Source organism: Gossypium raimondii, chromosome 12, assembly GCF_025698545.1.
Source record: "Gossypium raimondii isolate GPD5lz chromosome 12, ASM2569854v1, whole genome shotgun sequence".
NCBI classification, from domain to species: Eukaryota; Viridiplantae; Streptophyta; class Magnoliopsida; order Malvales; family Malvaceae; genus Gossypium; species Gossypium raimondii.
The window spans coordinates 41,195,803-41,267,891 of record NC_068576.1 but is presented as its reverse complement, the minus strand read 5'-3'; the positions used below and the strand labels follow the sequence as shown (position 1 = coordinate 41,267,891).

Genomic DNA, 72,089 nt, shown 5'->3' with positions numbered 1-72,089 from the left:
AGTCTCAAATGCATTGACAAAAGTAGCGTTCCCCTATGAACTAGTAAGTGCATTCTCTACCTAGTTCTAATTTACCAAGCCTCTAATATATAAGAGTTTAAGACATCCTAATATAAAGATTAATTATAATTAAGACCCAATGAAATAGCTTCATAAAAAAGGCTCTACAAATATCCTTGTAGAGTCTAGAATAAATCAAATATCTTCAAGATAAGTCTTCAAATGAATCCCGGTTCAATCTTTATATTTCATGGGATTCGGTTGCTTGATCTGATCTAATCAAACCTTCAAAGATTGTTACTCCATGAGATGGATCCTCAAATATGGGTTATCCACAAAATCATTTAAGTTATTTCCCAACTCATTTAGTTGGAAAGAATTTCAACTCCAAATAAAGTTATATTGCCTACCGATTTGCTAGCAAAAGTAGTCACTTCCATTGGCACATTAAGGGCCACTTAAAAAACACTTGCCTTAACAATAAAAAACTTATCAAGGTTGAACAAGTCTTCCATATTTAGAGCATGAATCCATCTTCACAAGGTAACCTCCCTCTTAATCTACCCAAATTTTATCAAATTCATTGTCCTTAATATAAAGATACCAAAGATAATAAAATCAGCTCATATATTCATGGATTGCATATCTTAATATATCATCAATTATCCTTAATATAAAGATACAAAAGATCATAAAAGTCAACTTATATCTTCATGATTGCATATGTCAATATAAAAGGTAAGTAGATCACATAAGAGTGCTTAAAAAATAATCTTACTTGATTCAATCTTTTCTCCAATGATAAACACAAGATTAGTTGCACAAGATCCTAAAAAAGATAAAAGCAAATTGTCAATTTTTTTTTATCAAACATGCCAACAAATAAGACAAGTTATGCGCTTGGCGCAATTGATAGTGAAAATGATCACTTTCATTGACACATGAACAACCCTTTAAAAACTTATCTCAACAGAGTTTAATTTATTTAAATAAAATAATGAAGGTTAAGTTTTCCTTAATATTTTACCCTTAATAAAATTAGGCTTAAAAAGATCAGAGACCCAGGTTTGTAGGGGTTTTTTCTAAAATTATATATAATTGAATTTCGGTTTCCTATTTATTATTGTTTCTAATGTTTGCCCATTTTCCATAGTTAATGGTCATGTGGTTAGATATTCTTTGCTTGAATTTTTTTCTTTTCTGATAAGATTGGGCTTAACCACAACTTCGAACTTGACCGCCGTTGTGGTTGGGCTTAATCTTAGATACATTATATACCACATACGTCCATATTGACTTGTGAATATTTTTTTGGCTTAATTCACAATTTAGCCTATGAAATATAGTCAGTTTTTCAGTTTGGTACTAAATTTTCTTGTTTTAATTTGGTGCCTAAAGTATCAATTTTCTCTATTCTAGGTCAATTTTGTAACCAACGTTAAAAAATCTGTTAAGCAACTTTAGCCAATAAAAAAAATACCATGTGGCAATTTTATTTAAAATAAACATTTAAATTTAAATAAAAAATTATAAACACTTTTGACTTTGACTAACCGTTGCCGGTTGTTGATTGGCATTGGCCATTCATGTGGAGCTATTAGAACATGCCACACATCCTTTTTTTAGTATTATATATATTATATTGATTATAAAATGTAAATATATATATATATATAATGTATAAATATATTTTGAAAAGTTTAAAATAATTTTTATAAAATTATAATTATAAATTTTAAAATTAAAATAATATATAAAATTGAAAAATTATAAAAAAATAAAAGTATTTATATTTCAAGTAATTGCAAAAAATTGAAATTTAAATATATTTTTAGAAATTTATAAATTTATAAAAAATATTTTAAAACCTTTTTTATTTTTATAAGTTTTGTATAACTTTACAATTTTTTCATTTTGTAATAATATTATTAATTCCAACTAATTTCTTTTTATTATCGTAATTTTTTGTAAATATTATTTTAAAATTTTTTTTCTAGATTTTATATATTTTAATTTTTTATATATTTATTTATATATTTATATTTTTTAATGTGTATATAAATTTAATAAAAGAAAATGTTTATTTTTACATAAAGAGGCCATGTGGCGTTTTGTGTTTGTCTAAAAATACACTAAAAATATAACAAAAGCATATTTTAGGTACCTAATTGGGAATTTGAATGTAAGCCAGGAACCAAATTAAAATAAACAAAAATTTGAGTATCAAAATGGAAAAAGAATATATTTTAGAAACCAAATCATGAATTTTTTTATTTGTTTTTGAAAAAAAAGAGAGGAGAAAGCATTTTCAAAACTTGTGAATATTTTAGTGTCAGAGACGATTGGGCTTAATCAACTATAGAAAAATGCTGAAATTAGAGTGAATTTATCTCAGTTGGCCTCACTTAACCGGGAAAAATATTGGATGCCTCAGTTTCTTTCTTAAAAAAATATACATGTTGGGATAAGCTTGAGCACCTAGTAATAGCTCCATTAGAACCGAATCATTGGATTCTTTGCTTGGAACTGAACCCCAAAGGTCTATGCTTAAATATAAAGCTATGTATATTCAACATTTAAGCTCAATTAAAGAAGCATTAAGTACTCAATATCACTTGATTCCGCTAGTTTATGCATATATTTTTATATTAATCAACCAATCTTAGGCTTTAATTGCCTGATACATGAAAAGCTTAATTTTCATCTCTTGTAAATTTCTTGCGATGTGAAACCTTTAGCAGTAACCCTGTAATTGTAATTCGTCTCTTCTCCCTCATTGTTGGAAAGAAACATAAATGTCGAAAGAAATGCCCAATTTAGACTTGGGACATTGTCTAGGTTTGAGTATTCTAAAGTGAGGGAATACAATGATGGTGTTATCTGCTGGTGGTATGGCGTGTTACATACACTCATCATGTGATTGCATGTGTGTTTCTCTTTCTTGTCTCTTCCCATTTTTTTGCACTCTTCACTTTAAAACTCCATAAGTTTATTTGCACAAAATTGACGTTCACACAGTAAGGGAGATAGCAAAAGCAAAAGGGTATTGGTCTTCCAATGTGTGCAAATGGGATTCTTTGGTCTTTCTTTACCCTTTCTCTTGCACCAATGTAGAGGAAAGGAGAATCAATTGCTATAATCCTCAAAGTCAAAGACGAAGACACCTGACAGAAAAAAGTAAAAATACATATCAGAGCACTTTTTTAAAATTTAATTAATTTATTAAATATAGTATTGACAATTTTTGTATTACTTTTAATATATTGAATGCTGAGAATAACCTTAACGGGTAATTTTATAGCAATTGCCAGCAAATCCCATAACAAAAAATGAAAATTGAATATAGGAGGTGGAGCAACTTTGAAGCAAATCCCAAGAAATTGGAACGTTCTTCAAAGGCATATCGAAGTTATTGGCTTCTTCCCATATCTATTTTTATAAGGCAAAAAAACCCTGCATTTACACACCCAAATTGCATTATTTTAACATCTAGGATTAAGAGTGTAACCCATTTAAGAAGAATCCTATGGAGTGTAGTATTAATTACAACGAGAAAACAAGGGACATTCAAGATAGTGTTGCCCATTTTCTTATAGGAGGACTGCTTCTTCGGATTCCATCAGGACTTAAAGTTGTGAACCCTCGAGTTTGTTTCAAGTTAATAATACCTAAAGCCTGGGGTAAAATTTCAATTGCTTCAACCATTTCTTATCCTTTAGAAAATGATAACACGGTTATCTATAATAATAATAATAATAAAATGATATCATTTCTAAGAGATTCATGTATATGTTCTAGGTAATTGTTCCAACAATGGTAAGAAATGGCTTCTACCATCAACACGTGCGTATGACTAATAAGATATAATTAGATAGCAACACTAGAAGATGGATATTTCAAAAGGCTATGGGGGGGGGGGGGGCATTCTAAAGTCCTAATAATTGGATTGTCGCCCAATTATTAAGATTTGCAGACTAATTACCAGCATTATTGAGGGACTAATTATCAAATAATATTTAGCACTGATCACCAATTTACAAAGAAAACTGCTTTATTTGTCTACCTACCCCTACCCCCCATCCCAAATTTTTTGCACCTTTGGACCAGCAAAGGCAACGCCAAGTTAACATCCCAAGATTATTCCATAACATTTCTAAGAACAATCCATAGATGGCTGCTTTTGCAATATTACGCTGCTAGTTGTGATCAATTTGCAGGCAACATCAATATATATGAGATCTGCTCTAATACTAGCTCCTTAATTAAAAAAAGGAAACTAGCTCCACGTGGGTGTCAAGAACTAAAGGCATGAGTCAAAGTTGTTAAATGGATTGGTGTATAATTTCAAAAGTAGTTGCATTTGAGAGTCTTGTTGGAATCCTTATCTCACATAAAAATGACTATTTCATTGTTTGGTCTCTATAATTGGACTATCTGTCATGTGTTAGCTTTTGGTTGAGACATTCATATCCAAACTGACCAAAGAAAGGGGCCAACAATTTTGGATCATATTAAGGAACAAAACAATTTCAAAATAGCCTCTCTTTTTTTCCTTAAAATATTATTATAAAGTTTCATCTTTACAAGGAAAAAACTTTTTTTCTTAAATTCACAACTATAATCGGTGTTCATTTATGTTGTAACACAAAAGTTGTGATGGTTTGTTATAGTGTGGTTTAAATCGCGGGCGGTGATTTTTAGGGTTCTTATAACCTTATAGAGCCTTTTAAGAGAGATTTAGCAACACTTTTACCTATATCTCAAAGCCTTTTTTCTTGTGATGGAGAGAGCTTTTATAGAGGAGAAAAGGAGCATTGATGTGGGTTCCATTAGATTGACACCCTACTATATATATATATATATATATATATATATATATATATATATATATATAAAGTGGCTATAGAGGCATGGATTCTTTATTAGGATGTTATAGGTTAACTTGGTGGTAGTGTAAGAGAATGGGTATAACAATTGCCCCCATTTGAAGGGAGGTTATAAAGCGATTTGCCCCAAGACTATCAAAATGTGAAGTGTAGTCGGGAGTTTCATGTAGATACACATTTATCAATAGCTTGTACTTCTTTTAGATTACCTAATCGTGTTGTTGTTGTATTGTTTGTTGAAGCTTGAGGAGGTCACTTCCAACGGGACACTAGAGTCTTAGAAGGTTTCATTGAAAACAACATTAGAACCCTTAGAAGGATTTTGCCTGATGGGACATTGGAATCTTAGAAGGCTATGTCTGATTGAGTCAATGAAGAGTTGCACCCTTTATGACTGTAATTACTATAGAGTAGTGTTGAGAGCCCCTATATGATACCTTTTTGTTGAGGTAAAATATATAGAGGGGGAGAGTAGAGGTTGTGTGTGGTTCACACCATATAAGGTTCAGTGAGCCACTAATGATTTCCAGTACTTACGAGGTTTTTGCGTGATCTTGGTGGAATTTTTTGGATATAGAACACCCCTTTTGATTTTGATCTAGAAGGAAAATCCATAAATACACATTTATTTTTTCTATCTAGCCCATTTTTTAGCTACATTTTTTTTGGCACTCTTTTGGCTAGCTCCTTTATTTGTAACTTTGCAAGCTTAGTCAAGCTAGAAATATATAATGAGATTTATATAAATAATGGATTCTTACCATAGAAGGGTGCGTTTAAGTAGATGGGGTAGATATATAATGAGATCCTCCCTTAGAAGGGTAAGTTTGATTAAATGAGATAGATATATGATGAGCTATCCCCTTAAGTTGTTCGCCGAAGTAGATAAAATAAGTAATTGATGAGCTCTATAAGTGTGGATATATAATGAACTCTTCAATGAAAGAGTTCACTTGAATGAGTGAACCTTGTATGAGTAGATATATAACAAACTCTCTGATACAGGGGTTCGCCTGAAAAAGTGGACTCTATACCAAATTGGATGTATACTGAACTTTTATGGCTGTCTGAGATCCATTGTTAGACTCATCAGTCGAAATTCTCTTTCCTTATTCCTTTCTTGATCTCGAAAAAACTCAACAGCCAGAACTTTATACTAAACTCAACACCTATTGATTTCGAGATACTCTAGAAAAACATATTTAAAAAAAATTCAAAGATATTTAGTTGAGGCAAGCATAAAAAATTTCACCATTTTCAAGTAAAAACTATATCTTATTTTGGGCAAAATACTAAAAAAAGCTAATTTTTTTTAAATTTACCGAAATAGGCTCGGTATTTTATTATTTACCAGAATGGGCCATTTTCCCCTAAATCGCGTCCACGTAAGCGCGAAGTCAGGGGATATGTCAGCAAATCGCATCCACGTCAGCGCTATGCTGACGTGGCAACAAAGCGCGTCCTTGAAAGCGCGATTTGTGTCCATGTCATTAAAGCGCGCTGACGTGGAAGCGATTTGCTGCCATGTCGCGCGCCCTTGGGGATGCGATTTCGCCGTGTTTCCCATGTTAGGATTTTTAGGGTTTTTCAGATTTTTAGGGTTTTGGAGAGAAATTAATTAATTAATTAAAATTAAATTACGTTTTGTAATTAAATTTTATTAAATTTTAGGGTTTAAGGTTTCATAATTAAATTAATTAAAATTTATTCAAAATTGGATTACGTTTCGTGTTTATGGGTTTTTAAGATAAAATCAAAGCAGAATGATTTATTAGAAGGATTTTTGCAGTCGCGCCCACGTGTACTCGCTTTTGCTACAGTAGGTCCTGGAAAAATAATTTCGAGTTGACGTTTCTGAGCAAATAGTATAAAAAATGCTTCAAGCAGGATGCTATATGCGAAGAATTTGTGAAATCGAGCTCTCCTGGACGCGCTTTTGCTACAATTGGTCCTGGAAGAAATAATTTCGAGTTGACGTTTCTGAGAAAATAGTATAAAATTGCTTCTACCAGGATGCTTTATGAGAAGAATTTGTGAAATCGCGCCCACGTAGACGCGCTTTTGCTACAGTAGGTTCTGAAAAAATTATTTCGAGTTGACGTTTCTGAGCAAATAGTATAAAAAATGCTTCAAGCAGGATGCTATTTGAGAAGAATTTCTGAAATCGCACCCTCGTGGACGCGCTTTTGATATAGTTGATCCTGAAAGAAATAATTTTGAGTTGACGTTTCTGAGCAAATAGTATAAAATCGCTTCTACCAGGATGCTTTATGAGAATAATTTGTGAAATCGCGCCCACGTGGACGCCGCTTTTACTCTGATAGCATGTTTGGGCTGAGGCTATAAATGAGGCAAAAATGTTCTCGAATGCATAAGTCACAGTGAAACAATTTAGAGAGGCTAAGAAGGTTAGAGTTTCAAATATGAGTGAACATATTAGTCTTTGTTATTTACTACGATGGTGAGGTTTGCCACACCGAGAATGGTGTTGTTTTTGTCGGAGAATACGGTGCATTGGTTTTAACTAGAACATAGATTTGATGAACTTCGTAAAAGAATTAGGCGTAAAATTTTCGGAACGATGCCAATGAAAGTTCTGTCTATCACGTATCGATTTTGTTCTTCTGTTGATCAGGTGACATATGACTCGTTCGACATAAAAGGTGCTCGTAGCTTAGAGGCAATGGTGCAGACTCATCTTGTTAATGGAGCACCTTATATTGAGTTATATGTAGAATTTATATCGCCAAATGATGTACTTGCGACCGATGTTCGAGATGTATACACGACCCCTGGCCGACATTCGGTTAGCGGGTTACAAAATATGGAACAGCCCATGTTTTGTAGCAGTGTCGAATGCATATCCCCTGCAAGACACTCTGTCGGTGGATGGGACATGTACGTCGGTGGCTCGATGTTTGATGCTGGAAATACGTACTGGGGAACGGTATCAAGTTCTAGTGGGTGGCAATCTACATCCAATTGGGGACGTTATGAAATGCCTAGAAGAAGGGATGATGTACTCCCTACAACGTAAACCGGTGAGGGGACCTCATACGCTACAGATGATTGTGGGTTAGAAGATGACTCCGATGTGGATCCACCTTGAGAGCTCAGGCCCGATGGTGCAGAAGTTGGCTTATTTTCTGAACCAGAGCCTATTCCAACAGAATCTGAAGATGCTGGAAGGAGTACAGATGAAGAAGAAAATCCACGATTTAGAGCATACTCACCTCCAGCCCACATGCATAATGTCGATCTGTCTGCAGATGATGCGTTAGAGTTTCCAGATCTACCATATCGGTTGTGTGATCGTACAAGTTCGGGGGTAGATTCGGGTGAATTTGAAGTTGGTAATCAGTTTACCAACAAGGATAGTTTTATTGGTGCTTTGAAACAACATGGCATCAAAAACGACATTAACTACCACGTCGTTAAATCCAAATCTGATAAGTTTGAGGCGAAATGTGCGGTGCAAGACGGCACATGTTCATGGAAAATCTACGCCTCGTTAAGGAAAAAGACAAGGTTGTGGGAGATTAAAAAGTACAAAGGTCCACATACATGTGTTGCAGGTACAGTATTGACTGTTTCTGAATAATACTTTTATTATGTAATGTTGCATTATTTAATGTACTCCGTTTATAGGAGTTTCACAAGATCATCCCAAGATGGAGTCAGCTATGTTAGCTAGCTTGATATTACCCACGGTAAAAGCAGATCATCGGACTTCAGTGCTTGTGTTAATTGCCAATATTCGTAGCCAAATGGGGTACACGCCCTCTTACCGCAAGGCTTGGGTAGCTAAGCAAAAGGCGTTGAAGAAGATGCATAGTGGGTGGGACGCCTCATATAATAAAATATGGTAGTGGTGTCAGGTGCTAGAGAGATACGTCCCAGGTGCCATCACAAACCTTAAAACGGAACATGCGTACTACAACGGCCGATTGCTACGTGGATGCCAAGTGTTCAAACGTTTGTTTTGGACCTTTAAGCAATGCCGAGATGCATTTCCATACTGCAAGCCATTGGTACAAATTGACGGTACCTTTATGTTTGGTAGGTATACTCATCGGCTATTGCTTGCAGTGGCACAGGATGGCGGTGGAAGAATTCTTCCAATTGCATTTGCAATAACACCGAGGGAGTCATCTGATGACTGGGATTTCTTTCTCTCTAGGTTAAGGAGGCATGTGTGCCACCAACCTGATATCTGTGTTATTTCAGATTGGGGCACCGGTATACTAGCTGTATTTGATCGATAGGAAAGCTTATAGCAGTGCACACACACCATAGATATTGCCTAAGACACGTTGCTTCGAACTACTACAGGCAATATCCATATAAGAGCGAACGACAACAAGTAACCAACATGGGTATTTAGTCTATATCTGTGTTATTTCATTTGAAAATTTGAATTAGTTTTATTGGTAGAAGTGGTATGTAATATTCGCTATGAACTTATATTGGCAAGGTATAAAATAAATAAAGATCGTTTTCATGAGATGTTGGCAATTTTACGTTTAATTAACGGAGAAGGGGCAGACTACCTTTGTAACATACGTTTCGAACAGTGGGCACAAGCATACGACAGCGGCCAACGATATAGCCATATGACGTCGAACCTGGCTGAATGCATAAATTTTGTTCTTAAAGGAACGCTTCATCTACCGATAACATCGGTTGTGCGAGAGACATATTTTTGTTTGGAGGCGCTATTTCCAAAGCGAGCAGCAAGTTATGCAGGCCAGATGCAGGGAGGCCATGTATGGTGCAGTAAGGTAGTTCAAGAAATTAACAAGGTCAAGGAGAGGGCAAACACCCGTATGACAGAGTTTGACAGACCACACCAAGGTGTTGTTGGCGGGTAATATCGTGTACACTTGCGAAATAGGACTTGTGACTGTGGGATGTTTGATGCACTTCGTTACTCGTGCGCTCATGTTATTGCAGCTTGTCAGAATCTTCGTCTAGATCTGATTAGCTATGTGGACGAAGTGTACAAATTAGAAAACATGTACAACGTCTGGAAACACGTTTTCCCACCAGTTCCAGATGAACGTAAGTGGCCACCCGTATCTCTTGCTCCTTTTAAGCTGTTACCGGATAGAAAATTGTGTCGTAAACCAAAGGGTCGACCTTGCTCGACTAGAATACGTAACAATATGGATATCCGAGAAACAGTCAGTCAACAGAAGTTATGCAGATGGTGTAGGAATCCAGGCCATACAAGTTGATCATGCCCTAATCGGAATAGTTGAATGCAATTGTAAATAAATTATATTTTTTCAATTATTTATTGATAATTGTATTAATTGTTAGTAAAATTATCAAATTATATCAAATTATTAATTGTTAGTACCAGTCAAAACATTTTTTTAAATCTAACATTATGTGAATGTAAAAATATTAACTGATAATTGTAGTAATGGTTAGTAGAATTATCAAATTATATTTAACTTAAGGGTTAGGGTTTTTAAGTTAAGGTTTTAAGGTTTAGGGTTTTTAAGTTTAGGGTTTAGGGTTTTTAGGTTTAAGGTTCATGGTTTTTAAGTTTAAGGTTTAAGGTTTTATGGTTTATGGTTTAGGGTTTTTAAGTTAAGGGTTAGTGTTTTTAGGTTTAGTGTTTGGGGTTTTTAAGTTTAGGGTTTATGGTTTTTTGGTTTAGAGTTTAGGATTTTTAAGTTTAAGGTCTATGGTTTTTAGATTAAGGGTTTGAGGTTTTTAAGTTAAGGGTTAGGATTAGAGTTAGGGTTTTAAAGTTAAAATTTTAGTGTTTAAAGTTTTTAAGTTTAGGGTTTAGGGTTTTAAGTTAAGGGTTATGTTTTTAGGTTTAGGGTTTGAGGTTTTTAAGTTTAGGGTCTGAAGTTTTATGTTTAGGGTTTATGGTTTTTATGTTTAGGGTTTATGGTTTTTAGGTTTATGGTTTATGGTTTTTAGGTTTAGGGTTTGGAATTTTTAAGTTAAGGGTTAGCGTTTTTAATTGAAGGGTTAGGGTTTTTAAGTTAAGGGTTAGGATTAGGGTTAGGATTTTTAGTTTAAGAGTTTATGGTTTGTCAATTAAATTATGCATTTAATTATAAATTATAAATTTATAAATTTTTAATAAATTAGTTTAGGGTTTTTAAGTAATAACTCAAAAAAATTTCTATTTTATTACATCAAATAATATCAAAATATTCAAAATAAATTTAAATACAAAAATCAATCTCCGTGCCCGCCGAATTCAGTGCCACATGGCGGCCGTCGACGGTTACGCGTTGGATTCCTCCTTTGTCTAGCTTCCGGCGGCAGTTGTGGTTCTTCCGCGGGGATTCTAGTTCTTCCAGTAGGGCATCTGGTTGTTGGAGTCGGGACGATGATCCACCTTGAAAGAATCATGAATGTGGAGGTGTTTGCATCACCAACGACGACGGTGTTTGAAACCCATACGGTGGTGGAGATTGGTAAAAAGAAGAGCTCCCCGACGGCCCTTCTTGCGATACCTCGTGCGCTACTGGCCTATACATCGGTGGTTCACTTCACATAACAGGAAATGTAGCTGAACCGGGCTATTGGCTCCAATCTGCCATAGTACTCGGAAAATGATACATATAAGGGTTAGGATATATAAAAGGGCTAGGAAATGCACCTGGCATCATCTGAAAAGGCGGTTGCGTGGGTATCATCGGTTGAACTGCTGGGTCGAGTGACTGTGTCGGTGCTCTTGTTGGGCTTGGTGATTACATGGCCACTGATGATGGGTCAGGTGAATGTCTGGGCCTCGTTGAGGGGCCAGCGTCGTCGTCTCCTCATCTTGAATTTAGAGGCCCGCGCCTTTCCCTTTGGACACGTATTTGCCGCTACCTCTCCTCTGGCGTCAGTAAATACGGCTTGCCATGGATCCTAAACCATGGCATGTATTCCGATACGCACGCTAACTTCGGAACGATAATTGGTTCCCGAGTAGGTATATATTCATACCGATCTTTCCACATTTCCATGTACTCGGACCAATATCTCAGCCAATCCGTATTCAATTGCCGAAGGTCGACTTTGTGTTGATCGTTAAACACTTCAGGTTCCACATGAATCGGTTGTCTACATCCAAACTGTCGTAGCACTCTGTCTGACTGGTGCGGCTCCACAGTCGCGTAGTTGATCAACGCGACTTTCACGTACCAAGTGTTTCGATTTTGTAAGAACTCATCCGGAATTACTGCCCGAATTGCCAGATCCTCATATGGTGTCCATTGAAACTATATGAACATTATAGAAATATTAGTTATATACATAATACTAAATACTAAATACTAATTACCAATCGACTAGCGAATGATGGAAATATCAATTTTATTTAATACTTACATGTGCTTCCGACTGTTGGTCTAATAGAAGCCTTATATCTTGAAGTTCGGTAGGTAATCGAGCATGACTTGCAGGATGGTTCCACCTAATTAAATAAACTTTTAGCATACTTTTATTTTTAAATATCTACATAATAATTGTAAAATCTAATATAAAATTTACCTCGTTATGAGTGGGAATGTATATGGGTGGTCCACTCGATGACGTAGAAATGGAAAGCGAAACCGTGCCCATGACTGCAGTAGTGATAGGCAACCTCCGATTTTTGCTCTCCTCGGTCGCGTCGCCCCGCACATCTCCCGATATAATGTGGCCAAGACGGCAGACCCCAACTCAATTCACCGGTTGCTCTAAAATCAATGAGTTTTAGCAGCCATCTTAGATGTACGCGGCTCCGTGACAAATCCGGCATCAGATAACCTCCAATTAACTGAAGAATGTATGTCCGAGCATATCGGATTCTTTCTATTTCGGTTGAATCTTCATCCGGATCCGGGAATGTGTCTCGCAACCAACCCATCTCGATCTTACCTCCGTCCATTTTCTCCGGAATAGCGCCCAAAAACTCGTAGCACACCGCTGGCTAATCGCTAGATTAGACAAACCCCGTGACTGGGTACCCGTCCACCGACAATCTCAATTGCAGGCTGATATCTTCCAAAGTGACAGTGCACTCTCCACATGGAAGATGGAATATGTGCGTCTTGGGTCTCCACCTCTCGATCAACACACTGATTAGTTTCGGGTCCACCTTGCATCCCCAGCCTACCGTCGCCACGTGCCAAAAACCCGCTTCCCGCAGGTAGTTCTCTACCAACGGTGATGGAGGAGCATGCATATTTCGGATATTGCATTCCAATACCCGATCTACAGACTTTTATAACAAATAATAAATTAATAATTATCTAAAAATGCATAAATAAAAAAATCTTAAATAATATTTAAAAATTAAATTTAACACTTACCATCTTCATTTGTTCCACAGATATGTGGTGCTTATCAAGACGAGTCAATCCTCCGTCCATTATTGAAATCATATAAATTTTTTCGGTTTAAAAATTAGGGATTTAAGAGTAATTTTTTTCGGTTTAAAAAAATCAAAATTATTTAAAATTATTTAAAAATAGGGATTTAAGAGAAATTTAAAAGGAAATTGAGAACTAATTGAGATTAAATATGAATTTGAGAGAAATTTGAAAGGAAATTGAGAGGAAATTTGAGAGAGAATTTGTTTGTGAAAAAAAAAGGCTGGGGGTATTTATAGGTTTTTTTTTTACCGTTGGGGGGCAACGGTCAAATTTTTGACCGATGCACTGTTCACGCGCGGTCTAAATCGCGTCCCCAGGGACACGCCACGTCAGAGCGCTTTGCTGATGTGGCAACAAATCGCGCTCTCAAGGTCGCGCTTTGTTGCCACGTCATTAAAGCGCATTGACGTGGCCGTGCTTTGCTGACACATCCCCTGATATCGTGCTGACATGGATGCGATTTAGGGGAAAGGGGCCCATTCCGGTAAATAATAAAATACTGGGCTCATTTCGGTAAATTTAAAAAAAATGGCTTTTTTTGATAAATTGCCCTCTTATTTTATATTTTATTTATAAATATTATTAAAATTCTAAATTGAATAAAGCATTTGAAACAAGTGTATGGTGTATTGTAATAAACATCGTTGTGGTGAAAAAAATTTAAGAAAAGATACTCGTAAAAATTAATTTTTATGATCCATAAAAGATATATTGTATTAATCATATTTAATATCACAGCCTCTTTTTTAAAATGTTTATGTATAATTTTATTATTTTTATAACCTATCATTTCGCGCTTCAAACTTATTTTTTTCCTTATTTATGTAAGATATATCTTTATACCCGTAGCAGCAGAGTGGTGAAACTCCCAAGTCTCCACGCTGAGAAAAAAGAAAGCCGTAAACTCTCTCTCGCTCGCTCCCTCGCCGTGCTTGTTATCATCATTGCACTTCTCTTATAACAATGTACATAGAGATAGTAGCGCTGCTCTCTCTTCAACGCCACTAACCTTTAACTATAATCATATTAATCTATTGATGGAGTTCGATCTTGAAAACCCATTAACTAACTCCAATCACTTATGCCCTCCCCCTTCTCCTAATTCTACTTCCCTCTTCCTGCTTGAATCCGATCATATGCCCTCTCACCATTACATACAGTCTCTCAAAGCTGGAGCTTTTCCTACTTCTGTCCGACGCAATGCTATCGCTTCTATCTCACTGGTAACCAAATTTACCTTCTTTCTTTCTCTTCATTTCAATTATGCTTCTGCATATTCACTGAATTTTGTTTTGTTTTGTTTTGTTTTAGTTTTGTTGTCGATTTGGCCCTTTCTTACCTTATCTCGCTGTCAATTATCTTGACCGGTTCTTGTCAAGCCAAGGAATACCGGTAAAAAATCCTTAGCCGCTTCAGTACTATTCGTATTAATTAATAATTAACAATATTTATACAGTTAATAATAGAGGTGCAGATCTAACAAAACATTTGATTTGATGTTGCAGCAGCAACCTAAGGCATGGGTTGTAAGACTTGTTGCATGCTCCTGCGTCTCCTTAGCTGCCAAGATGACCAAAACTGAGTTTTCTCTCATCGACTTTCAGGTAAACATTCATATCGGCAACAAGTTTATATGGTAGAAGCTAGGTAGGCTTTATCTAAATATTTGGTGTGCGGATTCATATAGGGCGATGGCGGTTTTATATTTGATGCACAAACAATAGAGCGAATGGAGTACCTAATCTTGGGAGCACTCAAATGGCGAATGCGTTCAATTACTCCTTTCTCTTTCATATCCTTTTTCATTTCATTCTTCAATCTCAAAGACCCTCCTTTAAGGCAAGCCCTCAAAGCTCGAGCTGTTGAACTCATCTTAAAAGCTCAAATGGGTAGGTCTACTTGTTTAAAATGCCAAGAATACAGGCTTCTATTCTACCACCACTTGAGTTTCCTTCTCTTTCTCATTATTCCAACTTGGTTGGTGAAATTAACAGATACAAGGCTTATGGAGTTGAGGCCATCAATAATTGCAGCATCCGCACTTCTCTCTGCTTCCCATCAACTTTTACCCTTGCAGTTCCCCTGCTTTAGAAAAGCAATTTCCAGCTGTTCATATGTAAATAAGGTAATCCCTTGTTCGTAACTTTTCCATCACCTTAAAAAGAAAATAACCAATTGATTATTTAAATTAATTCATGCGGTAATTTGGGTGCAGGAAAACATGTTACAGTGCTGCAATTGGATGCAAGAGATGGAGAAGGAAGGAGAGCAATCAGAATCAGTGGATGAGATTATGGCGTCGAGCTCTAACACGCCTGTTAATGTGCTTGACCAGCATTTTTCATGTTGGGAAAGTGAAATTGCAGCCGATGCAACAAAGACGGACATGAAGAGACCAAGAATTAACGATTACCCTGACAATCATTCGGTCCACTTCTCTCAGCTCCAACACTGTTGATGACACCTTTATGTGTCAAAAGTTTTAATCAATGGCCCATTTTGAGAGTGACCCTTCCTCGCCTTCAAATAAGTATCAATTACAATGGAAAACGAGAAATGGGTAGCTCGGCTGACAACGTAGATGATGGATCAATCTCGTGTGCTGGGCTACGTTACTGTGTTGATTAGATGGAAAAAGAAGCGGAGAACCATTGTTTTAGGTACAGAAGAAAGACAAAACATAACTTTGAGTTGTAGGGTTGGTGTTTTTGTTACTCTATTTGGTGTCGTGTCTGGCAGATGAATAAGCGTGTGAGTGCTAATACAACAACAATAGTATTATTATTTATTTATATGTGTTTTTAATACAATGTGAGAATGTGACTTCTTGATTAAGTTTGAACTACTGATGATTTTTCTCTTTACTTTTTAGGATAATTTAAATTTTATCTTATGGTAACAATGGCTGAATGTTCATTTGGGCAACCATTCCCAAAGAAAGGGTGAAAGTGGCAGAAATATATTATCTACAACACACACTAAACAATGATTTTTTTAATCTTTTGAATAGACAACAATTTTAATTTAATAGTTTTTATTATTATTAACCAACTAAAACATGATTTTCGTAATTAAAAAAAACACTTAAATGAATAAGAATATAAATATTTTTTTATTATAAATTTAAAAACATTATGTCCTTATATAAAATACTCATTTTGTTTATTTAGGTTACATTTTAGTCACTGAGCCGTTAATTGTCGTTAACGATGTAACAATAGCTGACGTGTCACGTTAAATCATCATTTCAAACAGAAAATTTAGGTTAATTTATACCATCGGTCCCCATGTTTTTTCATTTTCAGCAATTTATTTTTTTCTTTTAAGTTCTTTTAACTTTTTTTTTATTTTCCATTATCTTCTGTTTCTCCCTCTATTTTCCTCCCTTCTCCATTTCTTTTAACATTGTTTTTCTATGTTTTCCATTTGTTAAAATTAGTCCCTATACTTTTTATTTTTTTGAACAATTTAATTTTTTCACGTGAGGTGAGCTTGTGGACTAGTTTTAACAAATAGAAAACATAGAAAAACTACGTTAAAAGAAATAAAGAAGGGAGGAAAACAGAAGGAGAAATAGAAGAGAATGAATACAGAAAAAAAAAAAGGAAAGTTGAAAGAGCATAAAAAAAATTAAATTGCTCAAAATGAAAAATATAGGACCAATCATAGAATTTAACCTAAAATTTTCGTTTGAAGTGATGATTTAACGTACACGTCACCATCATTATATTATTAATGATAATTAACCATTTAGTGAGTAAAATGTTACAATATGATAACATAAGTGACTAAAACATAACATTTCAAACATAAGTGACTAAAATGTAATCCGAGACAAATAAAATGACTATTTTGATAGTTTACCATATAAATTATAATATATCATTTGTGTCATATGATATTTGAATTAATTTTATGTCATAAATTAGTATATAAATTTGGAAAGATGTTTTCTTATAATCATTAAACATTAAGAAAAGATTTTAAAATTATTTCTAAAAAAGTACAAATATTACTATAACAACATTTTTATATTTTATACAAACACAATTTAAATGCTCTAAAGCCTCAACATTGTATAACATTTACATAAATTAGAATTTCTTATATAATTATTTTATAAATATAATTTTTACATCACATAATAAATGTGTCTAATATATCCCTAGAGTTTTCTTTTTCTGATTTAATAAAAATAAAAATAATAACTTCAAATTTAAGTAGTCATGTTCATATCAATGATGAATTTAGTCCTTATTACTTATTTCTTTTGTTACCTTCGTCCTTATTTCTTGGGATCACTTTAACTCTTGCACCATTAAAATTTACTTAAAATACCTTTTTTTTTATAGAATTTAACTTAACCCTTAAAATTTTAACAACACCAGCATGGCAATCAGTGTACATTTAGTAAAAATTCAAAAATAATAAAAATATTTAAAATTTAAGTAATTAAAAAAGTTCATAACAATTTTAGAAAAAAAACCATGTTAGTATTGAAGTATAAGTAGACTATCAAGCAAGCTAATCATGTCAATGCAATTAAAATTTTAACAATTGATTAACTTTTGTTTAAAACCAATCAATATGACTAAACTTAGAAGGTTAAGTGCCAAATTAAAGTGATAAAAAAAGAATAAATGTTAAAGGTTAAATTTATATTTTATGGTTTTGAAAAACTAAATGTTTGCCTTAGAATTAAGGTATTACAGTATTTCTGTCAAAGTTGTTATAGCAAGGAGTTTGTGAACGTAATTATGATTCAACAATTTAATCTTTATATATGCCTACTGAATTCATCCAACAATTTAACTCGATACAACTATTAATTCAAACTCAATCAAAATTATCCTCAATTATTGCATTCATTCTCTCCAATTTCTTCGCCTATAAAAAAAAGGACTAAATAAAACATTGAGGGTCAACATATGAAATAGCAAAGTAATACAACAATTTTGAACTCATCCTTCCTCTTCAAAGCTGCCGCTGATGGATAAAGCTAAATCGTTTTTATATCTAGTTCCCTTTGTACATTTATTCCCTAATTAAGTAAATTAACTATATACAACTTAAATTTACCCCACATCATAATATGTTACAACAATGCATTTAATAATAGACTTCAATGGAGAAAGTTTTTCTAATAAATATTAGAAATTTTAAATGATAAATTTTAGAATGACCAACACAGAAAAACGAGCAGACTTTGGTCACATTTCTCTTTCAATTTCTTTAATGCAAAAATTGATTATTTTATTTTATTTTAACATTCAAAATTTTAATAATTCAACCTCGCAACATCAAATTTAAGTCTTCATACTAATATCATCTCCAATTTTCAAGATTTGATTACAATTAGTTTTTTTTTGGGTATAATCTATATTCATTTTATAGTCTATGTTTAAGATTTGTGACGGTCTCTCTCAAAATATCATATTTAATATTTGAACATATATATTTCCTTAAAAGTACAATTTATCTTATCACCATATCTAAAACTTATTGATGATCACAATTAATATTTTAAATTGAATTTTTGATATAAAAAAACAAAATTATATTCAATAAGATAAAACATTAAAAACACACCAAATTTGTTCTTATTTAGGAGATGATAGTATTTGGCTATATCTAATGTCAGACACACAAAATATTTGCTTGTGTCAAGTTGAAGTGGGTTCAGCCCATAAAGTTTTAGTTGAAGCTTAAACGAGTTGCGTTTATTGAACAAATAAATATTAGTATAGTTATAATGATGGAGGTGAAGCATCTGAAATGAATAGAGTTAGGTAGCTATCTGGTGGAATTGAATGTTAGAAAGTTGAGGTAATCATGTCATGTCATATCATATCCATCCTTTCAACGTAGAAATAAAGTAGGACATGCTCTTCCTCGTGTTTTTTTTTTTTTCTATACTTTGCACTCTCCAACAAGATGGTTTGATTAAAATTCTAGTGTTAATGAATTAGATATTCTCATTTTTCACACAACATATGATTTGTCAATAATAATATTGGTGGAGTTGTGTGTGATTTCTCATAAATTACCAATGGCGCTAAATGTGGAAACCTTTTTTTTAGCTGCCATTGGTAATGTCTAGGATTGGGAGTCAAAGAGTCTCAACAGCATTTAGACCCAAAAGGTACAACACAGTGGAGCCTAATAAGTGGTTTTGGTTGCTCGTATTTACCTCTCGCAACAACCTAGTAGACCATACGCCACCCTCCCCATTTATTAGGGTTTTGTAACCTCATCATAATCATTACCCCTCTCTCGGTTTCCATGTGACTGTGTGCAGCAGTCTGCAGAGGTTCCACTTCCGCAGTTACTTGTTGAAATTTATATGACGGCTTCACACACAACTCCACCAATATTATTATTGACAAATCATATGTTGTGTGTCGATAAAAAAAATGAAAATTGAGAGTCGCCACCGATCTTTTATTAAGGTGTGATCGGTTCACCATTAAAATAAATTTTAGGTCTACAAACTTTGGGAAAATAGGTTCGGGAGTCAGTTACGCACGAGGAATGGTTAGCATCCTCGTGACGCCCAAAATTGATACCGAATCAATTGTTTAATGTCTTAGTGTCGAGAATTTGAAAAGATTTTAAAATACGATCCTTTGAAAAGAAAATTTTAATAATCGAATTGGAAAATAAGACCTACCCACTTTAAAGAAATAAATCGTCACACTCAGTGAGTTAGAGCGCAACGATTCAACCTTCGAAGTTAAATTCGTCCTTTTAAATTTTAAAAATTCATACATTTTGAGAAGGATATTTGGTTATTTAGATCAATCGAGAAATCAAAACTCAGTAAGTTAGGGTTCAATTTTCTTAAAATTCCTAAACACCAAATATTACCTTTATTTTAAAAAACAAGATAACAAAATGTCATATCCAGTAAGTTAGGATCCAACATTTTGAAATCTAAAGAATTTTATTTTAAAAACGTACGTCTTAAAAATAGATACTTGATGATATAAATTCATCGAGAAGAATTGAAGCCCAGTAAGTTAGGGCACAATTCTCTCGAGAATTATTTAACACCAAGCCTTTTTTTAATTTTGAAATGAAACGATTATAATGCTTTAATAAAATATAACTTTCACAAGTGAAACATGATTGAATACTAATGCATATAATGTGAAACAATAAATAACAACCTAAACTTAAATCAGGAGCAACCGAACAAGTAATAGGCAAATACAAACATTGACTTCAAGCATATTATACGATCATCCATGCTAAACATTAAGCAACTCATAAATTCATAATAATGAAAAAAACGAGAAAAATAAATAATATGAATATGTGATACAATTTAATAACGGAGAAAAAAATCAAATAAAAGGTTTGCATAAATTTTGAAAAAAGAAAAATATAGAAAACACGAAATAAAATAAAAGTGAATAGCTTAATATTAATATCTACATTTGGATTTATATAAATAAAACTTAATAAAAGTATATACAATGATAATATGTAAAAGTTAAATAATTAAAATTAGATAACAAGTTTAAAAGAAATAAGGTTTTTATGCATAAAACATCATTTGAAAATAATAATAGGTTATCATATATACATACGTACACTAAAAATACATGCTGTATATACATATATGAAAATATAGAATATTATGAATTTGTAAAAAAGGTTAGGTTAGCTAATATGTAAATATGCTATTAAGATAATAACAAATAACATTAATGATAATAAATCAACTAGTTTAATGAAAGTGGACCTATTTTGAAATCAAACAAAATTTTAAGAGTTAATTTGAAATAAACGAGCCAACATCTGCACTGGAAATCATTAGAAATCATAGGGACCATTATAGCAATTTAGCGCAAAAATTTAAAATAACCGAAATAGCATAGAAAACGGCACAGTTTAAGCTAGGACCCAGATGAAAACAGAAGTAAATATGAGGTACAAATTACAAATCATTAAAAGAAATCAAATCGCAATCCCCCTAAACACGGAGGGACCTATTGCGCAAATAGGCCATCAGACCCAAAACGCGCGAATCCTTCCCTCGGGTCGGGTCACCGCGCGGGTCGTACCTTCTAAACGGCGTCGTTTTCATGGCCACTGCTCAGGCTCTGAACGACACCGTTTCTTGCGGCAAATAAAAGCTAAATTAGGCCTAAAAAATCAATAGATTTTGATCTTTAAAAAAAACTAATAAACCCTAGTAATTTGCTCCGCCGTTCAACACAAAAGCCATTCAAAAGCCTCCGGATTCTCCACCCTACTTCGATCGCGACGGAGTGGAAGGAGACTCGGCTACCAGGTAAACGTTTCTCACTCTGAACTTTCTTCTTTATTTATTTACCCTAGCAATGAACTAAAGAATCAAAGAAAAAAAGAAAAACGAAGAGAAAATTCAAAAAAACTTACGAAGCTTAGTTTTCTTTTAATGTTTTTTTTCTTGTTTCTGTATTCAATCTCTGTATGCGTAAAAAGGGAAAAAAAAGACCCCCTTTCAGTACATCTTTGGGTTTTTTATAACCCGAAAACAAAAAGAAAAGAAAACCGATACAAATTCTTTTTTTTTTCTTTCTCTCTGCCTTTCTTTTTTTTGTTTGTTTGTTCCATTTCGCTGTCGATTTGTTGTTTGCGGCAGGTACGGAGGAGTCCAGCTGGAGTGTACGGAGGCGCGGTGGCGCACGCACGAGAGGGGAGCGTGCTGGCTGTGCAGTCATGCGACGCCTAGGGTTTTCTAGGGCTTCCTACTTCTGATTTTGGGCTGCGTTGTGCCTTGGGCCCGGGTTAGATGGGGTATTCGGGATAGGGTCTGTTGGGTCTAATATTTTTCGGGTTTTGGCATTTTGAGTCTTGGTATTTAGAAATTGGGCCTATTGTATTGGGTTAGGTGTTATTAGGCTGCTTTTTAATTATTTATTTGGACTTTTGGACTATTATTTTATTTTATTTAGTTTATATATGTGATGTATATGGGTCGGGCATAAATTGGGTATTACACTAAATATATACCGGACGCCCCTATATAACATCCAGAAATGCTTATTAATCTCGTATCAAATAGAGTAAAATAAATTGTTTAAAAAAAATATAATAATAACCCATGTCATGTCTTTGCTTCCTTCCTTGTACCATAACAAAACGGGTATGATCATTTGGACTCAAGTCCCTTCGTTAGGGCCATGTTTACCAAATTGGTCATGGATCAAAACTCCATCGTTGGCCCGTTTCAAAGATATCCAACTTGCGAAGGCACGGATCGTGTCAATTGCTATTGTGCTTGCGGTCGTATGGCATGTAACAATTTTGTACGTCAACTAAAGAATTCAACCTCATTGACTTTCGCTTTATGAAGATATAATGATTTATTTGTGTCTTCAATTTTATGGAAAGTATTATTTTAATCTTTCGTTTAATTTTTTTTTCTCTTTTAATTTTTAAATTTATATTTTTTGTCAAATCATCTCAAAATAGATGTAAAAATTAACTTTTGTCAACTTTATTGACGTGGTATACACGTGGATTACTATGACACATTAGTATTTGATTAATTTTTAAAAATTATAAAAATTATAATTTTTTAAATGATTTTAATGATTTTAATGTTTAAAAATAGTTTATATATATTTGTTGAATTTTTAATTTTAAAAAATTAATTAAATGCTAACGTGTCATCCACACGGCAACCCACATGTATGCAACGTCAACAAAGTTAAAAAACGTTAACTTTTCAATTCACTTTGGGGTGATTTGACAAAAAATACAAGTTTAAAGGCTAAAAAGGTGAAAATTAAATGCATGACTAAAATGATTTTTTTTAATAAAATTAGAGGGCCAAATAAGTCATTATACCTTTTATGAATCCTAACCTTCCATATAAATTTTTTTCATAAAACAAATAGGGTTAATGCACTATTTAAGGTTTGAACTCGATAATTGTTCTCACATCAGGGATTAATTTTTTTTCTTCAACTTTCTTTAACGAAATATCATGGACTAAATTGGACCAAAAAAAGTTCAAGCCCTAATGTGGGAATAATTGCCAAGTTCAGGGATAAATTTTGTAATGCCCCAAAATCTCAATTACTACATCTGGTATTGCTTTTAGATCATGTTTAGTAAGTTTCGAGGAAATTCATAAATGAGTCAGATAAAGAGAATTCTAAAGAAATTAAGTTGATATAGAAGGTGGAAACCAATGTAAGAAATTGTGAATGTGAAAATGTAGGTAAGAGACCAAATCGTAAATTGTGAAAATTATAAGACTAAAATGTAATTGATCAAATTGAGGAAATATGATTTAATAATGATTGTTTGGCAAGGAGAATACATCAAGTCTACAAAATTTCCCCTTCAAAGAATTCTAGATTTTTTAATTTGTGAATGTGTGAACTTCTGAAATTGTGTTGACTGGTTTGAAGGTGACCACATTTTCCAGTTCTAGTTAGTTAAGTAAAAGAGAGTTCTTGTAAAACATATCCTCTTCATTTGAGTGGTCTATAAGGCTTAAAATTTATTATATATTAGTTATCTCATGTTTTTGAAATTAATAAGATATAAAATAATCCTTAAAGAATATTGTTTCTTAATTTATCTCTTAATTAGTTAACTTTATAAAAGAGTTCTAAAAGAACATGAAATAAAAAAAAGTTCTAAAAACATATGAAAAATGATAAGTGCTAAAAATAACATGTTTTAACCTCATTCTTATTGCGTTTTTGGGTGATTATATGATGTTAATTGTGAATTTTATGCTCTCATCCTTTAAATTCATGTTTTAATGCTTAATAGAGCACTTTTGAGTAAAAGGAGCGAAAAACGAGTACAAAATAAGAGCGTCAGAGCAAGTTGTAAGAGCCACATAGGCTAAAGCATTCCACACAGTCAAACCACACGGCTGTGTGGTAGGCTATGTCGATTTCACGAAATTGCGTACCAAACTACGGAAAATCGCAATTTTTAAGTTTTTCGGGTATTCTAAAACATATATATGATAAAAATAAGAAGATAGGAATGAGACGTCAGAGAATACTTAAGAAAACAACTCGAAAAACACCATTGAAGTCGATTCTGAAGCATATTTCTGTCAAGATTGAAGATTCCCATTTTATTTCTTAGAAAGTTATCATGAGTTTCTTTGTTTCTTTCGGTTATATTGTCTATTGAATGTTTCTATTTTCAAGCATGAACTAATTTTCTAAATACCTAGGGGAGATGAACCCTATGATGGATTCTGTCATTTGATTTTTATTTTATGCAATAAATACTTAGTTTCTTATTCTCAATTATGTGTGTTTAATTCTTGGTTTAATATTTCTAGATTATTAATCCATGCTTAATGATGTCTACAAAACTAACTAAAAATCTAACTAAGGCAAGTGCACCTATCAATTAATAGTATAGCTACGGTGAACAAAGATATCGTTCTCACGAAGACTAAAAGTACTAGTAATTATCGTCTTTCTATTATTTAATCGATAAATTGAATGATTGAATGAAAACTAAAATTAACCAAATTAATTGCTAATAAAATGACAAAGAACAATTTAGGAAAATAATCAAATAATAACTAAGAATCAAGCAATACCCAAGAAGAATTCATCTACACTTCATATGTCACTATCAATCTAAATTATGCAATTTATTTACTTAGTATCTCGATTAGTAGAAATCATTGAATTATGGTAATATCTCTTTCAAGAGTAAGAGCAGCTGATTATAGGTTGATTAATTGAAATTTCTTTCTAATTAAAACCCCTATTATCGCGTTAACTCGATCTATGGATTCCCTATTAGATTAGACTCTAATCTGATAGATTTATGTCGTCCCATTTCTAGGATTGCATGCAACTCCACTCAATTACGCAAGATCTACTTTTAAACAGGATCTATTCCTCCTTTGATTTAAGCACATCAAACATGGATCAATAGTATAGAAATATTAAACCAATAATTAAGGATACATAATTGAGAACAAGATCTAAGTATTTATTGCATAAAATGAAAATCAAACGACATAATTTATTATAGGGTTCATCTCCCCTAGGTATTTAGAAAATTAGATCATACTTGAAAATAAAATCATCCAAAATACATTATAATTGAAAGAAATAAAGAAACTTATTATAATCTCCTAAGAAATCAACTAGGAATATTCAATCTTAATGGAAATCTGCTTTAGAATTGGCTTTAATGGTGTTTTTCGAGTTGTTTTCTTGAATATTCTATGACGGCTCTCTCCTATCTTCTTATTTTTGTCATATATACGTCTTATAATGCCCAAAAAACCTAAAAATCACGTTTTTCCACAGGTTTAGAGTGCAAATTGTGAAATTGACATAGCTTGCCACATGTCCGTGTGGCAGCTCGTGTGGCTCATACAACTGTGTGGAAGGCGTCAGCCCGTGTGGCTCCTGTATCTTGCTCGAATTTTTTGATTTTCATTCGTTTTTTGCTCCTATTGCTCCCAAATGCTCTCCTAAGTATAAGAATATGAATTTAATGGATTAGGAGCATAGAATTCACCATTAACATTGAATAATCACCCAAAAAGGTATTAAGAATAAGACTAAAACATGTTACTTTTAGCACCTATCAAATATCCCCACACTTAAATGTTTGCTTGTCCTCAAGCAAAATCCTCAACCTATACTCAAGTTAACTTCTCTCAACTTATTGTTCCCACTGATAATGTCTTAGGATAATTTACAAATAATCATGCAATGAAAATTCACACTAAAATGACACTAAACAACACAAGCAATTCAAACATAAAATTTTAAGCTTGAAAAACATTAGGCATCTCCCTAATCTCAGTAATTGCTTGAAATTCAAACTCAACAAGAAATAAAATCCTTATTAAAGATTCACTCGAAACACTCAAAGTGTTTAAGGTTCAAGTAATATGAATTCAACAACCAAATGAGAAATGTAATTACCATATGCTTGCTTGAAAATCAAACCTCCACCACTATAAAAATGAGATGACACACCAATCAATAGGTCTTTACAATGTTATAATGGGGCTTAGGTTAAGGGTATGAAAAATGTTAGAAAAGTTGGTTAGAATTGACAATTGAGTTGATAAGTTACCAAATTAAAAAAAAACCAGTTGCTAAATTAAAGTAATTTACATAAATAAGAAATAAAAATGAAAACTAGCTTTTCTACAGAATGTGAAACTAACGATTCGAGCTCAATCAAAAAAAATTTCAATTTTCTTTTTTACATTTTTTTAATTTTTTTATCACTATATATATTTTTTGCAAAAAATTTAACAATACAAATGATGAAACATAATTATGCAACTAACCAAATCAAATCTCGACAAAAAAGGGAGTCAATAAAGAGGATAATTTTACAACATAAATATGGGTTACAGGTTAACATTAACGGGTGATAGAAAAAAATGTGTTAGGATCAACGGGGATTACTAAGGGTTAATACAACAAGTAACCTGATTAAATGTTAGGTGGATTAAATCCTATGTGTCTCTATTATCTCAGTATATCAAATCAATAATACGATCACGACATGCATAACCAAAGCAAGTTCTAGAATAACAAATCAAGTTGGCATGCTCACAACCAAAATTAAAATGAGCACGAAATACAATATATGTTCTATAGGTTCAAAAGATCACAAAAAATTATGGTTTTGATGTTAAACTTGTAAATTTAAAATTTCAAAATAATTCTTCATTCATGGAGACAACCTAAAATAATAATTTCGAAAAATAACTTATCATGTTTGACTCTTTCGTATTAAAGTATAAATCACACAATTCACAAAAATCCACAAATTATTTCAAAATAGAATCAATACAAACTCCAAATTAAAAAAAAAAACTAACTTCAATGATAGGTGTGAGAAAACTACTTAAACACAAATAATAATTCAGGGATTTTATTTCATAAAAATATAAACAACCTCCCCACACTTTAAGATGTACATTGTCCTCAATGTACAAACAGATATAAACAGAATAAGTACAATATCAAATAGAGGGAGAGAACTGAAACTGCCCTAAATATGGATGAATTTGCTAGAATAGTGAAAACCAGAATTGTGGCAGATTCTAAATGAATTACATTTTTCCGAGCAAACTAATAAGAAAATAAAGAAAAATAAAAAATATAAGGAGATAACAAACTAGAAAAAAACAACTAACAAAATAATAAAAATAACAATGCATAATAAATTAAAAACAAAACATATAAGTCTCAGCATAAAATAAAAACAACTAGCAAAAAATAAAAGTACAACTAGAAAGAAAAAATAAAATAAATCAATGATCGGCATTTGATGGCAAGTCAGAATCGCAGGGTGCAACATCGGGTGAAGAAATATGAAATTGTTGGCATATCCGCTGCAAATACGCCTCAATGCCATCAATCTGTGTTGACCTCTGTTCGACACGCTCAAAGTGTAATTGCTCGAGATGGTCTGTCCACTCTATATATCACTACTCAAAGAGGTCAATCCGATTAAAGTGTTGCTACTCAAAGTGGTCAAACCGCTCAGGAATATCATCGAGTGAAACAAAATGGGTAATGGTGGAGTGTCTCGGAAAATGAGAGGATTGAACCAAGTCCGCATGCCGAGGAAAATTGTAACATCCCAATTTTTGGGGTTAGGAGAATCAAGCTTTGCTTGGGAGTCAAAGCTTTCGGTTAGGCTTATGTGTTTTTCTGTGCATTTTAAAAACAAAATGAGCCTGTTGGTTTAGTGATAAGGTGTCAACCTACCCTTAGGTCTCGTGTTTGAAACCTCGTGTGTGGGTAATGAGTTTGTTTGTGTTTTGTTAATTTGAGAAAAGATTTTTGTTTATTTTTGTTGTCTTAACTTCTTATAAATTTTAAAATATATATAATAATCAAATATTTATTTTATTTCCTAAAACCCTCTCACGTCTCCCTACCCCGGTCACGTCATGTCTCTTTTTCCCATTTATTCTTTCAGTTTCAATTTTGGCCATTTGGGCTACTGTAGCTTCTTCTTTTTATTTTATTTTTATTTTGTTCTTTCTTTCTTTTGGTTTTAATTTCTCATCTTTGTTTCTTTAGTGTTCATATTTGTATTGCTTACTGTGCTCATAAATTGAGCGGTTCTACGTTGTTTCCTCTTCATCAAACTCATTGTCGGTTGTAGTTCCCTTTGGGGGAGTTTGTCTTCCTTTTCGTATTTTCTATCAATTGGATGCGAGTAGTATAAGCGTAAGTTTGTTTTGTGTGTTGATTTGTTTCCTATTAGTTTATCCTTGTCGTTTTGATTGGTTTTTCCTCATCAGGTTAATATATTTGTGTAATCAAGTTTCAGATCAATTTTGGGAAGGTGCTTTTGTCGATCCTTAGTGTCTCAACAATGTGTTGCATATGTGTTTCTTATACACCTGTACTTGGGGATGTTCGTTGTAGCAGCCCGTTTTCAGTGAAATTGGAACAGTGGTTTTGGGACCACAATATGAGGTTAAAAAATTTATTTTAATGTTATTTTATGATCTACAGCATGATAGTATTACTGTATAAAAATTTTGTTAAGAAATTTTACTGATTACATGCTTAATTTAATAAAAAAGACTAAATCGCGTAAACTGCAAAAGTTGAGTTCTATTAGTTAAAAGTATTAAATAGCTATAGAATTTTAAAGTGGAAGTCCTTATATGGTAATTATCCCATTAATGAGTTAGTGGATGATAATGACTTGGAAATCTTGTAATTATTAACGTTTTAAAAGGGCAAATAGGTAATTACGTAAATAAAGACAAAATTTAGTTAAATAAAAGCCAGGTATCATCTTTTCTTCCTTCTTCAACCAGTTGTGAAGAGGAAAGAAAGCCATTTTTGTTGAGAAACATTCGGCCAAGCTTCCATTGTCCAAGTAGATATGATTTTTGTCCCGTTTTTGATAATTTTATGTTTCCGGGATCGTTGTAGCTTAATCTAGCTAGCTCGGGGACTAATTTGTGAAACTGTTAAAGTATTTGAGTTTTTCCATTGATGAGCATGTTAGGGTTTTGAAGTTTAATGGTAGAAAAAGAATGGTTGTTGTTAGATAAACAACTTTTGTAAAGGAATTTTTGATGAAATTATCAATTAGGGATTAAATTGCGAAATGTGATAAATTGTGTCGTAAAAGTGTCAATTTATGAAATATATGGGCTGCTATAAATGTTTATAGTTCGGCTAGGCTTGGGTAGGGATAAAATTGAATGAATTTCATTTTCCGAGCTTAGGAACTAAATTACTAAGAATTAAAAGTATAGAGACAAAATGATAATTTTTCCAAAAATGTGTGTTGGACTAAATTGAATATTGAATTGAGTTAAATTCATTCGTATAGATCCGGTTAGACCTCATACGAGGTTAGATCGAGGCAAAGGAAAAATATTGAATTAATCGTCTTCGTATCTACATAAACTCGTCGAGGTAAGTTTGTCGCATATCCGACGACATACGATGACTACCGAGCCCTGTTTGAATCATAAGAATTTGTAGAATACAAATGACATATCATTAGGGTTACCGATTTTAGCTCTTTTGAGCTTACGAATACTCAGCTCATATGAGCTTACCGTTATTCAGCTCGAAGGAGCTTATCGTTTATAGCTTATATGAGCATACATGTATAGGAATTGACGGATTACAGTTGAGTACACCTTGTGTGTACTACCCGCGTATCCAACTATATTCTAAATGGTTCAATAGGTATTGTTCTGTTATGAGATTACATGAGTTCGATACGAACTACCACAGGTATTTACGTGAGATATATGAAAATGATTGTACATGATATATAGATATATGATTTGATAAATTAAATGTACATAGAAGTTTGATTGTTGTTGAGCTTATACATGTTTCTAGATATTTATATGAATTACATGACTAACATGGTTGATGAGGATATGTGTCTAGGCTTTGGCCAAATTGAGTTTGGATATGCTTTGTTTGCTTACCTTAAATGTGACTAAATGGTAAGTTCATTTCTTTGTTATACGAACTTACTAAGCTTAAAGCTTACTCTGTGTTATTTTTCGTGTCTTATAGTGATTCAAAAGCTCGTTTAGGTTGAAAGCTTGTTGGAGCTATATCACACTATCTATCGGCTCTTTTGGTACTTTGGGTTATCTAATTTTGGTTATAATGACATGTATAGGTTATTTGGCTAATGATAGCCTGGATGTTTTGTTTTGTTTTTAGCCATTTGAATTGGCTTGTGTTTTGGTATATTTTGCTATGTATATATAAATGGCCTTATCATGTTTGATATAAGGTTAAGTATGGTTACCATGTAAATGGTTTATTTTGTGAATTGGTATATTGGGTACCAAATGGTTGAGCTTGATAAGTGACCTACATGTTAAGTTTTGGTACAATTATGCATTTATGTATTTGATCATTTAGGTAGGTTTGGATGTTTTTAAGTTGTCATTTGAGGTGCCTACAAGCATATTGGTTGTATGTGATGATATTACATGTTTTAAGCTTGATTTTGGTTGGTTTTGGATGCCTATCTATGACTTGGTTATATGCAAATTGTTATGTTTAGGTTGGTACCAATTTAGGTGAGAAATATGGCTTGGAAAATGGCCTATTGTCGTCCACACGGGCAGAGACACAAGGCAGTGTCTCAAATTGTGTGATATTACCCACTGTGTGACAAAGTTGTGTGTCCCCTGTATCTTTTAAATGAGCAAGTCGGTATGGTCACAAGGCCTAGCACACGGGCGTGTAGCTTGGCCATGTGGCATAAGTCAGAGAGTTACTCAAGGATGAAATTTCGAGGACAAAAATTTATAATGTGTTTCATATATCGATGTTGAGATGATACAGATCAGATCCTTCACATGTAATTCCTCACAGTGAAATTGAGCTTCAACCGGATATGACGTACTCTGAAGAACAGGTAAAGATTTTAGCTCGAGAGGTTAAGGAATTACGGAATAAACGAGTTCCACTAGTAAAAATATTATGGCATTGTCATGGTTCGGAGGAGGCTACTTGGGAAACAGAAGAATCGATGAGATCACAATATTCGAATATATTATCAGGTAACAAATTTCGAGGACAAATTTCCTAAAGGTTGGGAGAATTGTCATAGCATGAATTTTCAGTGGTAACGAAAACGGTGATTTGAAGTCACCAATTCCAATGAGTAAGCTCGTAAATTTTATTATTTAGTATTTATGAGTTAAATGTGATTTTAGAAAGATTTGTGAAATAGTGATTTGAGTTTATTAGGTTAATTGGTTTTAAAAACGGGGTATCGAGACCTCAATTTTATAAACCAAGCCGTAAATAGTTATAAATATTTACGGAGTGTCATTAAGGTAGTATTAAAGTTTCGTTAGAAAATTTTATCGTTTCGATAGTTAATTAATTAAAAAAGACTAAATTGAAAAAGGTGCAAAACTTGCTAAAGTGATTAAATAGCATAAATGGTAAACAAAGGAGGACTTTAACAGAAATTATGCCTAAAATAAAGGCATAAGGCGGCATAAGTAGAAAAGAAAACAAAAATCATGTGAATAAAGGGAAAAATTGTAATTTTTGTGAAATTAACTTAAATTAATTGAATTCTAAACTTTTCTAGGCTATTCTTCTTCTAATTTTCAGTCCAAAAAATGTCATTTAAGGTCCTCTAAGCTGGTTTTTCATATTTTTGCATCATGTGAGTTCAATTCTTGCTCTTTTCTTGTACTTTTTGTATTTTTAAAACTTTTACAATTAGGTCCAACTGTCTAATTCATTAGGTTTTGATTCTATGGGTAATTTTGAAAGTTACCATTGATCAGTTCTGGATTTTTATGATGAATTAACATTGATTTGAAGTTTTAACTTTATTATATGAAGATTTTATCAAGTAATTTCAATAGAAATTGATTTTAGGACCAAATTGTGAAAAAGATTAAATCTTAGGGTTTGGTATTAAATTTTGTTTATTAAGGGCTGTGTAATAACTTATAATATTTAGATAAATTTTAATTGAGAAAATTATCTCATTGGATGAGTTAATTGGTGAGGGACTAAATTGAAAAAATTGTAAAAGTTGGGGTAATTGTGTAATTTTCAAATTTTAGGGGTATAAATTGTGAAGTGGATTGAAATTGAAATATATGCTAATGAATTTAAAAATTTACATTCGAGATCAAGAGCTCGTAGATCAATGAGAAAAAAAGGGAAATTAGCTGAGTAGTCTTTGAATTATTACCAAATTTACAATCCAACCCAGGTAAGTTCACATGGTTAAACTTTCATGATTATTTGTTAATTTAGGAATGGCATAATATATTTATTCATTTTTTTTGTTGAAATTAAGGTTATTGTAAAAGTATGAAAATTGAATTGAATGTTTAAAATGAGTAGAACGCAGGATTGAGTACGATCGTTCCATGGCAAAGAATGAATTGATGGATAAGACCAAGGTTGGACCATGACAATGTTTAAATGTAAGACCATAGCTGGGCTATGGCATTTTAATGAAAAGACCATAATTGGGTTATGGCACCTTGAACGTAAGACCATGGTTTGAATGTAGCAGTATAGATACATGTGTAAGATCATAGCTGGGCTATGACATTCTGATGATAAGACCATAACTGGGTTATGGCACTAGAAATGTAAGACCATGGAAGGGTTATGACAATGCATGTGTAAGACCATAGTTGGACTATGGCATAAAAAGAACGAATTGCTCATATCCGTAAGCCGTTCTTCGATTCAGTAAGAAATGGTAAGAGACTTATGTGATTGAATTGAAAGATTTATAGATTATTATTGATATTGGTCTGAAGAAAGTGTATTAAGCTTACTAGTGTTGTTTAATGTTCTTGTAGATTAACATGTAGTCAGAAGATCAGATCAACACATGAAGCTATACTATCCAGTTTATTCCAGTAGTTTTTGCAATGTAAATTTTGGTTTATATGGCATGTATAGGGTTGGTTTGACAATGAAATAGGTTGAATTGTGGTTGTGAATATTAAATGTTTGTATGCATATAATTAGTAGTAGAATTTTATAAATCAATGAAATGAGTTAAATAGGTAGGTATAAGTAAATGAAATAATTGTGATGTTATGTCATGTTGAGAACATGTTTTAGCTTGTATTGATTGCTTGGTTGGGATATATTGGTGTATGTGAATGTTTAGTGCAGGTTAATGTCAAAATGGATAAGAAAAGTGGTCTTAAAATGACCTATTTTTGTCCACACGGGCAGAGACATGGGCATGTCTCCTCTGTTTCTAAGAAAATTTTTGGAATTTTAGGAAAAATTTCCTAAGTACCTAGTTTAGTCCCGATTCACTTCTAAGGTGAATATTGGGCCTCGAAGGTCCATCTAAGGGACAATATGAGTGTTATATGATTGATTCTTAATATGTGTAACAAAAGTTGGGAAATGTCTATATTTAATTCGTAAAGTTTGATAATGCTCCGTAACCCTATTTTGATAATGGATAAGGGTTAGAGGTGTTACATGAGTGGCTTAGATCCACTATCGTGGCGTGTAAGGTGGATGAGCCTACCATAGCTAATTGTGGTGTGCAGGGTGGCCGGAGTGGTGTTGTGGCTGGTTATGTGGGATTTTTACTTGTTGCATTCATTTCGCATAAAAGTATATGTTTGTTTGTTTGAACGTTGGGATATTTGTGAAATTATTTGTATAATCTGATGTAAGTAACATGTGTATTTGGAATATTGTATTCGTGTTTTGTATGTTAATGGAAATTTGTCATATATCTGAATGTTAGTTTGAGATTTTTGTGTGTTGTCTGTATATTTGTTTAGTTCTTCGTCATTTGCCATTTACTTTTGTTTTAGACTCACATTGAGCTCGTGTAGCTCACCCCCCTTAGGTTTCATTTTCCAGGTAATTCACGTAGCTAAGTCTCAGATTTAGCAAAGCGAAAGTCTCGGAGTTTCTTTGATTGGTTTGATTTCAAATAAATTTTGTTATAAATTATTAAAATTATGCACTTTTATTTTTGCAAATAAGTCTAAGTTCACTGTGGTATGGGGATTTTTGAGATAATTGGATTTGAAGTTTTGAATGTGATTTTCAGGTTAAATTTTAGTATAACATTTTCTTACGTGGTTTTTGATTACTAAAAGCATTGGTTTTACTTTGTTACAATGTAATTGTTCAAATACTCAGTACTAGTTTATGTTTTGCATTTAAATGTAAAATACCATATTTTTCACTGCAAATAACTTTCGTAATGTCAGTGTTTAAAATTAATAAATCCGATTTGATTACAAAATCAGCGTATAAATTGTTAAGCGGTTTAACTCAAATTTAGCAAAGTGTATTTTGATTAAGTTTTAAGAAAATATTTTGTAAATTGTTTAGGATCACTTCGGTGGTCAAAGTGACCTCTGAGATCCGATTGGAACTTCTAGGTTGGGTTTCGGGGTGATACAAAGATCATCATCTGGGAACTCCTCATGCTCATCCCGAGGATCTAGATAGAATAAAGTATGTCGATGGGGAACTACTCAAAGCTAACACTGGATCATCCTTTTTTGACTCATAATCGATAATCCCTACAGGATCATCTGTTTAACCAAAGTGAATGAGGAAGTCTGCTCTAGGGTGTCAAGCAATCCAAAATATCTCACTAGTCAAGTCACGTAAGGGCCAAACAAAAATGACCCTTTCTACTTTGGTTGGACTGATGACGACAAGAGAAGGCCACAAAATAGGAAACATCAATAGGGTGTCACATCGCCATACTCTAAAGGAAATAAGCATCATACGTAACAAGAACCCTCGTTCTCTCCCTTCAACCGACCGGTGTTGTTGAAATTCTTTTTTTGACAAAACGGGGTCAACTTGGATTTTGAAAACGAAAACGAAAACGAAAACGGGGGTCGCCACAAATCTTTTTTGATGAGGTGTGATCGGGTCACCTCAGAAAAGTGGTTGTTTTTAATAAACAATTTGATTTTATTAAAACAACGAGTTTGGTCCACGAAATTTAGAAAAATGGGTTTGGGAGTCGGTTACGTACGAGGAAGGATTAGCACCCTCATAACGCCCAAAATTGGTACCTAGTTGATTAGTTAATGTCTTAATATCGAAAATTGAAAACTTTAAAGAGTTTTAAAAATACAATCATTTATTGAAATGTTGAATTTTTTTGAGAAAATGGACATATTTCATGTTAATCGAGGAAAAGAATCATATCCAATAAGTTAGGACACAACGTCTTGAATTCTCGATATGAGAATAAATGCCAAAAATTTATTAGAAAAATCCTCATCTCGAGAGAACGACGTGTCGTATCCAATGCGTTAGGACACAATGTATCAAATTCTCAACACGAGAATAAATGCCGAAAATTTACTTATTTAAAAGATATTTAGCTATCTCGGATTTAAAAAAATAGATCATGCCCAGTAAGTTAGGACACGATCTTTTCGAATTTCAAAATACGAATTTTGTTTCTTTTAAAACCATATTAAATAAAATTAACTTAACATAAAATGGTAGGAATAAACACAATATTAACTTGTATAACAAAATGATGATGATAATACAAGCACAAATAATATACTTAATGATCACAAGAAATAAAATACATAAAATAAAAGAGTCAAGTATATGAAATAATAAATAAATAAAACTAAAGCATTTCCTAAAAATAATAACGAACATATGAATAAATAAATGAATAAATATTGAATAGAACGACAATAACAATACAAATAATAAGAGATAAAATATCTACGTATGTATATTAGTAGATAAATTATAAAGTATACAAAAATATAAGTACGTACATATATGAAATATTAAAAGGTATATATATGCTAGTATGTATATATATATATATATATATATATATATATATATATATATATATAATGAAGTCTAAAAACAGTATAAGTGGGTAAAAATAATAATAATAAAGATATTAAAAGATATTTACATTTAGATAAACAAATAAAATAGAAATATGGTAATAATAACAATGTAAAAATCATAGCATAATATAATAGTGCGAAAAATAAATAAATAAATAAACTAAGTTAATTTATAAAATAGCAAAATAACAGGAAAAAGACTGATTTGAACTTTAAGACAAATATTCGGGGCAAAATCGAAAGTGAAATAAAAAGGGAGGGACTAAATTAAAAAGTGAAATAAAAATGTGACTCAACATTAAAAAAAATTAACAATGTCAATAATTGAACTTAATTTCCAAATTTGAAAAGTGGAGGGACTAAATTCTTGATAATAAGCATACAGAGACTAAATTGCATTTGTGAAGAGTACATAGACTCATGGCATATTTTAACTTTTATACTACAAAATATTTATTATTAATATATTTATAATTGTAATAAATATTTATTGTTAAAATATTAATATTGAATATATTCAATAATATGTGAAGAATATTATTTAAAATTATTATTTTTAAAATTTATTATTAAATTAAAATTGAAATATTAAATAGTTTATTAAAATAAATAATTATATTAATTATATTAATAATTAAATATAAATATTAATTATATAATAAATTATGAATATAATTAATATAATTTATTATATGACTAAATATAAATTATTAAATATGTAAGTTTAATAATATTCAAAATATAATATTTTATATTTATATTTTAATAATTTTAAATATTTTAAAAATTAAAATAAATTTATTATCAATATAATAATATTAAGCTTGATTTAAGTTAATTTTTTTATAAAAATAAAATTACTTATAAAGGAGTTCTTTTCCGAAAAATGAGTTACGCTTTTCAAAAGGACAAGTCATTTTATTAAAAAAAAAAGCTTATTTTCCGTTGACCTATAAGTCATTTTACTGAAAAATGGCTTATTTTCGGTTGACCTGTAAGCCATTTTATGTTGACTTGTGAAACAAACACAGAAAAATATAGAAAATATTTTTCGTAAAACTTTTTTACATGTAAACAAACGGACCCTAATTTCAAACCAAAATTTTTAAAAATATTTCTCAAAATCATTTTTTTAAAGCGTTTCTCAAAAGTAATTTTAAACTAGCCCTAAAGCATATTAGTTTCAATTAGAAGCAGAGCAATTGTAGTCTCTCTTTCAATATTTGATAAATTATATCTATTTGACTTGTGGCTCAATTAAATTTAAAGTGTTATTTTTCACCCATGGATGTACCTTAAAATTAAGAAATTAATTGAAAATAATAATAAAAGAGTCGTAGTAATTAGTTTTGTAATTGTTGAACCTAAAAACTGGAAACTCACATGAAAAGCAGCATGATGAATCCACTATCTCAGTTCATTTTATGATTATTACATGGAAGAAGCATGGGTGTTAACATTAATTGCTAGCATAATTTAGTTATTCATTTAACTTACAATGCAGTTGATGGTGGCATACCATAAAACAAAGTCTAAGCCTAAAAATTATACCCATCCTTGCATCATTTGATATAAAAGCAAATCCGGGGAATCATCATCATAAAAGTGATCGTAAGGCAAGGGCATATCAAACCCACCCCTACCCAAGGATGATGATGGATAACCATCTTGATTGTAGACGTTGTCTGCTACAAAGGGTTCACTCCAGAAATCTCCTCCGCCTCTTTGATCTTCATATATTTCTGTAGAAGAATAAGGAGGAGGTTCTACAGCAACGCCACTGAGATTTAAGTTGGATGTATATCCACTGTCAATTGGGGGAGGGCTGAAGGAGGAGAATTCAGTAGAGGATGATATTGTTGGAGACAAGCGTGAACTCTCTAATATCATGTTGGGGGGAGTATCAATAACCATGCTTTCACCTTCACCTTCCCAACTGTGGGCGGACTCACTTTGAGAATCTGTAGATGATGTTTGATTTCGCTTCGCACGAGTCTTCAGACGAGCGTGCCAATGGTTTTTTATTTCATTATCTGTTCTTCCTGGCAAACGTGCAGCGATCATCGACCATCTGTACATATTCATGCTTTTTTAATTTTCTTATACCAGCAATATGACGATTGCATGCTTGCATAAGGCTCCACTAAATTATTCTTTAGGGAAAAAATACCACCTTGGTTAAATCAAATTTCGCATAGGTATTTGAAATTTTTGGGTTTAAATTCATCCTTAAATTTGATAATTTTCTTTTGAGCAATTGTTCACATGTTTTGGACTTAAACTTTTTTTATCTGAATTAATTTCTAAACTTAACAATTATATATGAAAATTGTTAAAAAGATTTTAAAGATTAAAATAAGTTTGTGGCTATAATTTATTAAATCTTAAAAGATTAAATGATTTTAGAATTCTTGTAGTCTAGATTATCCATCAATTAACACAAACTATAGCTATAATTTTGAATTCTAAATCACTTAGGGTCTTAGTTGATAAATTTTCTTCTTTTTTTAACATACGAGGTGGATAGGGATAAGATTCTTGCTCTCTCTCTTGAAAAAAGATTGTATCTAAGTTAGCATAACCAGCTAGATGCTAAAACTGGATCTAACCTATTTCCGTATTCTTGGTGTAATTTCATGATCAAAGCATCTTCTTCTTCGGTGTAGTTTCCATGCTTTACATCAGGCCGCAGGTAATTCATCCACCTTAATCTGCAACTCTTTCCGCACCTTTCAAGACCTGATGAATATTTAGCCAAATTAGATGATATTATGAGCAAATTAAAACCAAACACATTAGCCAGCCAAATAAATTTGCAAATTTGGCGAAAGCAAATCAATGCAATTTTAGTCAAAAGACAAGAAACAAATTAAAACCAAAAAAAAAACAAGGAAAAGAAAATTGAGGGAAAAAAAACAATCTCCAAAATCCACCCATAAACCTTTGATTTCATAATTGCGGTGAAAAACAAGTTAATATGAATGAAATCTAGAAAAGATTAGGTTAAAACTCCATAGCTTTCTCCATAAAATCATGGGGATGGGAGTGCATTGTAGATATTTGAGTAGTGAAGCAGAAAAGTATATATTTACCAGCATACTTGGGTAGTTCACGCCAGTTCCAATGACCAAATTTTTCTATATAAGAACGTAGTTTATGATCTTCTTCCGGACTCCATGCACCTTTCTTCATTCCATTTTTGTCATAGAAAGGAGCCCTCACCATCTTCCTTTCAGCTTCTCTTCTCTTTTCTTCTCTTCAAGTACTCCAATAGCACCAAACACTAAGCTGATGAGGTGTCATTTATATGGCGCATGACCCTGTTTTGAAAATTAAATGCGTTTAGACAAGTAATATGACTTTGAGCCCCATATTTATCATATATACTAGTAAAGGTGTACCCTAGAATTATTAACTCCATATATGGAGGAACTGGGCCCCTTCGTGGAGTTACTTTGAGGATATGAAAGAGTGAACGGGGAGACTTCAAAAGAGTCAGATGAGGAAATGACAATATATGTGAATTCAGTAAGGGGGAAATTTCTAGCCGAGTAAAGTAAATCCTGGTCGATCCCTCTTGTCAACCCATGTGGGGCTCCAAACTAAAAAAAGTATCAAACTATTTCCTGGATACAAAATTGATGGTGTTATATCCCTCGTGAATCACGACTCGTTTTTGTCTGTTTTCTACTTCTTTTTCAAGTTCACATGCATGCGTTTATTCTTTTTGGCACCATGCCATTGCCCTTAGCAGCGTATCTAATAGAGCTTGGTATCTGCATATATTCACTCATTTTTCTTTCTCTACATGAATATATCCCTCCATTTTCCTGCCTACCTTATTCTGAATATTGGATGCTATTAGAATTTTGGTTTATAGTTAAAGAACCAACTTACATTGCATGGAGTTATATAGCTAGATATGAACAAACGCCTGTTTCTGTTTAATCACACAAGCAATTCTGACGATTATGCTGCAATTGTTCATTATTCTGCTACTCCAACAATAAATGTTTTGCATAGTGAGAATATATTCATCAAACACTTTCTGCTCATAATAAATATTGACCTAATAAAAAATGACTTCATGTTGCTTTTCTATTTATTTCTCATCAAACTCTAGCTATGATCCAATAGTACATGACTTGTTCAAGGTCAAGGAGCAAGCAAACAGAATAACCTAATGCAGCATGGAATTATGTCATTGATACAAGCTTTAAGTGATATTTTCAGAAATTGAAATTCCAATATTAATATTATTTGTGGTTTTGATTGATATGAAAGAATTTAGAGTGGAATATATGCAAATAAATATAAATATAATTAAAATTTAAGCAAATATATAAAACCCTAGGCCTAGGATTTGCTTTCATGCCTTTATAAAATTACACATCCTCACCTGTTTTATAGTATTAATTACAGATGTAACTGTGTGAACCCCAATGCTTTGACCAGAACTGCAGCTGTAAAACTACACATTGGATGCTACAAGTCGTTATCCATTCTTAGCACCAAATATCTTTCACATAATCACTCATCAAAATTCAATTTATTCATTAATCACATTTTTACCACCCAAATTAACTCAATTATTGGCTTCATACCTTATGGACATGGCATTGTTTATTCACGCAAATAAATAATTTAAAAAAATAAAAAAAGTTGATAAACAAATTTAAAATTAATTTCTGTTATTGTCAACTTTAATTAAGATTTAAAATTGTAACTAAAATCTTTGGTAGTATAAAAAAGAGGTGCAAAACAATGATAAGAAGGGTAAGAAGTCAGATCAACGCGTTGCCTGACTGTTGGTCCTTCTTCATGCTCAATAAATACATATACACCATTTGATCCACATGCTGAAATAGCATTTTCAACATTTTCCCACTGCTAGAATATTTTTTTTTTACTTTCTAGTGGGTTGATTTGTTCAACTACAATCCAACAAATGGCCTCTTTTAAAACATATCCTTGTGGTGATTACATCTTATTTTCTTTTTATCGACAAAGTGTACTTGTTTGGGTTTGGCTGTCGCCTGCTGGTTTTGCACTACACATTGGAAATAAATAAATAAATCAAATTTGAAACCAAGGTGATTAAGTTGATTAAAAGATTAAAAGGTGGTTCATGAACACACATTGCAGCGGACCACACTCACAGTAAGATATTAACACCACTGTCCTCATCCCAAGACAAAAAACCGTGGCCCCTACTCCCTACTCTGCGATTATTAACACCACATTCCCGCTTTAAACTTCACCATCATCTTCTTCTCTCTAAATTTTTCGTTATTATTAAGTCCAGGTTTTATACTTTACGGACAGTACATGAAATCATTGTGCAGACTATATTGTTTGATTGGTTAAAATAATACTAATAAAAAATTCAAGGAGGAGAACAAAACTCTAATAACAATGCGACTAGTACGACTTGAACCTAGGTCACACCTGAAGCAATAAACTCAAGCTAACACAATGAAAAACAAAACTTTATAATTGAATAAAAGAAACAAAAATTTTAATTAGTGTCTAATGAGAAACATTAAGAAATAATTATTGTTATGCAAATTAATGAGTAATGATAAACATAGTAATACAAATTATTAAAAATTGAAAAGATTTATAGTTCCAATATTAAATTAACAAACTGAAACTTTATGAGTGTTTACGTAGAGGAATTAAAGAATAATAGGCTCTCCGACAAGTTATTACAGGGCCAGGGATAATATCAGAGTCAAGGGGGTTCATTTTTTTTTCAACCTTTCAAGTTTTTTTGATTTACACGTCATTGTTCATTGCAGGCAGGGGCAAAGAAAGAAAAGAAAAGGGCCCTCAATCTCAAAAATATCAACAGGTTTGAATCTGAAGTAATAATTATTTATTTTTAGTTAATTCAAATTAATTATACCAAATTTTTGTCGAGAGCATTGGGAATATTGAATTAAACTTTGTGCACGTAAGTCTAAATTATTAAGAGAGTAATTTTTAATATAATTTTCATAATTCTTCAATTGAATTAGTATCTAATTTATTGACAGATATTTTAGTTTTCAATACCAATTAATAAAACAAATTATATTCCGTAAATCTAAGCGGTGAGTTAATTTCCACATGTTAAATACACATGTCATGGATGATTCCAGGAAATGGAAGGTGTGTGAGCTAAGCAGGTGATGTCAGCTGCTATGATGAAGCATTGAGAACGGCATTTTGGAATCTTTAGATGATGAGGAAGATAAATGTGTAAATCTCGATTAGATAATTTTATTGTATTAATTGCTATTATTAATGCACTACTTGCCCTTGGAATTGCACTCGATTATTATTTTAGCATTTAAATTTGTTTGGTCCTTCAAGTTTTCGATCGTGTTAAAAAAAATTACTTGCATATTAAAATTATTAAAAATTTAGTTTAACTTGTTTGATCGCCTCATTCAACTAATTCAAACCCTTCTGTAGATCAATATCCTAATCGATTCTCGATCTAATTCAATTCAAACAATCTTGCAATTAATTTAAAAAAAAAAAAAGTATAGGTATGAAGTTGATATGCCTACCCTCATTTTTGTAGAACAAAATCCAAAAAACAATGAAATTGAAGAACAACACAAAAAGACGTAATTCTTTTGAGCTGATATAAAAACACCATCAACCACTAGTAAGGAGGATAAAATTTAGTTAAGAAAAATCATACAACCAAATAATAATTTACAAGAGAAAAGAGCATGTTAAGGGCTACTTTGGATGTTCAGTTATTTCTAATGAAGTACGTTTACTCTTAATTTTAGTGTAGTCGTTCCATATATACCTGTTGAGATGATAATAAATTTAGCCAGCGAAAGATCTTTCAACGCACTGGTGAGGAATATTTTTATCACCAGTAAACAAAAAGCAACTACAGTGGGTAATATTTTTACCACTTTATCCTTCATATAGATGTGAAAATAAGACTTTTGGGTATCCAAATAAATAAATTATCAATGTTATTATTATATAGCAATTAAATAAATTTTATTCTTTTATATGTTGATGTAGTAAATATATAAATTTATCATAAAATATATGTTTATTGTCATAATTATTTTAATATTTACTATAAATATATTTTAAAACAAATATATAAATAAAAGTTAATTATAAATAAGTAGATATATGAACTATATGTAATGTAATTGTTTGTTAATAAAATTTTGTTTTAACATAAACAAAAATTAATATATATTATTTAATATGGAGTATAATTATTTAATTTATATATATAATTTAATCTAATTTAATATAATGTCTTTAATAGTAATTTTTTATTCTCATCTCATTGCTACAGTTGTGTTTGAATCCAAACACACACCCCTACTGCTGTTTCTAATCTCATCGTTACAGTATCTAATCTCACCGCTACAACAACTAATCTCATTGCCACTGTTAATTTTTACCTCACCGGAGGTAAACGCACTGCCCATCCAAACTAAGCTTAAAAAATATATTGCGAAAGACGAATTGAGTTCCAAAAGCAGGGCAGTGGTGATCAAACCCCTCTACATATATCTTGCATCTCTTGTTCTCATTTCCCAAAGAGAAGTGTGAAAGATAAATCAATAAAATCAAAAGGAAACAAGATTTGGAGCATGCTTGATGGGAAACTTTCATATTCTAAGTCCCTGCTATTGCACAACATTTCACTCCGTATGAATATATTTTGAAACTTGAAGAAATTATAGACCCATAGCCAGTTACTTCAATCTTATTTATATTTCTACCAGGATCCTTTAGCCATTGACAACAATATCATTAGCATAATCTAGTTTGAGTACAATTTCCTCAAAATATATGCAATTAATTAATATAATATTTGTTTGAGGATTGAATTGATAGAATTCATAAATATTGTGGGTTAAATTTATTAATTATTTAAAGTTAAGATCAAATTAATAGGATGTGTAAGTCTGAATGACTAAATGTATTGTTATACTGACACCATCATTCAACGATGGGTAACTAAAACAAAAATAATTTAAAACATTAATGATAAAGTTAGAATAATTAATAGTATAATTTACCTATAAAAAAAAAAAAAACTAAAATTCCTTCGGCCTTTGTTGAGGATAGACTGTTGACAAGCATATCCCTTGAAGCCGCAAAATTACGATAAGGATAAGAAGAGGAATACACGTGCCCCTTCCTGATTTCAACACTAACATCTATCAAAGATCAGAGCTCTTTTTTCTTTTAGCATAATCATTTATTTCCCCATTTTAATCTTTTATTTAATTTTTTTAATATTTAAATTTCTATATTTTACCGAATTACTTCAAAATAAATAAATAAAAAGTTAATTCTTTTAACTTTATTGATCGGAAATTTAAATATATATATATTATTTTAAAAATCATTAAAATTATTAAAATATATATTTTAATATTTTTAAATTTAAAAAATAATAGAAATATTGACATAACAAAGTTAAAAATATTTATTTAAGGTGATTTGACAAAAACTATAAATAAAGAAATAAAGAAATAAATAAAAAACTAAAATAATTTTGAATTTGTAAAGATAATGGGTGAAAAGAGTCATTATGCCTTTTCTTTTTATTCGATTAGAATTAAAAAGCATGGGCCCTAAAAAAGACGAAGACCCAAAAGTAGTTTTCATGGCTTGTCTAGTCACTCCTTTGGTAAACTCAGGGACACGTGATTACCATTGTCAACACGTCAGCCAATGACTCAAAGCTTTTCTCACTTGCTCCAGTCAAGACAAATGTATTTCTCACGTCAATTCAACTTTTTACATTACTTTTTTACATTTAATAATTTAAAATAAAAAATTACTTTAAATTATAAAAACATGTTTGGTTTTTTTATATATTTAAGTTAAAGTACTATATTTAATATTTGAAATTTTATTAAAAAAATATTCTTATGTTTTTATACGTTTAAACTAAGGTTTATTCATTTAAAGTTAAAAATTCTTGTTTTTAGTTGATTGGGTCTTAACTCGATTGGGTTTGAATGCGTTGAACTATATTGTCTTCCTATTTAAGAGTTGAAGAGAAAGTATGAGTAGTTATAAACATTGTATCAAAAAGAGTAGATAGAACAAAACCTATAATGAAATCAATGTTTAAAAAAAACCTTATGTTTTTATCATTTTCAGTTTTATAAAAAAAATTAGTGAAAACATTGAAAACAATTTTTTTAGTTTTTGTTCAGTTTTAAAAATATTTTTTTATTTTTACTTTCTATTTTCATATATTATTTTTAATTTTGAAAACTGGAAAACATGTTTGATAAATAGAAAGGGTTAATGGCAAAATTTATCCCTGCAATTTATGAAATCTTTCAATGTGGTACCCCTATTTTTAAAAATGTTCAATATGATATTTGAAATTTTAATTTTGTTTACCAATGTGGTACCTCCCTCTAATGACGTTAAAATCTGTCAATGTTTGACACGTGGATCAATCCTTAGATGCCACATGGCATAATTTATCATGTCATAAGTGTTGCATATAAACCTGCTCATGGGTGGGGCTACTTGCCTAGACCTGAGGGTCTGCTTGAAAAATAGGAGAGTTTGGACAAAATACGAGGCACAAAAAAGGTTTGGGTAAAATTTAAGGCCTATTTTCTATATGGGTCGGAGCTTGGTAAGATTTTTTGGCCCGAGCTTGACCTAACCCGACCCAAATATATTATGTTATAAAAAAATTATATTAATTATATATTTTTTTATATTTATATTGAATCACTAACTCAATAACAATTAAACTCATTACCCAAAACTCAAAAAAAAAAATTACCCAACTAAATAACCCAACCAAAAATATAAAATTTTAAAATTATATTTAATACAATAAAATATTTATTATATTTATTTGTGTTTTTAATATAATAAAACATTTATTATATTTTTGGTAATGTTTTTTAATATAAATATTTTTTAATGTGTTAAAAAACTTTTTTTTTAGTTTTTTTTAGTGTACTTAGTAGGGGTGTTCAGTCGGTTAACCACCCGAAATTGTTAAAACCGAATTAACCGACCTCCCAAATTTTTTAACTGTTAACCGAACCGAATTTTTTTTAAAATAATTAACCGAACCGAAATTTTTTTCGGTTAATAAGGTCGGTTAACCGAATTAACCGAAAAATATGTTTTGTTCTTTTTTGGTTAAAAATTACCCGAAAAACCCGAAATACCCGAATTACCCGAAAATTACCCGAATTACCCGAAAATTACCCAAATTACCCGAAAATTACCCAAATTACCCGAATTAAATCACTACATAATTAAAAGCATTACATAAATCTTTAAATCACTACATAATTAAAAATATTACATAAGTCTTTGAATCACTACATAATTAAAAACATTACATAAGTCTTGAATTAACACATAATTGACATGTAAGTTTTAATATTCTCCATTATATCCATTTCATCACTACAAAATATCTCCATTTGCATTAAACCTAAAAAAAACATGAGAAAAATTTAGCATATAATAGAAATATACGCATTTAAAAAAATCAAATAATATAAACAAACGAATAGATTATAAATTAACAAGAATAAGATAGTAGTAAGCATACCCGTCAACTCACGAAAGCTCATGAATCTAGGGTAGGCTCTAATGCATTCCAATAAATGTCTAAACATTGAATCAATTAAATAAGTAAGAGTGATATGATAAAAAAATTGAAACTATTAAAATAAAACAATAAACATACCATTTTCAATCTTGTCAAGCTCTTGGATTTGTTCTTCAATCTTTTTTATGTCTTCTTGTGATGATGATCTTCGAATCCAATCTTGAGTACACACAAGAGCTTGTACAATTTTAGGAGTTAAAGAACTCCTATATTGATCAAGCACATGTCCCCCGGTGCTAAATGCAGACTCTGAAGCAACCGTAGAAACCGGTATAGCTAGCACATCTCTGGCAGTTTTTGAAAGAGTGGGAAATCTAGGGTTGTTCACTTTCCACCACAATAAAATATCAAAATCTTCAACAAATTCTTCATTAGCCTCAGCTAGATATTTATCCAACTCAGATGTTTTATCCTCACCACAAATTTCCAACTCACGCTTTTTATACAAAACTTGCATTCGCCTTTTCATTTTTTGTTGTGGTTCACCAATAGAAACATGTGTTGACACACTCGATTGGCTACAAGTACTATGAAGTGGAGGCTTATACTCATCAAACAATTCATACAAATATTCCTTCAACTTTAGCATCATTTCACAAGCTTTTTCAGAACTAGACATTTCACTAAGTGCAAATTCAAGATACTTTAGTTTTTGTTTAGGATTTAAAACACAAGCAACAAACATAAGCAAATTCATCTTATCAATATCACCCCAATACTTATCATACTTCTCTTTCATCTTGATGGCCATAACATTGAAATCAATATTACTATTTAACTGAGCATCTCGTAAAAGAATATCAATTTCGGAAAGCTCATCAAAAAAATTATTGGACGTGACATATGAAGTGCCAGATATACGCAAAGTGACTTCATAAAAGTGTTCCAAGAAATCCCTCAATTTTCTAACATTATCCCAATCATCCACACTAGGCCAACCCTCTCCCCTTTCAAGTTCAGCCCTAAAGTTTGTATCTTGCTCCTCAAATCTCTCAAAAGCTCTCTAAAAGTTCTGAGCAGTGTCTAACATTAAGTAGGTCGAGTTCTACCTAGTACAAACATCAAGACACAACATCTTCTTGCACTCTATCTTTTCCACCACAACACACTCCTTAAACCTTTGTAATCTAGCTGGAGATTGTCTCACATATCTAACAGCCCCCTAACACGTTCAACAGATTTATTCATTTCCTTTAAGCCTTCAACAACAATCAAATTCGCAATGTGTGTCACGCATCTCATATGAAGATATTTACCATTTTGAACTAAACCCCCTCGAGGGTTAAATTTCTTTCTCAAATAACCAATAGCAACATCATTTGAACTTGCATTATCAACAAGAATAAAAACAACTTATCAATCCCCCAATTCAACAAGCATTTCTCAATCACCATCCCAATGGACTCACCCTTATGACTAGAAATTGGACAAAAGTTTAAAATCTTTTTATTCAATTTCCAATCATTATCAATAAAGTGAGCAGTGATACACAAATAATTAACTCTTTGCAAAGATGTCCATGTGTCAGTAGTTAAGCAAACTCTAGAACAAGAACTTCTCAAAAGTTGTTTTATCTTGACCCTTTCATCTAGATACAATTGATAAACATCCCTAGTCATAGTAGTTCGTGAAGGAATATGAAATCTAGGACATGCCACAAACATAAATTTCTTAAAACCTTCACTTTCAACAAACTTGAAAGGTAATTCATCAATCAGAATCATTTGTGCTAATCCTTTCCTACATGCTTCTTAATCAAATCTCCAAGTTGAAAGATTCCATTCCCCCCTTCAACTCCCTTTCTAGGTAAAACTAGTTGTCCTTGACTAGTGTCAACAACATTACTAGGATTTTTCTTACATGAACCAATATGATATTTTAATGACCCCGTACCATTTTTTTTCATATCACAACAAAATTCCTTTTCACAATAATTACATTTAGCCTTACTTGCACCCTCACTATTAATAAATTTAGTGAAGTGAGACCAAACTTCTGACCTTTGAGGAGGGGCTTTTCTTTTCCCGGTAGTCCCCTTTGTTTGGATTAAAATCCCAACTCCCGAATTTTCAGAATCTATCAAAGTAGGAGGTGTAACACTACCCTCAATAGATGTTGGTTCGGTTGACATTCTGCAAAATCAGGAACAACATATACAAGTTTAGTTTAACCCATTACAAAATTAGGGTTTGGATGAATAATCAAAGTATCAAACATATACAAGTTTAGTTAAGATATCAAAACACTAAAATTGTTAAATTTAAGTTATGGTTTCTAGATATATCATATATGTTGTTCGCATGTACCAAGTTAAGATCATGGTGCTGAAATTTCCATATTTTGCTTGTTGGTGATGTTCATTGATTGCTACTGCCTACTGCTACCAATGAAATTAGGTATTAGACCAAGTTTGGTATTTTCAACATTCAATTTATATTTTAATTAAACATGTCTTTGATCGAAATGAGAAAATTGATGAGTGAATGGTATGTTATGGTATTTTGAGTTTAATTTCTACCATACATTTATATTTTATATAAAACATAAAAATAGAAATATTCTAAAAAAATAGTTTTTACACTAATTTAATCAAATTCTTTATATATAATTGTCCTTCCATATATAAATATATACCATTAAGTTTAAAATTATTTAAGATATTAATTGGTAAAATATTAAAAAATGCTATATTGTAGATCAAACAATTCTAATGCTTTTGGCCTTCTTTTTCAATTTCTAAAATGAATAGCATAGTCATACATGTTGTCACTAAGTCAAATAGAAATGACGCAAAGACTTTGAATTATTTAAATTCCAAATTGGTGGTTTTTAAATTAAATATTTTTATAACAAATAATAATAATTATTAATTACGAAATAATATTAAGATCGAATTAGACAATAGATAATGTCTATTTAAGCGTATCTAGTCAACAACTATTAAAAGAGTTTCATTAAAGACTCGAATATCAATAGAAAAACTTTTCATTAGTTCAAACAGCACAATTCGCCATGAAAAGAATAAGCTAAATTGAATGTTGGAAATGGGTAATGATGAAAATTATAGTATTAGTAAAAATTTCCTCTACCGATATTATAATGATGAAAAAATTATAATATAGCACGAGTTTGTAAAATCATATTATGATTTGTACACTGGAATGTGTAAAGAAATTTGTAAGTAATAAATTTTTAAGGAAATAAACATGGAAAAGGCCCAAGAAGAAATGGTCTATTCATTATTCAATCCACCACAGAAAAACAACAAAACCAAACGAAAGGTACCCATATGATCTAATATGTTTTCGCGATACATTCACAAAAATGAAAAAGCAATTCTATATTTTCATTTCATTGCTCACTGCCTCACTCTCCATGATTTCAATTTTCATGTACGTTTACCATTTTTACTGTTTAGGGTTTTTTTTTTACATAGCTGCTTGTAAAACCTAATATATATATTAAAAATTTCATATGTACAAAAAAAGACAACAAGTGAGCAACCATGGATAGCATTGGTTAAGATGAAGTGAAGAGGTAAGAAGTTAGAAGAAAGCAAACCTGGTACTCGGCAACTCCGACGACTCGGCGACTCCTGATTCTACTGTCGAGTGTTTGTTGGGTGTTGGGTGTTAAGACTGAGACTGAGATTTAGGGCTACGGGTGTTGTTGGGACTGTGTTTGTGACAGTGTGATTGTGAAAGTGAAAGTGAAATTTGTGAAATTAGGGAGGAGGGCTGGAGGGGTGTTGTGAATAGGGGTGTGTGTTGTGCGTCGTCTGCTCACTCTGCTGCTGAGAAATGGACCAAACGGTAATGGTCTAATGGACAACACACAGTAGGCCAAGTTCTACCGTTCTAGGGCTAGGGCCTAGGGCTGTTGAATACTTAAATTTTGGCTGTCCTATTCGGCCCAACTCCCTGATTAACTTAAACTATAAATTCGGTTTACCCGAATTTTTTCGGTTAACCGACCAGTTTCGAACCGATTTAACCGTTAACCGAAGCAAACCAAAAAATCTTAACCGACCCCCGACCGAATTTTTTCGGTTAACCGACCGATTAACTGAACTCGGTCGGTTAACCGAAAAAATTTAGTTTTAACCGAATAATGCACAACCCTAATCCACGACCCTCTGAGAATCAGGAGTGCTCATGACCCCTTTGGGAATTGGGGCTAATAATAAAAATTGACCATGTGACACCTTATACTTGACCCAGTTGTTGGATCCGAATATAAAATGCCACATTTAGTTGTCGAAGCAACTCACTTTTTCATTTATATTTTGAAAAGGAAACATATTGGTAAAATTATTTTACAAAAATTTCGGCAGCATTTTTACCTATTTTACGTAAAACCCCTGCAAAATAATTAAGATTTTCACAAAATATCCACATTTAAATTATCTCCCAAATCAATTCCCAGCACTATGATTTCTCAAAACATATCAATAAATTAGATTTCTACGCTTTATTATTTTATCAAAACATTAGTTATAAAATACCAACTAAGAAAACATAATGAAAATATTTAAATTCAGTTTACGACATAATATTATATATATAAGCCTAGGTACATGCCATTTACATCAACAATAAAGTAAACTCTTCACCAACATTGTTTAAGCTGAACTTTGGTCCTTCTGATGCTGCTAGAATGATCTAATGAATCTAACTACTTGCGCACAAAAAAATTGACATGTAATACCCCAAACCCGGCTTGAAGTTATGGTCGAATCTGACGATCTCACATGATAATGTGTTTGAAAACTGATGCTCGTGTTAAAAAAACCGTAACTTTGCTTAAAACATTTTCTGTTTAGATCTCGTCGTTGTCTTTTATTAATCCTAAAATAGTGATTTTCTATTCAGTCGTTAGTTTGTAAAATATTGTACGTTCCAGTAGCTTTTTAAAACAGTTAGCATATTTGTGCGTATTTTGTTAAAACGTTTGATTGATTTTGAAAACTCAATTATCCCTACTACTAGCAGATGTAAGTCAAAACAAAATAAAAAACCCAATTTAAAAGTAAAAATCCAAAGAAGCCATTATTACAGTAAAATACCCCTAAAATAAAAGTAAAATTATTATTAAGTACTAAGTCGAATAAAATAGGTCATGTAGCCACCGCTGAGTCCTCCGTTGCACCAAACTGCCTATGTCTGGGGATTACCTATACAGATTAAACAGAAGGGGTGAGTTTACGTAAACTCAGAGTGTAATTCCCCATGCAAACAAACAGACAATAACGGATAATCTCAGTTTGGGCCTAAGCCCATTTCAGTATCAGTAAGCATTAGGGCCTTGGCCCATTACAGTACAGTAACAGTGACAGTTATGCAGTTATAAAATCCTACCCAACCAGCCTCTACATTCTATCTCCGTCAAACCCTACACTCCATGTGAGGATATAATCAACCCACCCAACCCTACACTCCAAGTAGTATCGAATGCGGCACTAAACAGTAATTGCAACTGAACTGCTAGTAAGTTAGGCTAAAAGCCTTTCAGTACACTTCCTCCTATCAAAATCAATCCCCAACCCAATGCAATGCATCATACAATCATGTCATGGGATCATGCATAATCAGAATAATATATATATCATGCTCAACATACAAACATACATATCTATTTTGTAACACCCCTTACCCGTATTCCTTACCGGAACAGAGTATGAGGTATTACTAAATTTTTAAAAAAATTCGACAGCATTCCTACTTATTTTTGCTTAAACCTCCTGCAAATTTAGAACACATTCCAATATACCAGCCAATTTCATTTGTATAAACACACACATAGTTTAACTATTAATAAACACTACATTTAAAAGGGAACCATAACATATATTTACATGATGATCCCACATTACATAAATTGTCTATACATGCCATAAAATTTCGGAACACTAGTAGTAAAATACCCCAAATGTGAAGGATAGTGTAGATGATTGTCTGACTTCGTTCCAATTTCCGAGTTGTTGGAAGTCACTATAACCAAGAGAAAAATAAAATCGAGTAAGCATATAGCTTAGTAAGTAAACACATGATAAATAAGTAATTACTCCCATAACTACACCAAAATATAACCTTATTCATGAATAACTTTATTGTTTAGGCAATTTCCAGCAAGCTATTTTTCTGCGTCATAGTCGCTAATTTATTTTTATCTGGAGCTACAGGGCTCTAAATTGAGTTCCATAAATTTTCCCTGAAACTAGACTCATATACCATTTCACCATAAAAATTTCAGAATTTTTAACCCAGCCAATTAGTACAGTTTATTCATTAAACCTTCCCCTGTTTCACTGCCCAACGGTTCTGACCCTTCCTCACTAAAATTCACTTAACTCTCTGTAAAAAATTTGAAAAATTGTTTCGCTTGTTTCTAATAAAAATAGACTCAATAAAGATTCCAGGGATATAAATTTCATGCCATAATTATTTTTTTACAATTTTTGGTAATTTTCCAAAGTTAGAACAGGGGATCTCGAAATCAATCCAGCCCTGTTTCAGTAAAATTCAGATATCTCCAAAATACAACTCCTTTGCTTATTCTATTTCTTTCATATGAGAATAGATACATTCAACTTCAATTTCATATATTATTCAGCTTCCCATTCATTTTCCACCATTTATGGTGATTTTTCAAAGTTACCCAATTGCTGTTGTTCAACACAGTTTATAATTAAATCGTTCCTTTTGCTTTTGATATTTTCTCCCATCTCATACATGGGTCGATTTAGTATTCAACTCAATATTTACCCCATAAAATTTTCCACCATATGGCAATATCCATCTTCCACACTTTTTCGTTGAACACTCGGAATGTTAGCCGTTATTGGTGGATCCCGCACGTAGCACCACCACTGAATCGGGGAATCAGCACTTAGCAACCCCTCGGGGGAATCAAAGACATAGCAACCCCTTTTATTTCAAAGATATGGTGGATATCGCACTTAGCACCACCAATGAATCGGGAATCAACACTTAGCAACCCCTGGGAATCAGACATAGCAACCCCTTTCACATTTCAAAGATATGGTGGATCACGCACATAGCACCACCCATAAATCGGGAATCAGACACAAGAACCCCTTTTATATACAACATACTCCGCTTATTCCAGTGTTCAACCCATAACCCATATATTGCAACCCTTTATCACATTTCCGATTTAACAACATTTTAGGATATTGCCAAACATTTATTTTAATTCCAAATAAATCTCAACATATATCAAATAATATCAAAATAATACATTAAGTCACGTGTTTACTTACCTCGGTGCAAAATATCGTAATTTTGCACTTTACTCCACTATCTTTTCTTTTCCCCGTTTGATATACTCTTCACGTCTTTCTTGATCTATAATAGCAAATTTAACTCGTTTAATATTCACATTTATTAAAATAATCCACCACCCAACTTTTTGAAAATTACAATTTTGCCCCCAAACTTTTGCATAATCACACTTTTGTCCCCAAGCTCGGAAATTAAACTTCATCACTTATTCTTAAGTTTTATAACATGCTGAACATTTTCCCTTCTATGGCAACATCAAATTCCCACTCCAACACATACTTTTGAATATTAATTATTTTTACCGATTATGTCTATTTACCGTTTTGCTTAAAATTGCTTAGCAAAAGTTGTTTAACATAATCTCTAGCTTCATATTCCACCATAAAACAGCAAAAATAAACACATTTCACCTATGAATATTTTTCCAAATATGAACCCTAACACAATTAATGGTAGAATAAGCTAAACCAAGTTAGGGACTCCAAAATACGAAGAACATTAAAAGCGGGCTTAGAATCACTTACTATGGAGCTTGAAAGCTTAAAACCCTAAATATGGCTTCCCCTTGCTGATTTCGTTCACCATGAAGAAGATGAGCATATTTTGCCATCTTTTTCCCATTTAATTCTATTTAATAACCAAATGACTAAAATGCCCCCATTTAAAAAAAATCTATTTCACCCATTTCTTATGTCTATTTTTGTCCATCAACTAACTAATGGTCTAATTACCACATAAAGACCTCCAATTTAAAATTTCATAACAATTAGACACCTCTAAGATGTAGAACTCAACTTTTGCACTATTTACAATTTAGTCCTTTTGACTAAATTGAGTGCCCAAACGTCGAAATTTTCGAACGAAAATTTTCCGTAAAATTGTAGACCATAAAAATATAATAATAACCATATTTTCCCTCGTCTGATTTGTGGTCCCGAAACCACTATTCCGACTAGGCCCAGAATCGGGCTGTTACATATTTTATATAGGCATACAACAATCTTTCAATCATTTCAGTCAATTAGGGGTCTAGGTATCCTTACCGTCCCTACAGTAGGTTCACAGTCGACTTGGGCGACCCGTGTAACCTTAGTAGTCAAACAGTGAAAATGGGCCCACAGGCCCATGTTGCATGTCCATGTGGGCCCATACGACCCGAAATGGCCTTGGCCGAGTGGATTACACGGCCTGGCCTAATATTCTCACACGCCTGTGTGGTTCACTCGTGTGGGGCCCACACACCCCGTTTCTGCAAGGCCAAGCCACACGCCCGTGTTTCTGCCCGTGTGGACAAAAATAGGTCATTTTTCCAAGCCACATTTCTCACCCAACTTGATATCAACCTAAAATTAACAATATGCATATGACTATGATATAATAGGCATTCAAACCCACCTAAAATCAAGCTTAAAACATGTAACATCATCATATACAACCATTGAATTTATTAAATGCACAACCTACCTATATCATTCCTATCCAATTCACAACCTAAGTGATAAGAATTTGTTTCACTTTACCTATCAAACAACCAATCTAGATAAATCACCAAAATGATCAATTCATTTAAGCAAACATTACTTCCACTATAGCATAAGACTTCAAACATGTATTTACAACTATTTACATTTACAAAATCATATACCCTAAAGTTCAATAAATAAAATGGATGCTAACATTAAATTTACATCCTAGGTACATGCCAAAAACACAAAAAGGAAACATCACCAACATTGAGTACGGGATTCTTGCGAGATGCCAAGTTCGATTCTACTATTTATCTAACCTGCATCATGTAAATCAATTTATCATTAATAGGTTCCATTTATTAGTTAAACACAATTTCAGTCACCATTAATATGAAATTCTAACTTAACCAAATAAGAATTCGATTCTTTCGATAATTCAAGTGACTTTATTGTAAGATCTATTAGTGTCGTGGCACCCGGTGCCTAGTGGTAAACCGCAAAGAAGATTGCACCCAGCGCTAGTCGAATTTACCGACAGTATTGAATGTGAGCCCAGCTCTAGTTGGATAAACTAACACTATTTGCACCCAGTGCTAGTCGGGTATACTGACGATAATAGTTGTGAGCCCAGCTCTAGTTGGATGAACCAACGGTGTTTGCGCCCAGCGCTAGTCGGATTAACTGACGATTGTGTGCCCAGCACTAGTCAGACAAGCTGACAAAGATTGTGCCTAGCGCTAGTCGATATATTGACAAAATCTATAGTGAGTCCAGCTCTAGTCGAATATATATCAATGATTGTACAATTATTTTCTTCCACAAATTCCTCATTCATTTTCCTTAACATTTATTTCGATAATATACATACATTTTATATCAAGAGCTAATTTAGCATTAATTAATTTAAATAGTAATTAGAATATTAAGTTCGAGTCCACGAACTTACCAAAATATGACAAATATCTACTTAGTGGTCTTCTCCTTTCCACGGCTGATACTCGCTCTATTCTTCTCTTGATCTATTTTTAACAATTTAGCTCAATTAATACCATTCTTGTTTCCACTAAAATTAATCAAATTTATATTATAGTTCATACTCTCATTTAACAACAATTGTCATTTATTCATCTCAACTATTAACATCCAAATTTGATTAATCATATTTCCTTCTTATTTCAATAATTCATTAATTATACATTTAATTTATTATCAAACCACAAAACACTAAATTTAATGAAGTCATACCTTGCTAAATTTATTTATAGCATTTAACTCATTTCTAGTTATTGCTAATCAATTTCATATCACAAAATATTTTATATACTTAATGGACTTAGAAAATAAGTCTCAAATTTTCCAGCATAAGAACAGTCCACTAAAACAGTCCCTTTACTTCACAAAATTAACAATTTAAGCTATGTTATTTTGAATTTACAACACTTTAGTCCCTAGGAATTATTATCAATAAAATCACCCCCCAATATGACCAATTTAGTCTACAAAATTTATACTCAATCATCACCTCAAAAACATTTAGTATTCAACAAAATAACCCCAAACCTTTGAGTTTCTCATCCATGGTAACTTTCACAATTTCCATTCATTCTTAAAATTTGGTAAACTAGCTCATAGCATTATATCATCAAATAACATAATTTCATGCCAAGATAGCTAAACATTACTTACAATTTTATACATGCATTAAATACCCATGGCTGAACATCCCCTTCTCCCCCTTCTCCCCCTTCTTCTTCTATTTTTCGGCAGCAAATAGAAAAGAAAAGAAAATTCTACTCCATTCCCCTATCTTCTTTTCACCTACTATATCTTTTATCTCTTATTATTATTATTATTATTATTATTATTATTCTTCACTTTATTTCTTTTTCTTTTATATATTTCCCTTACATATATAATAGTTATCATATTATAATTATTAATGATATCATCTATATATCTATATTTTTTTCTCATACATAACCACTAACTCCATTTGACCAAAACAAAATGGGCTATTTAATTAAATAGTCCTTGCAACTATTTCTTTCTTATAATAAAATTTAAATCCCTAGCAATTAAAATTATCAATTTAATATTCAATTTACTTCTAAAGTAACTCCTAAATTATAATATTAATATTTTTAAACTCGATACTCAAAGGCGTGGTCCCGGAAGTATATTTCCCGACATCCCTTACTTACGGGATGTTACAAGAAATCCCTAAATTATGTTAATATCTCTTTCGAGAAGAACAACTTACTTTAGGTTGATTAATTGAAATCTCTTTCTAATTAAAACCCTATTGTCACATTAACTCGATCTATGGATTCCTCTATTAGATTTGACTCTAATCTGGTAGATTTATGTCGTTCTATTTCTAGGATTGCATTCAACTCCACTCAATTATGCTAGATCTACTCTTAAACAGGGACTTTTGCTCCACTGAAAGAAGTACATTAAACTTGAATTAATATATCAGAAATATTAAAACAAGAAATAAGCATACATAATTGAGAACAATAATAAAGTATTTATCGCATAAATCAGAAATCAAATAATAAGATTCATCATATGTTTTATCTTCCCTAGATATCTAGGGAATTTAGTTCATAATCCTGAATGAAAACATCTCAAAGCCAGAATAACCACAAGACATAAAGAAACTCAATAAAACTTTGAAAGAAATTAAATGGAGATTTTTTTATCTTGAGGGAGATCCGCTTTTGAGTTAATTCTGATGGTGTTCTTCGAGTGCTTTCTTCGATATTCTCTGAGTGCCCCCTTAGATCTTCTTCTAATTGGTATTTATAGACTTTAGACTGCTCAAAAAGCTTCAAAATTTGGTTTTTCTGCGTATTTGGGAAGTAGGGTGTGATATTGACACGTACTGGCACATGGGAGTGTGGTTAGCTCGTGTGGAAATGCCCAGCCCATGTGGATCCTGGAAACAGTTCTATTTGTCCGATTTTGGCTCTTTTTTGCTCTTTTTGCTCCCAAGGGCTCTCCTAAGTATAGAAATATGAATTTCAAGGATTAGGAGCATCAAATTCACTAATTTACATAATTAATCATCCAAAAATGCATTAAGAATGAGATTAAAATATGTTACTTTTACAGCTTATCAAGAAGTCTCTTCTTCTGTTTTTACGTATTGCAATATCAATTAATAAAATATTATTATTAATAAAATATAATTTTAAAGCCATCGTAAAACTATTGATTTTTTAAGTAATGGTAAAATTGTCATCAAGTCTTTTTCATCAAAATAAAATGGAATACTTGCATTTTAATTCCTATAATTTTTATTTTATTCAATTTAGTCCCTAAACTCTATCTTGAACTTTTAAATTAACCACATGCTCCTACTAATATCATTTAAAAGCCATCGTAAAACTATTGATTTTTTAAGTAATGGTAAAATTGTCATCAAGTCTTTTCATCAAAATAAAATGGAATACTTGCATTTTAATTCCTATAATTTTTAATTTATTCAATTTAGTCCCTAAACTCGATACCAAACTTTTAAATTAACCACATGCTCCTACTAATAAGTCTCTATGTTTTCATGTCTGACAGTTTTCTCTAAAAATGATCACAATTTCTTATATTACTATTTATTTATAGATCACTTATTCAAAGACTTCTACCATAAATATTCTTTTTTTTTAAGTGAGGATGTTACATTATACTGGACTTAGCTGTCCTAAAAATATGTCTGGACAGCTGATTAAACAAGTTTTGAAACAAGGTTGTTTAAATAGCATTGGATAACTAAAGTCCCGAAATTAAAGGAAAAAATTATCACTGGAAATGTAATATGCACTTAAGATTATGGAGATGAAGCAATGTTTTGTTATTATGGATTGAAGGCTCCTTTAATTACTTTAATGTAGTGTTTGGGAAGTTACTTAGTTATTGGATTTGGATGTAATTGTTTGTAATTATAGAGGAGTGACATGTTTGGGCAACCATTGTAATTGAAAGGGTCTTACTGAATTTATTGTTATTGGAGTATCTAATTACACTTTCCAATTTTTAGGAGGGAGAGTGACAATTGAAGTAATTAAGTGGACAATTAGATCCAAATTCAATTACCCTATGACTAGAAGTGTTCATGGGCCGAGTCGGGCAGGGCCTAAGCATGATAGTAACATATTTTATGTTTGTCTAGGCCTGACCCGGCCCAAAATATGAGCTTAAAATTTTGTCAAAACCCGCCCATATTTGCAAAAGACTAATCCAAGCCCATTTTAGGCCCACCATATTATTTTTAATTTTTTTAAAATATTATATTATATGATGTTAATATTTAATAATTTTATACATTTTTTATTTATTGAAAATTTTTATATAGTCATCTTAACATTATTTTAATGTTTACATTACAGTAGCATTATATATTTTGTATACGTTTATTTTTTTAATGTGTTCTAAATTATATAATATATAAAAATAACATAATATAAAATATTATAAACTTAAAAATGGGTCAGGCTGGACTCGAACCTTGAATGTTCAAGCCTGAGCCCGGCCCATATTTTAAATGGGCCCAATTTTTTTGCCCAAGCCCATTTTCAGGCCTAATATTTTTACTCAAACCTTCTCAAATTTCGGGCAAGCCTTCGGGCCTGGGCAGGTAGTCCGGCCCATGAATAGGTCTATCTATGACTTTTCAAACATACATTATTTAACTTTAAGAAATTTATTTTTGTACAAGTTTAAGTTATAAAAAAATATTTTGTAAGTAAGAACACATATGACTATTTGGGATGGTTATTACCAAAAATTTCTAAAACCATAATATAAATATTAAAAAATTATATTATAACAAAGTAATTTATATGTATTTTATAAAGTTATAACAAAAGTTATATTATTTAAATTCTAAAAGTTTATGGTTGTAAAGTATATTATAAAATATAAATTATGTTTTATAAAATACTAAAAGTGTTATAATAAGTTTATTTATAGAAAAATATGGTAAAAATATGGCAAATCAAAATGATGATTTGATTTTAATTTTGTTACTCATTTAGATATTTTTTATAGTAATAATGTATATTTTTAAAATCTGAATTATGTAATTGTGTAATTACAATTTCCTACTACCAAATATGACATATGACATTACGATGTAATTATACTTTGTCCGCTAAATATGTCTAGGGAATTACAATTCTTTGTAATTACAAGAGAGTGTAGTTACTACATTAGTAATTACACTTTTATTCAATTACTTTGTACTATCCAAACAGACTGTAAGAAGTTACGAGAATTCTTGTGAGAGATTCTTTGATTACAACAAACTAGTATGGATCCTACCAAGCTTTGCGTTCGTTTAATTAATAATTATTTTTGGGTCAAATTCTAGAGTAAATATTTGAATATTAAAAAATACTTCAACTCATTGTACTCATTATATATTTGAAATTCAGTATTTGCACTTTTATTTTTAAAATTTAGTCCCTTTATTTTTCAAAATTAAAAATTAGACCCAATTGTTAAGACCATTAAAATTTTCTGTTAAATTCATTGATGTAACATTTTGAAAAAAAAACTCACTTACTAGCGAATAAAAAGAAATGACATTGCAAAGGATTAGAATTTAACAAATAAATTAATATTATTAATAACTCTTAAAAATTACATCAACATTTTAATCAAAACAAAATATTTGAGCTAGCTAAAGACATTGTAAAAAATTAAGGTACGAATTATGTAAAGAAATTAAAGTATAAAATTTAAATCTTAAATTTAAGTGCAACACAGGAATCAAAATTTAAATTTAACTATTATTATATAATCTAAAGTTTGAGTGTAGCATAAAAGTTAAAATTCAACATTAACCAGTTTCCTATAAAATGTAAATGGAAGGGTATTGTAGATGTTAGCATGAAAAAGGTTTTTTAGACCTTTTATATAGATATGAAGCATGTGTAAATACATAAATTGTACAGTGAGTTAATGTGGTACGACTTTTCTGTGATTGTGGGTTTAGGTATGTGGATATATTTTTGAAGGCTAATCAATTGAAGATGAACATTTTTAGGGAAAGAATTTATTTCAGTAGAAACCTTTTTATCCAGTTGAATGCTGCTTAAAAATTGGCAGCAGTTGAGAAATTTACAAGCCTAGCTGCCTTATTTTATATTTTTTTCATTAAAATTTTAATATGGTGGGAAATATACAAAATTAATTACTTAATATATTGTAAGGATATCTTATAAAAAAATTTATTCCACCTCCATACATAAATGATAGCATTGAAAAAAGTATATTATATTTGCGTAATCTTTTATTTTGTCTGTTCTTAAAAAGTACACAGATTTGAAATGCATAAATTTGCATGGGCACCACTGCTTTGTTTCGGTAATCCAAATTGGTGACCAAAATTCCAAAGATGATGCACATAACAAGCAAGTCGGGCCAAATCAGTGGATCAATGGCATAATCTTAAAATCGCACTTTCTTGTCCTTGGTTAAGAAGGTGCAGGAGAACAAGTTGATGCTGTTAAAATATGCGCATTTAGCTTTGAGCTATAATGGCATTTAACCCAAATTGATCCACATAGTCGTCTTTGAAAAACTAACATTCGATTATTTAGTATAATTTGCAACCCTCTCTGCTCAAGTTGCGACCTTCCTTTTTTTATTGAAAAAACTCTGAATAAATATATACATACACAAACATGAGGAACCCCAACTACCTCAACTTATTTCCAGGCGATGCTTCTCATGATCTATGAAGTTGTTGAGAATGTGGAGCTCTTAGCGTGAGAGGGAGTTGAGATGTAACTCCGACTCTGAGAACTCTCTGCTGAGGATGACTCGGATAAGAGCAATACGTGCTCCTGCTCGTCTACTAACACCTGGAGAGATCTTGGAACCGGCGGCAGGTGCAAATCCAAAACCCCCTCTAGCATCTGAACTACCTGAACCAACAAGCCACTTTACATAATCTTGATATCTCTTCTACAGGGGCTACTCCATTCAATCGGGGGTCTAATAGGCTGAGGACATCGCCGCCTTCTGTTATTAGGCTAGCAGCCCAAGTTGGAATGAATCTAACTTTTCCATCTTCAGACTGTTGGGAGTTTCTCCTTCCGGAGACAATCTCAAAAAGCATCATCCCGTAGCTATACACATCAGCTTTAGGTGTAATGGCCACACCTGAAATCCATTCTGGTGCAAGGTAGCCCCTCGTCCCTCTCATGGTTGTCAGGACCCTGCTGAAGTCCCGCCCAACAAGCTTTGCCAGCCCAAAATCTGCTACCTTCGGACAGAATTCAGCATCTAAGAGAATGTTCTCTGGCTTGATGTCACAGTGAATGATACAATCTCTGCACTTCTCATGAAGGTAAACTAAGCCTCTAGCCGTACCAAGTGCAATCTGGTACCTGGTTTTCCAGTCTAGAGCATCAGAGTTGCTTTCATGGACGAGATGAGCATCCAAAGAACCTTTTGGCATGTAATCATATACCAATAACTTTCTCCCACCATCAGAGCAAAACCCACGTAGCCGCACTAGATTTACATGTTGAATAGTCCCGATTGTGCTTACCTCTGTGCGGAATTGCTTCTCTCCCTGGTTGATTCTCTCAAGTTGCTTCACTGCTATAACACTCGAGTCTGCCAACATTCCTTTGAAAACAGAGCCAAAGCCTCCGCTCCCCAGTTTTTCGGAAAAATTCTTGGTTGCTATCTGTAAATCTCTGTACCCGAAAGCTAAAAGTGAACCTTCAACTGCTTTTGGATTTCTCATCGTTCCCCTCCTCCATCTCAACATCGCAAATACTACAAGGCATAGGACTACACCCACTGTACCTGCAACTGCTCCTATAATTATTCCACTTTTATTGCTCGAACTTGAAAACTCAGATGCCGCTAGCCTGATATATATAGTCCGTCCATTGCTAGAATCCTCTGTAAGTAGTTTCAGATCCAAGACATCTCCCATCCAAACTTTACAATCACCACTATCATAAGCATAAGCATTGCAAGAGCAATTCTTGAGGCAGGTGGATTCACATTCCGAAATGCTCCCAACGGTCATGGACTGCTCATGTTGAGGCAATTTTATGTTGGGCATTTCTAGAAATTTATCACTCTTTCCATGGGCAAGAGTGGGGTCTTCACATTGGAGCTGGGTTTTCCTTTTACACCCCTTAGAAAAATCGCTCAGATTCCAATCGCTTTCTGACTTGGGCTCGAAACCTGTCAAACAGTTGCAGAATGGCAGAGCTTTCTCGTTGCAGCTGCCGAAAGCACCACAAATGGCATACACCTCGCATTGTTGTCTCGGTTCTGACCAAATCAAACTCCACCGCTGGCTGCTTTCCAACCATGACAGTTGCTTAATCTGCCCCGAAACATCCATTACAAATCGAGATATAGTAGAAGGATCATAAAGCGAGTAAGTGAAATAACTCTCGTTTTCGTTGGAAACATAGCTGTAGTTGTAGATTTCATTCAGTCTCATTTCTGGAACTAAGCTTAAAATCCTCCTCTGTGGATCCCAAGCTCCACTTGTCCAGTACTGTTCGGACCTATTCCATAGTATGAAAGATTAATTGGTTCCATTGGGGTCTAGCTCAAGGGAGAAGAGACCCGGTGCAGGATCTTCCGAATTTTTCCATGAGGTTAGCTGCTGGCTCTGATTGGTTCGTCTGTTCAAGCTAAGCTTACCACCAGGAAGCCATGTATGAGTGGGATGATCAAGACTTTGCCATAATGGCGTCGATGATTTCGGCCCATCTTTTAAAACGAGATTCCCACCATCTTCAACAACTGCTACTACAGAATTTGAGCTGCTTGAGCTAATATTGGTGGACCAAATTGGCACTTGGGATTCGTTGAACAAAACCAAGTTACCATTAGATATTTTCAGTTCAGAAGAGTGTATATCGTGGACTGGTGGTATCTCTCTGTTAGCAACCCAAACAGCGGTCTGTTGATTGAGTACCACATGCCTATGTAGTAGTTGGAAGAGTTACCTGGTTTGAAGAACCCCAACACGAAGTGCCCACCCGATGAAACAATGGTCTGAGTCCCGGACAGAGATTGATTAGCTGAGATGGTGTCAGCTCCAAAGGCGAGTTGGCGGTTGAGAGAAAAGAAGATAAAGATTTGAAGGGAAAGTATCAGCCATGGGATATTCATCTTCTCCATGGCACTGTCCTGTAAGAGAGTTACTGATAAAATAAACAAGACAGATATTTCTCCACGAGAGATGGAAGAAAAACACTGGCCTTTGTTTATGAGCAAGAAGCTTTATTGGTGTGTAAATCAAATCAAAGCTTGTGAAGAAGACAACTATGGCCTTTGTTTGTTCCCCACAGAACATGGGCAATTTAGAAAGCTGAGTAACCATGTTTTTCACGTACAGCTTTGGAGATAAGTCGAAGCTATTGTATTCTAGTATTTCTAGATTTTCAGGATATGAATGGGTCAACCTTGAATCTGAAAGGACCATTTTGTGAAATTACCCCAATGACTGTGAATGTGAGATACGGTCCTAATCTTCCATACCCCACACCAGAAGAATACGATGGCATTGTCTTTCTTAGGCTTCCAAATATCATCGTTCCACGTTCCTATTTCATTCGGATGACAAGACTGTAAAACTAGTTATTTGAGAAACTTCACTTACCTCTCTCAATCTTTCTTCTTTCTTTCTGAATTCTTCACACTAAAATCTATAAAACCTTAACATTACCACTTGTACCAAAGCTTTTGTTTGATATTATCTTTTTTATAAGTTTTAATATTTTTACACACAAAATCTTTTTCACCCATATCATTTATATATTGTTAATGTAATTGATTGAACTGGTGTCACGAGTCAACTCGGCATCAACTCAAAATTGATGGGATTTTTTTATAAATTACCACTTTACGTATAATTCAATTATTAAATAAATTTTTTAAACTATATTTTTAATATTAATTATTTTTCACTATCATGATAACATTTTGACATTTTGATAATATGTTAAATAATACTTCCTAACATGATAACATTTAATGGTACGGGGGAGGTTTTTTTTTTTTCCTTTGCTTTGCTTATGTTGTTAATTGTTCTGTTTATTCATGATGTTGTTTAAATTTGTCATTACTTTGTATGGTTGATGAAACTTGAGCTAATGAAGATGTTTCTTCAATTGCAACTACATGAAATTACTTTAGATTTTTGTCCAATAAAGGGCTTTTCCCACAAACGCCGCTATAGGTCATGACTTTTAGCGGCGCTTTTTTAAAGAACGCCGCTATAGAACAGATATTTAGCAACGACTTTTCGTACAAACGCCGCTATAGAATAGGCCTTTAGCGACGCTTTTCACACAAACACCGCTAAAACATATCTTTTAAAAAAATAATTTTTTTTCAAATAATATTTATTTCTATGATAAATATTATATTATGTTTTAAGGATAAATAAAACTATTATTTAAATTAAATTTTTACGAAAATTTTAACTTTAAAACTAAATATAAATATAAAATTTAATGAATTTAAATTTAGAATTTAAAATAATAAATTAATAACACAATTAAAATCTAAAAGTTAGAACACTTAAGTAAAAATAAAAATTTAGAATCAAAACTAAAATAAATAATACATATGCAAGGTAATAAAATATACAATACATTTACTTAATCAAGGAAATCTTGTAATGAACCCAAAGCAATGAGCCTTAGAGAAAAACTTTTGAGCATGGCTTCGAATTTGAACTGCAAATTTGGTATCTACATGCTCTGCATGAAAATAAAAGTAACTTAATCTGTTCAAACCATAGTAAACATGGCAAAGATAAGTAAATCGGTTCAACTTTTTTGGATTTGTTTTATAATGTTATAGTAAATTATTAACAAATACATCTAAAAAATATATCTCAACTTTTTAAGATTGTTTATGGAATAAAAAATGTACACTATTGATATATCTACTCACTTAAGTTAATATAGGTGGAAAGTATTCATCAATGTAAATTTAAAATATTAGAACATATCATGCTTAAATTCCAATTAAACCCTTAAGCCTATATTCTTAAATTCCAATTACCATCAACAATTGCAGAATCTCCTAATTAGCTTCTTTGTAGAATATTTGAACATGATATTCCATAGTCAGAATACATACATCAACAGCTTAAATCAAAGTATTAGAACATATCATGCTTAAAGATAATAATTAGATTTATCTAAAATCAAGCCCGATTTAACCAGTACTAAGTAAACCTATTTCAAGTTTTTTTTTTCTGGGCAGCCCAACGACATATAGATTCAATGATCAGATAATCTAAATTTATCTAATCAACAATTTTTTTTAAAATTAGTTAAAAGTTTAAAATCATGGTTAAAAACCCGATAAATAAACAGGTATGGCACAAAGCAGGGACTTTTATAGTAACGCACCTATTAGCTGAATCAAAGAAGCAAAAACAGAAGAGAAAGCCGAAGTGAATCCTCAAAAAGTTTGAAAATAATGAAGTCCCTTCAGTGCCAAGCTTCTTAGATTTTCTGATAGCTGCATGGCAGCTTTATAGTCTCTAGCACTTAGCAATTCCACAATTTGATTCAACATAGAGGAGTAAGACGCAAGTGGTTTGAAAGGCTTGAAAAATAGTGAATGTGATTGCTTTATTTGTAAGTTTGTCAAGGAAAATAGTTACAGAATGCCAATCCATAATCCAGTAACACCTTCCACATTTTAACACGGAATCAAACAGAATATCCAATAATTGAATAAAAAACATGTAGATAAGAAGTAAGAAGATTTCGGTTGGCCAAAATCAGGTAAATGTTTAAAAAAGTTACAAAGGGTATTTCTAAGTGAAAACATGAAACACAACATTCTGGTCAACAAATCTATGTTCAAACTTCATGAGGAACAAAACTTAAAGATAGACAATGATCTTATTTTGTAATATAAAATCTTTTCAAGGAATTATGAAAAGGATACGTGATTTGCACAGAAACTAGTTTATGAAAGGTGTCAACAGATAAAGCATGCTCATATCAATGTAATCTAATTGGAATAGAAATAAACAAGGTATGATTGGAAGCAAAGAAGCGGTATCCAAAATTACTAGCAGAGGTATTTAATGTTCAAAAAAGAACAGTTTGATGAGTTCTTTTTTTTTTCACATTTTAAGCTTCTTTCTTTTCTTTTAGAACAATTTCATAATTTATAGAGAAATTTGCCTTCCACAGAATTTTAGTAGCGAAGTCTTCAAACTCGTGGGGATATGTAGCCTAAGTGCTGTGCGACAAAGCACCACAAAAGGAAAAAGCAAAAACAACATACAGTGGCCGAAAAACACAAATAACCACACAATGAATGATGACAGACTCTACTAAATTTAACTTGCAAAAATATGAACTTCAATTAAATTCTTTGCTTTTAAGAGATTAGTGTGTCGTTAAGCTAGTTATGAAGCTTGCTAAGGAATGTGATTTTGAGTAGATTAAGGTTAACAGTTCAATAATTATTGATGCTGAGAAAGCTAAAGTCGCCATGTTGACAACAAAAAAGTTTGCAGAAGCTTCAATCATTCTTAGTTTCGTGCCTATAAATTTCGTATTTAATAAGGTGCCTTAAAAATTTTGCATTGATTATATATAATAATATTATAATTTTCCTCAAAATATATACAAATAATATTATTTGTGCATGTTATTTGATGAACAATGCAAAACAGATTTGTAACAGATGGATTCATAATTTAACAGGGGGGAAACAATAATCTAAAAATGAAATCAACAAAACCAAGAATTAATAAAGACATGGAAGAAGCTAGTTCACCTTAAAAACACCTTTGGGTGTTTGAGAAATGCTTTCTCCGTCTAATATAAAATAAAAAGAAAGATCAAAGCAGTTTCAACAAATAAAAATAAGACAGATAAAAGGCAGAGAAAGAGGAATGTGGACCTGTTCCGCCATGGCTAAGAATTGAAACGATTCTTCTTTATTTTTCATCTTTTGTACTTGAAATATTCAGAGTCACGTAGCAAGCAATCTTCTCATTACGCCTGATTCCAAAAGATCTCACAGTGTACCTAGCTGCAAAATCAGAAGAGGTTTAGCGGCAAAATCAAGCGATCAGGAGAAGGAAAACAAGATGACTCTTTAGCTTCAAAAACAAAAACACCGGAATTGTTTTGATTTTCGAGATTTTGACGAAAAGATAAAGATGGAATAATCGTCGGTCGGGAAATCTTTCGGAAAAATTTGGATTTTCCTGAAAAATACACCGACCGGATAAACAAGAGAAAAACAAAGACGGTGGTTGAGAAGAAGAGGAGCTTAAAGTAGCAAAAGTAGGGAACGATGATGATGAAGGCGTGGTGGCGGATAGAAACACCTAAAGGGTGTTTTGAGGATACAAATTTTAGGGGGAAAAATTAGGGGTTTTAGGGGGGAATTTAGGGAAAAAAAGGCACAATTTTTTTAAAGTAAAATGATTTTGTGGCGTTTTTTATAAAAACGTCACTATTACTCATCTTTTACTTTTTTATTATTTTATTTTAAATAAAATGATACCGTTTTGTTCTACTAAAAATTTTAACTATTTTTTTATTTATCAATGTTTTTTTTAAATCTAATATTTAGATATATAAAATGGTTTAGATTAAATATTTTAAATATTAATTGATTATATAAAATTTCATTTAATATATATAAAGTTTACTTATTATCTCTTAAATAATTTAAATTATAATCATAATTTTAATATATTAAAATTAATATTATCTCTTTTACAATTATATAATAAATTATTTAATATATAAATTAAAAACTAATTAATCTAAACCCTAAATCCTAAACCTTTAACCTTTATCCCTAAACCCTAAATTATAAAACATAAACCCTTAACCCTAAATCTTAAACCCTAAACTTTAAACCCCAACTCTTAAATCGCAAATCATAAACAATAATCCCTAAACCCATAATCCCTAAACTATAATGATAATTAATTCAATATTTTAAAATTAATACTATCTCTTTTACGATTATATAAGATATTTTTAATATATAAATATTAAACACGTCATAGACGCTTAAAACTTTGAGATAGTTATACTATTTTTTATTTCACTTATAGGAACCTCATATACCCAAGCACTGTAAGTCTTTTGTGAATTAACCAATGCTTATGAAGATCTACTACTTACGGTTATCAATGCCAGCTGGAATCACAAATATTAACAAGAATCAGACATAGATAGCAAAATTATTTAATATGTAAATTAAAAAACACTCAGTAATGTACCCAAAAAACTTAAAAATTATTTTAAATAATAGTATTTTAAATAATGTACCCAAAAAACTTAAAAAAAAAAATTTCCGGCACTTTTTTAAAAACGCCGCTAAAGACCCGAGCATTAGCAGCGCTTTTCAAAAAACGCCGCTAAAGACTCGAGCATTAGCGGCGCTTCTTCAAAAACGCCGCTAAAGACCAGAGCATTAGTGGCGTTTCTTCAAAAACGCCGCTAAAGCCCGGAGCATTAGCGGCGCTTCCTAAAAAACGCCTCTAAAGACCAGAGCATTAGCGGCGCTTCTTCAAAAACGCCGCTAAAGACTAGAGCATTAGCGGCGCTTCTTCAAAAACGCCGCTAAAGACCAGAGCATTAGCGGCGCTTCCTAAAAAACGCCGCTAAAGACCAGAGCATTAGCGGCGCTTCTTCAAAAACGCCGCTAACGCCCCGAAAACTCAAAAAAGACATCGTTGTGCTTAGGTTTTTTGCGGCGCTTTTTGGAAAACGCCGCTAATGCTAGTTTTTAGCTGCGTTTTCCTAAAAACGCCGCTAATACTGGATCTTTAGCGATGTTTTTTCTAAAGCGCCGCTAATACTTGATTTTTAGCGGCGTTTTTTATCCAAACGCCACTAAAAACGCCACTAAAAGCCTGTTTTGGTGTAGTGGTTACAACTGCACTTGACACTGATCAGGTTTTATAACTTGTTTTGATTGCATTTTTTTTAGGATTTTGTACCGTTAATCTCATGATTATAATTGGAGATAAGATTGAATCAAATAAAATTACTTTTCAAGGATCCTAATGTAATCTATTTACTTTATTTATGGAGATATGTAATCCAAGAAAATAGGACTTGACAGCAATTAAGTATAGAAACATGTGACTTGTGGCTGTGAATGAATGAAAGTGAGAAATGTAATTGGAATAGCACGGGTCCAACCCTTCATTCATGAAACTCACAATAGGAGCATTTATTGAGCGTTAAGTATTATTTTGACCTAATGGCAAAATGTTTGAGTGAAATTATAATTGGAATCCAAACTTTACCATACTACCCTATCACATCCAATGTCCCAAGGAAGAATTAAGAAAGACTCCATTTATTGTGTCCATAACTCATTCATCTTAGGTAAAATTATGCTATTAGTCCCTATACTTTGTAAAAGTTATGGATTTAGTCTTTTACTTTTCGAATGGATCAATTTTAGTCCCAATACTTTTTGAATTTTAAAATTTTAATCCTATCCCAAAAAGTAATAGTTAAATTTGTTTGGTTAAATTCAATTACTGGTTCTACAATCTATGTGCAATTGTAGATTTAGTCTATATTCTCTAATTGGATCATTCTAAGTCCTTATACTTCACCAATTTTGAAATTTTAGTCTTGGCACAAATGACAATCATTAATCCATGAATTGAATTTTTAGTGAGCAATACGTGGAAATGACAAGCTGGCAGTGTATAACACATATGATAATATATTTGCCTCATTAGATTTTAGAAAGTAACAAAATTAATAAATTTAACAATTACTGTTTAGCGAGGACTGGAATTTTAAAATTTAAGAACCATAGTAACTAAAATATATAAATTAAATTCACAAGTTTTACAAAATATGAAAACTAATATCATAACTTCAAAATTATTTTATTTTTTGGTTTTAGGAGTTAAAAGGCTTACAGCAAGTTACACGACTCAGTTGGGCCTTTAAAGCTAGTGGGAAAAAATTATGTTCCACAGCTAAGCCTAAGCCAGCAACCATTTTTTTGTTTTTGTTTTGGGGGGTTGATAATAAAGCCAGCAATTAATTTGCAATAAATACTCAAACAAAACAAACAGTCTAATAATGAGATGTCCTTCCCCATCTTTCCAGTTACTCAACTCATTGTCCAATTCCCTTGAAGAAACTGTAAAAAAATAATAATAATAACACACAAGTTATGTGTTCGGAGTGTTTGAAGAATAAGCAATTGACTAACTGAGGCTGAGCCAATCCTAATACTCTTCAAATGATAACCAAATTCGCTTCAAAGTCATAATTGGCATGGCATCACCTCTTCTCTAACTGCTCTCACCCCCACTAAAAGTAGGTTTTCGAGAAATTTGCAACATTATTACCTCAACTAACGACAGTCAATTCTTTAAGCATGTTGAATTGATCGATTAATGCCGTGCCCCATAGGGCATCAAACTAGATAACATAGGCCTGGAGGAAATCCCAGCCCAATGAAAGCAGGTTAAGGTCACGATTGATTGGGGTTTACATCATATTAAGATAATTGAAAG

At 32.1% G+C, this 72,089-nt stretch overlaps 3 protein-coding genes, 2 long non-coding RNA genes and 1 pseudogene across 7 annotated transcripts; 2 read left to right on the top strand and 4 right to left on the bottom strand.

The window, feature by feature from the left end:
• The first annotated feature begins 14,122 nt into the window (after positions 1-14,122).
• LOC105764176 (putative cyclin-D6-1) lies at positions 14,123-16,106 on the top strand. 2 transcript variants are annotated; one of them, XM_012582691.2, is made up of 6 exons: positions 14,123-14,484; positions 14,573-14,653; positions 14,770-14,865; positions 14,949-15,150; positions 15,256-15,386; positions 15,477-16,106. In XM_012582691.2, the coding sequence occupies exons 1-6, from the start codon at positions 14,299-14,301 to the stop codon at positions 15,717-15,719; spliced, it is 939 nt and encodes a 312-aa protein (XP_012438145.1). In that variant the 5' UTR covers positions 14,123-14,298; the 3' UTR covers positions 15,720-16,106. The 2 variants fall into 2 exon arrangements, with proteins under 2 accessions (XP_012438145.1, XP_012438144.1); XM_012582690.2 differs by having other exon boundaries at positions 14,767-14,865.
• Positions 16,107-21,436: 5,330 nt separating this feature from the next.
• Positions 21,437-22,301, top strand: LOC105762473 (uncharacterized). Its single transcript, XR_001123923.2, has 2 exons — positions 21,437-21,560; positions 21,894-22,301. It is a non-coding gene; the product is annotated as an uncharacterized LOC105762473 (long non-coding RNA).
• Positions 22,302-37,518: 15,217 nt separating this feature from the next.
• On the bottom strand, positions 37,519-39,481 carry LOC105764175 (transcription factor MYB10). The gene is made up of 3 exons (XM_012582688.2): positions 39,215-39,481; positions 38,732-38,861; positions 37,519-38,193 (listed from the first exon to the last, which is right to left on the bottom strand). The coding sequence occupies exons 1-3, from the start codon at positions 39,345-39,347 to the stop codon at positions 37,668-37,670; spliced, it is 789 nt and encodes a 262-aa protein (XP_012438142.1). The 5' UTR covers positions 39,348-39,481; the 3' UTR covers positions 37,519-37,667.
• A 7,026-nt stretch (positions 39,482-46,507) lies between these two features.
• LOC128031897 (zinc finger BED domain-containing protein RICESLEEPER 3-like) lies at positions 46,508-48,097 on the bottom strand. Its single transcript, XM_052625273.1, has 2 exons — positions 46,849-48,097; positions 46,508-46,590 (listed from the first exon to the last, which is right to left on the bottom strand). Exons 1-2 carry the CDS (start codon positions 47,519-47,521, stop codon positions 46,508-46,510), a joined length of 756 nt encoding a protein of 251 aa, XP_052481233.1. The 5' UTR covers positions 47,522-48,097.
• Positions 48,098-61,966: 13,869 nt separating this feature from the next.
• LOC105764172 (G-type lectin S-receptor-like serine/threonine-protein kinase At2g19130) lies at positions 61,967-65,066 on the bottom strand (annotated as a pseudogene).
• A 978-nt stretch (positions 65,067-66,044) lies between these two features.
• LOC105764174 (uncharacterized) lies at positions 66,045-68,975 on the bottom strand. 2 transcript variants are annotated; one of them, XR_008192066.1, is made up of 3 exons: positions 68,474-68,967; positions 66,958-68,388; positions 66,045-66,297 (listed from the first exon to the last, which is right to left on the bottom strand). It is a non-coding gene; the product is annotated as an uncharacterized LOC105764174 (long non-coding RNA). The 2 variants fall into 2 exon arrangements; XR_001124544.2 differs by having other exon boundaries at positions 66,958-68,975.
• Between the last annotated feature and the right edge of the window lie 3,114 nt (positions 68,976-72,089).

Coding starts and splice junctions, on each gene's coding strand:
- LOC105764176 (XM_012582690.2), top strand. CDS start 14,299: ATGGAGTTCGATCTTGAAAACCCATTAACTAACTCCAATCACTTATGC. Junction 15,151..15,255: donor CATCTTAAAAGCTCAAATGG/GTAGGTCTACTT, acceptor TGAAATTAACAG/ATACAAGGCTTATGGAGTTG. Junction 15,387..15,476: donor GCTGTTCATATGTAAATAAG/GTAATCCCTTGT, acceptor ATTTGGGTGCAG/GAAAACATGTTACAGTGCTG.
- LOC105764175 (XM_012582688.2), bottom strand. CDS start 39,347: ATGGTGAGGGCTCCTTTCTATGACAAAAATGGAATGAAGAAAGGTGCA. Junction 38,862..39,214: donor TGAACTACCCAAGTATGCTG/GTAAATATATAC, acceptor AATATTCATCAG/GTCTTGAAAGGTGCGGAAAG. Junction 38,194..38,731: donor CACCAAGAATACGGAAATAG/GTTAGATCCAGT, acceptor GAATATGTACAG/ATGGTCGATGATCGCTGCAC.
- LOC128031897 (XM_052625273.1), bottom strand. CDS start 47,521: ATGGCCATCAAGATGAAAGAGAAGTATGATAAGTATTGGGGTGATATT. Junction 46,591..46,848: donor GCTTGACAAGATTGAAAATG/GTATGTTTATTG, acceptor TGTTTTTTTTAG/GTTTAATGCAAATGGAGATA.